The sequence below is a fragment of the Crocodylus siamensis genome, chromosome 5, assembly GCF_052110815.1.
Source record: "Crocodylus siamensis isolate JL-2025a chromosome 5, ASM5211081v1, whole genome shotgun sequence".
Taxonomy (NCBI): Eukaryota; Metazoa; Chordata; order Crocodylia; family Crocodylidae; genus Crocodylus; species Crocodylus siamensis.
This window is the reverse complement of record NC_143399.1, coordinates 32,151,772-32,214,506: the sequence shown is the minus strand read 5'-3', so window position 1 is coordinate 32,214,506 and position 62,735 is coordinate 32,151,772. Positions and strand designations below refer to the sequence as shown.

Below are 62,735 nucleotides of genomic sequence, written 5' to 3'. Positions count from 1 at the left end.
TTTTTTCCAGAAGTGAATAAATAATATAAATGAGCTAGTCCAAAATCCATCAAATATAACTTTTATGACTATCCTGTGTCAGTGCAGTGAACAATAGAAATTACTGTTGCATCGAGTTGGCTCAATAGCTAGTATAAAGCATTTGTACGCCTCATAATAGGCTTTATTTTGTTGCAATAATACATGCAGATAAGGATAAGTAATTAGCTTGGGTAATCTTTACATCCTTCCCTATTGATTTTTAAAGTAGTGAATAAAACTTTCTATCACGTAGATTTGGCCTGCAATTAAATCAATAATGCTTTGAGAATGAGAAGATGATGCCCACATTTATTAATACAGATAGGTAGGAGACAGTTAAGAATATAGGCCAGGTACAGAAGTTACACATTGCACTGTAGGTGCACAGAAACCACTCTGCAGCCATAACTGAACAGAGGGTCAGGGCCCATAGACCAGTGTAAAAATGGCAGATCCTGCTCTAAGATAACCTTGGATGGATGCAGTATCAGACTTCAGTGTTGTAGGTTAGAGCTCCACAACAAACATCTGGCATCCTGACTCACAGTAGACCGCATTCTGCTGCCATCCCGTGGAGCACTGTAGCACCCCGCTCACCCCCTTCCCTGGGCGGTGGTTTAGCCTGGACCAGAACTTGTCTCCCCTGGCTGAGCACTGGGCTGGCCGGCCCCCAGGCTGTCACTGACAGGAGTCAGCGAAGCCCCTGTTTCCAACCCCCTCACTGCCTTGTTCCCCTTGGCCAGCTATGAGCCATTGTCTGGTATGAACCCTTAGCATGCAGATTCCATCTACCCTGTCTGGGCATTTGTAAAGATTGCAGCTTTTGATTAGGTGCTGTGCTGATTGAGGACATTGCATTCACACAGGGGGCTGTCCAAGATGTTCAGCTTGTACAGTGTTGTTTTTAAGTGTCTGTTTCCAGATCTCAGTCTGTTCAGCTTGATCCATGCTTCTCTCTCAAGGTCATGCCCAGTGCGGGACTTGTTTGGTGTTGGTATAAAATGCTGTAGGAATAGATTTCAGGCCAGATTACTCTGAACAATCGTGTCATTTCCATTCACCCCACCTCTTATCTAAATTTAGCACAACACCCAAGGCCACAGTACCCAGTCTGCCAGGTTTGCCACAGGTCCAGAAACCTGGCAGCAGGGGAGCAGTTAGGATTTATCTTCTTATGTCACTTGGTCTAATGCCTGAGGGTGCTTGTACATGTGATGGGGATTTAGTCCTCAGGGTTTTATTCTATGCCTCCTAAATTGAAATGGTGGGGTGTTAATTGAAACTCACTATTTTAATTTTTCCATCATGTTATGGCATGGGGCCCATTCCTTTTTTTTTTTTTTTTGGTTAGAGCTGGAGCCTGCCCACAGCTGGGAGGGTGAGCTGCCAGTGGGCCATGTGGCCCCTGAGCTGTGGGGGGCCCCAGTCCTTCCCTCCACAGTGGTACAGCCCCCCCCAGGGCTGGCTGCTAGTGGGCTAGCTGCTGCCCCAGATCAGAGGCAGCGCCCGGCCCAATCCAACTATTCCCCTAGCCTGCCTGGGGAGCAGGCACCTGCTGAAGGTAGAAACGGTGAGGTCTTCCTGGCAGCTGGCCTTCCTGGCAGGTGAAAGGTATAACTTTATAACTATCTTGAATAGTTTTTAGATGAAAGTGAGACTGCTAAAACTCAGGTGGGAGTATTTATAGTAGTAGTGCAGTGGTCCATTTGGGCACCCAGGGCACGGGCCCAGTGTTGACTTTCAGTTGTCATTACAGTACTGGTATAATCATGTGGCTGCCCGTGAAGGGCCCGATCCTTTTTTTCCGTGGAGCCTGCCCGCCTCTCCTGTGGCCAGGGGGCGAGCTAACAGCTACATTATTGAAATTTGCAATGTTTCAAACTAAACTACATCCAGATGTAGTTTAGTTTGCAATGATGCAAACTCATCTAAAATCCCCAAATATGCATGTGTAATGTGTGACGCCATTAAGCCACACAAATGACATTTTCATCATGTGTACATTGTGACGACTGTCACATGTACAAGCACCCTTGGAGCCCAAGGGATGCTGGATCCAGGATGGTTGGCCAGATACTTGCAGAGTGCTGGAGACATGCATAATCAGCGCCAGCAACGTGAGGACCAAAGGGGATCATTGATGCAGCATGTTGGAATAGACAGTTTGGTGACTGCTTGTACCTGTGGTGCAAGAATAAGGTCTACAAATGGCCATCTGCTCTGTGTGGTAGGCCACATGTGCCACTACAGAGCTGAAGGTTACAGCACTAGGATAAGAAGTTTATGAACAGGGTCAAAGGCTGCTTAGGATGCAGCAACAACACCGTGAAGTGGCATTAGTACTGCCTCCCATGGGAAGACCATTGTCTTCCTGGGCCATTCAGAGTGGTGGGGGGTCCATCTCCCCCACCATGGAAAGCCCTGCTATAGGGACTGCTCCGTAGGGCAATATGCCCTTGAGTACTATGGGGTGGGGCCCTGCATGGAAGTTGTGGGGAATGCTCCACACTGTGCATTGATTTGGAGATGCTAGGGGGTGGAGGGTATCACAGAACAGGCGTTACTGTGTGTGGGAGCTGCTGATCCATGGTCCGAGGAGCCAGTGTTGGTGTCACTGGGCATAACCCTAGGTAACTCAGAGGGATGGAAGACCATGAGTGTCGATGAAGCCCCTCTGCTCTAGGCCCAGGCGAGCCAGGGCCCCCCACTTCCTGAACCTTTGTAACCCTTTCTTTGAACTTTTTGTAACCTCCTGTAATACTGGAAAAACAGGATGAGTAGCAGGCAAGCTGAAACTCCCTAAAACTGTTATCTGTGGAATGCAAGCGTACCGCTCAGAGAGAGAAGGGAGGAGGGAAGGGGGTGGGGGTGTGTGGAAGCCAACAAGTGGAAAACTACTGCAGAAAGTGACCAGGGTATAAATATACACTGTTGCAGGGCTAGGGGCGCAGGATTTGAGACCATACAGTCTCCCTGCGCCTTTTACTTGAGCTCAAATAAACTCTGTCTACTTCTCCCCCCGGTGTGTTTATTGGCGCGACGCACACTGGGCAACGAACCCAATTGTTGCCTCCCTCGGGCACCTTGTGCCGGCAACACCAGGAAGGCATCTGTCAGGGCCTGTTCTGGGAAGCAGCAGTGTGGGAGGGGGACCATGCTGCCTGAGACCCAATGCCAGGGTCGGCATTGGTTCAGCCTGTCTTCCAGGGCCACTCGCTACACCCAGCTGCTGGCAGTTGCCAGCGTAGGCACAGGGCCCCAAAGAGAATGGAGGGTGGAGGGAAAAGATGAGATGGGCCACATCAGGCCAGTGCCAGGGGTCCTGGGCTGAAAGCTGCCATTGCTTCAATTGGAACACTCGGAGTGTCTGTGAGGAAGGGGAACTCGGTGCAGCCAAAATGAATTTTCTTTTCTTTTTCAATTGTGGGGCAGCTGAGACCATTGAAGCCTAACCAATGAGGAAGCCATCAGTCCCGGAGGCTTGGGTTGTATCTCTAGGGTGGAGCATGATGCTGCCGGGAAAAGGGGCAGGTTTGTGGCTGCCTGTGGCCTCTTCCTAAGGATACAACTGGCCACCCCTCAGTTCATGGATTTTTTTTTTTGGTCAGGTGGTGGAATGCCTGTGTGTGTGGTGTCTGATCTAGGCAGGGAGGTTGGGAAGGACATATCATTGATATCCTTGTCTGGCTTAGGGCTTTGTGTACTGAGGTCCTGTCTGAACGGTGGTGAATTCAAGCATGGGTTCATACCTAGTACCTCACCTGGGCAACTTCCTGCCCTTTGGGCAGGGGGCTGGACTCGATGATCTTCCGAGGTCCCTTCCAGCCCTAATGTCTATGAAATATGGGTGCAAAAGAATTTTTTTTCACCCCAACACATAGGAAGAAGAGATGGGCCACAGGGGAGGAAAAGGGGGGGGCGGTGTCTGGGTACCCTGGCTTGTAGGCAGCGGTGCCCGTGAGGCAGGGCCAGAGAAGCCCATGGCAGGCAACCCATGGCACCATGGCAAGGGCACTTGAAGCCCTCAGCCAGGGAAGGATCCTGGTCCATGTGGGTGAGGAGGCAGTTGGCCAGGGCTTCATAGATCTAGATGGCCTGCTGCAGTGTGGGACTGCGGCCATGCACATTGATGGGGTGTGTGCCCTTTTCCCCCATCCCTACACTGTGCCAGGCCTGGTCCGTAGTTGAAGTGCTCCTTCTGGTGGTCCAGCTGTACCCTATAGGGCCCCATGAGTCAGGGCAGGAAGGAATAGGCCGGGCTCCCAATGAGGGGCCCATAGACTGTCTCCTCCCAGGATACTGGATCTGGTGACTGGTCCAGCTGGTCAGGGACCTGTGCTGTGTGTAGCATAGATCCCAGAGGGGCCAGAATAAGAGCCATGTGCAGTGTAATGTGGATAAAGGTGTGTAGCATGGATCCCAGACTAGCTGGAGCAGATGCTGTGCTACACACAGGGCCCACTCTGGCAGGACTGCACTGCATGTGGTACCTGCCCTGGGAACTACGCTGCACACATTTCCTGCTTCTTCCAGTCCAGGACCTGTGGTGCATGTGGTACAGCTGGTCTGGGATCCACACTACATGCCCCATGCTGGACTACGCTTCATTCAGCACCTGTTCTGGCTACTCTGGGATCTGTGCTGAATAAGCACACCCATGCAGCCAGTTCTGGAGTGGCTGGGGTGGGTGCCGCATACAACATGTGTCCCAAGCCCTACCCACAGGGCTGGTCCAGTATGCTGTGATCTGTGTGGGTCTGCTCAGACCCAAGGACAGCACTGCGGGGGCCAGATAGCAGGTTATCATGGGCTGTATGTTTGACACTTCAGATGTAAAGTAATCTTTTTGAACGTTCCAATCCTCCTAGCCCAGCCCCTTAGCCAAACAGCAGGTCTAATTTTTTTCCATTGAAATTACTGTTAAAACTCCCAATGAACTTCAATGTTGCATTATTAGGTCCGTCATTTATGTGCCAAAAAATATTATGGTATCATACATTTGAAATAACGATTGCCTTTCAGTGAGAACTTAGAATACCAACACAGACCTAGCCTCTTGTTTATCGATGATTTCAGGGAACGGCCTGTTCTTGTATTCCAAAGCCTACAAGATACTTTTCGAAAAAGAATTTGTCAGAGAAGATAATGCTTCATGTATTATTCGTATACATTTGAGAACTGCTAACACACAATGGCTACAGATATAGCGAGCATGTTATTTTGTGTTACAAGTTTATTTTAGATTTATAATCACCATTCTGTGATGCAGCTGAATTTCAGGTCAAGGAAAAACTGACAATAAGGACTGCAGAGAGATGGACAGTAGCTCAGGTGCACTGGACCTTCTGGTGGTACTAAGAAGTCTCTCAGGTGCTTAGATGATGGGTGTCTCTTATATGGTGAGGGTTATATGGTGAGGCTAGGACCTCTGTAGTGGTGTAGAGTACTGCCTATTTCCTAAGAATATCTTGGTGTATTTTATTTAATCCCTTGCTGTTTGAGGACAGAAGGGCATTGGTGATATTACTGTCTCTTCTACTAACTTTTTATGGCACGGTTGTAGGTTTTTTTGCACTATAGATTGTAAGCCTGACAGAGGGTATTAAAAGCAGCATTGAACCAGAGTGGACGTTTTTGTGGATGCTTTTAGATAAGTAGTTACTTCCTTCTTGCTTGGGACTGCATGGCAACAGTCTTTTCCAGGTGCTCTATGTTCCATTGTGCAGCTTTGTGCCTAAATGCCAATTTGGCCATAGAAATCTTCATTAGAAAAGGTAGAGTTTTATTTGAATTAACTGGGGCACATGCAGTTTACTCAGTTAACTTATAATTAATGGGAATGAGAAATGTAATAGTGGCAGAACAACAAAAAAATATTCAAGCAATCAAAAGGGAGTAAGTTATTGGTTTACTGTGTTTTAAGAAAACAAGATTTACACAGCTGGCAAAAACTGTTCAACCTCTAGGGCTGAAAAATGTTTTCCTCTCAGTTCTGCCTCTAAGTCCACAAAAATACAATAGACTGGACTCCCCCATCCAACAAATGGCATCTTTATGAAATAAAATGAGAATAGCACACATCCATATTCAAAGAAGGTAATTTATTTATTACCAGCCACCTCCCATAGAAGATGCATTTCATGGAATCAGCCACTAAACCTGAAGAGTTGCTATTAAGGCTAGGGACAGAAGTTGCATATAAATTCGTTTAAGTGATCAGAAACTGGTTTAAACCTGTAACAGAACAGAAGCTCAGTGCACATACACCAGTTTCAAAATGGCTGAAACTGGTTTAAGATAAACCCGGTTGAATGTAGGTAACAGACTTAACTGATTTGGGTCAAACTGGTTTATGAAACTTCTGTCCCAGATCCCTACTTAGTTCAAATTAAGTCACAGGCCCCCAGCATTCAGCAGGCCTAGCCTGGGCTGGGCTGGGCTGTCTGCTCCAGAGAGCAGGGCTGGCCCTGCCCCTCTACTCCCTACCTGGAGCAGGGAGGGCTGGCTGACAAGAGGGCTGGGGGCAAGCCCAGCTGGGGATGCAGCCCAGTCTGTGGGGTGGGGACTGTCCCCCAGGCAAACCCTAGCTGAGGTCTGGGACATGGGAGTGAAGTAAAAAAAACTCTCTCGGTTCGTTTCTTTGGAGGCTCAATGAATATTAATGATCCTTCAGGCACACATTGTTGGTGATACAAAAGGGTATATATTTGCAAATAGGGTCAGAGAGAGAGACAAAAGATCAAACGCTCTGCCCGCGGAGAACACCCATCAGCAGGCTTTTATCCCCTCTCTCCTGAACATGTGTAGAGAAGCAGGAACTCTTACAACTCATTTCCGGTTCATACAAACATGCATGTGAATACGTCACATCATACATCGCACGTGTATTATAATTAACTACTTAAGTATGCGGGGCAGATAGGCTTAATATGTATTAGCTTATTGCGTGTGCTTAGAAGGGACCCGAGGTTATTCAAGGTTCAACCCCAAGGCTAAGATGGCAATTACTCTTATCTAGCCTAAAAAATGTGGGAGCCATGAAAGAAAGTGTGATTTAGTGTAACAAAGAGATAGTAAATTTGCAGAACAAAGAGAGAGTGATACCTTAGTACAAAGAGCCCTTGGTAGTTTTCCCTTCAATTTCCAACCCCCCCTTCCCTCTCCCACTAAGGAGACAAGGAGGGCTAGCAGCTGTGTTTTTCTAAATCTGCTATTGATAATGCATTTTTTAATAATATTTCTAACAGGAGGAAGGTTGAACACCCCTTCCCACCCTCAAACTTACTGCTGGCTATGGCTGTGGACTATGAATCCCAGAGCCACATGGAGGCAGGATGAGCAACCCTGCAGAGTCCTGCTATTTGTGGTCTTGGACTGCAAATCCCAGAGACCTTGGGGGCAGCAGGAAGAGGAAGCGCTGGCTATGTACCAGAAATCCATGCTTTACCACCCCCTGGCTTCTGTCCTGAGCCACAGCAGGCATGTGACTGCATTTCATGAGTCAAAGGTAAATGTCTGTTCACTGCTGTTTCAATTTAATTTCTGCAGTTTAGATTAACCTGCAAAGACTGAATCAATTCAGCCTCAGGCTTTTTGGCTGTCTGTACTTAGCCTATTTATAAACTTCTTCCCCTTTAGCTCTGATTGACTCAGCTTTCCGATACTAAATATGGAAGTAACATACCAGACAGCTTTCCCACACTTAAATTCTGCATAGCTTTTGAAGATCTAAGTATGTCCAATAACTACAATCATATATCTGGGCATTTCTGGGAATTTATATCTGACCTACCTCCCTGCACTCTACATATATGCAAACACAGACTGTTCATATTCAAATCTAAGCCTCTTCCCCACTGTTTTTTTTCCACCTTGTGATCTTTCCAAAATTAAACACTACAGTGCAAATATGCGGCTTACACCTGGAACTTATAAAATTGAAACATTTTCCAAACAAATCGAAGCCTAATGTTTTAAGGAATAAGCTCTGGAATACTGCCTGGTTGCCCTGATAGATGATGGTAAAACATGAATGAAGGAAACAAGAAATCTTTAGAAGACTATTAGGACAAGCTGTTTGTTGGCATCTCTCACTGTATTTTGGATTTCTTGTCTTTTTTTTTTAATGTTGTTGCTCTAATGCACATCAAGTAAATCAAATGTCAGGCCTAGTTGTCTAAGGGGCTTTCTTTCACAATGTATCCTGCCATTCAGGATGTGGCTTCTGCTTGCTTGTCTGAGGCCACTTCAGCTAATCCTGCTTCTAGGAAAGAGATGGAAATGATGCCTGTCAAAACAACCCTGCCTCCAGCACCCTGATAGAAGCCTTCCTGGCAGCTGAAAGTTTTAACTTCATAACTATTTTGAATAGTTTTTAGATGAAAGTGAGACTACTAAAACTCAGGTGGGAGTATTTATAGTAGTAGTGCAGTGATCCAGTTGGGCACCCAGGGCAAAGGCTTAGTGTCGACTTTCAGTTGCCATCACACTACTGGTACAATCATGTGGCTGCCCATAGCAGCTGTTTTTCACCCTCCCCAAATTAGCACCCGGAACAATTGTCCCAGTTACCCCACCCTAGTTATACTACTAGTTTATAGCAGTATAAAAAATTCAGTGCAAATAGTCCCTTTCCTGATAGGGCTAAGCAGTATAAATTATTTGTGTACCAAAGAGTTGCATTACACTAGGGAGTTGTGCCACTAAACCCATTTTTTAAAATTTAAACGAGCACTTCTGACAAGAGTGTCTACCTTTTCTTTTCCTTCTTATTCTGTCTCTGTGTTGGGGTTGAAAAAATTAATTATCCTACTTATTGAGTGAACTGTTAAACTGTATTTATAACTGGCACAGAGTACCATCTCCAGTGGTGGCTGGAAAGCCCCTGAAGGCCAAAAAAAATTACCTTTACCCTGCTTTATGGGCACTGTGCCCTCCCCCTACAACCCCATCCCCTTTAATTGCAATTAAAATATGAGAGTATGCCCTGGTTTTAATTGAATGACCACCAGCTGTGTGTGGTCCAAACCTTGTGGGCAAATTGTGTGGCTCCATTCCACCCCTACACCATGCCCCAAGCCTTGCAGATGGCATCTTAATTGATGTTCTCTCATTATACCCAAAGCCTCACCCTGGTCTGCCAAACCCCAAGGTCTCTCCCTTAGCCCCTCTCTGGGCTGTCAGCCCCTTGGTCTCTCTCTCAGTCCCACTCTTCCCCAGCCCTTTACTGAGCCTCTGGACCCTTATGGTCCCAGTCTTGCTTTAGGCATCCAGTTCCCCCTGTGAGGACTCACTCTCAGCCTCAGGATCCTGTTCTTTCTGCTGGGCTCACTCTCAGCCTCAGGGCTCTTTTTATTACCTTCTCCTTTGAACCCTCCTCAACTTGGATGGCCCCACTTTAGCTATTGTCATGGACATGCAGGACCCCAATATCCTTGATCCCCTTCCTCTGAGGCTATAGCTACACATGGACCATGAGCATTCGTGGTCATCTGGCCAGGTGCCGGGGGATTGGAAACTAGCTAATGTGGTCCCCATTTTTAAGAAAGGGAGGAAGGAGGACCCAAGTAACTATAGGCCCATAAGCCTCACCTCGGTGCTCGGGAAGATCTTGGAGAAAATTATCAAGGAGCACATCTGTGGGGGGCCAGCAGGGGAGATCATGCTCATGGGCACCCAGCATGGGTTCATCAAAGGCAGGTCTTGCCTGACCAACCTTTTATGACCAGGTAACTAAATCCTTGGATGATGGTGTTGCCATGGACGTAGTCTTTCTAGACTTTAGGAAGGCCTTTGACAGAGTTTCTCACCCCATTCTCATTAAAAAATTAAACGACTGTGGCCTACACAGTTGGATGGGTAAAAAAATGGCTGGTGGGGAGCACCCAAAGAGTAGTGGTAGACAGGTCATACTCAACCTGGTGAGATGTGAGCAGTGGTGTCCCCCAGGGCTCAGTCCTCAGGCCTGCACTGTTTAACATCTTCATCAGCAACTTGGATGACGGGGTTGAAAGCATATTCTCCAAGTTTGCTGATGACACTAAGATGTGGGGCGAGGTGGGCACACTTGAAGGGAGATAGAGGCTGCAACTAGATTTAGACAGACTACAAAAGTGGGCAGATGAGAATAGGATGGGGTTCAACATAGATAAATGCAGGGTGCTGCACCTTGGGAGAAGGAATCCATAGCATACATACAGGCTGGGGAGTTACCCTCTTGAAAGCAGCATTTTTTCCTGACCATGGCAGGGGGTTGGATTTGATAATCTGCTCAGGTCCCTTCTGACCCTACTAACTATGAAACTATGAAATCTTGGTGTTAGTATTCAAGATACCCTGGTTCCTTCTCTCAGACTAATGCTTCTCAGGGTATCCTTTCTTGAACTCCAATACTAAAACTCCGTATGTCCTGGATGATCCTTCTTTGTGGTGGTAGTAGCCATTGTGCCTCAGACACAAGTAACAATTTGTCAGAGTTTCATAGATGTTAGGGTCAGAAGGGACCTATTAAATTGAGTCTGACCCCCTCCCCTGGGCAGGAAAGAGTTGTTGGCTCTCTTATTTTTGTTGTTGTGATTTGGTTATAGAAGTGATTACCCATGGATAGAGAGCTGAACCGGACAGCGTGATGTTAGGGTTGGAAGGGACCTATTAAATCAAGTCTTACTCCCTCCCCTGGGCAGGAAAGAGTTCTGGGGTCAGATGACCCCAGCCAGGTGTCTGTCCAATCTCCTTTTAAACACCTCCAAGGAAGGGGACAGCACCACTTCCCTTGGAAGCTTAGTCCACATTTTGGCAACCCTCACTGCAAAGAATCTTTTTCCTGATGTTCAGTCTGAATTTGCTGTCTTCCAGTTTGTGGCTATTATTTCTAGTTACCCTGACAGGCACTGTGGTAAACATTGTATCCGCTATTTCTTGCTGTGCCCCTTCCTCCCCCCACGAGTTTGTAGGCAGCCACGAGATCACCTCTCAGCTTCCTCTTGCGGAGGCTGAAGAGGCTCAGGTCTCCCAATCGGTCCACATAGGGTTGTTCTGTAGGCCTTTAACCAGATGAGTAGCCCTCCTCTGAACCCTCTCCACGCCATCCACATCCCTCCTGAAGTGCAGTACCCAAAACTGGACGCAGTACTCCAGCTGCAGCCTGACTAGTGTTGCATAGAGGAGAAGTATCACAGCCCTGGACCTGTTTGTGATGTACCTACTTATGCAAGAAAGGGTGCAGTTAGCTTTACTTATTACCTCATCACGCTGGTGACTCGTGTTCATTTTGAAGTCAGCTACTTAGAGCAGTACCTCCCAGGCTATGGGAGTGTTGATGATTCTTCTGTCCCCAGGTGCAGCATGCAACACTTACCCTTGTTAAACTGCATCCTATTCTGTTCGGCCCATTTCCACAGCCTGTCCAAATCAGCCTGGATTCACCGTCTAGTTTGTGTACCTCCCCCCATAGTTTGGTATTGTCAGCAAACTTGGACAGGGTGCTTCCTACTCCCTCATCCCAGTCACTAATGAAGATATTGAATAGTACCAGTCCCAGGACAGAGCCTTGGGGGACTCCGCTGCCCACATTTCTCCAGGTAGAAACCAACCCATCCACCACCACCACTCTGGATGCATCCCATAAGCCAATTTTCTACCCACCGGACGTGTAATAATCTACATTGCAACCGTTTAGTTTATTTATAAGAAGTGGGTGTGACACTGTGTCAAAGGCCTTTTTAAAATTTAAGTAAATAACATCTACCTCTATTCCTTCATCCAATAATTTTTTGACCCAGTCATAAAATGAAACCAGGTTAGGCAGGATCTGCCCGCCATGAACCCATGCCAATTGCCCTTTAGCATCATTTTACCCTCTGGTCCCCCACAAATGTGATCCTTAATTTTCTCAAAGGTCTGGCCTACAGTTACCCAGTTCCTCCTTCCTCCCCTTCTTGAAAATAGGGACCACACTGACCCTTTTCCAATCCTCCAGGACCTTTCCTGAGCACTGAGTGCTCAAACAGTTGTGCCAGTAGCTCTGCTATAATTCCAGTTGATTCCCCAAGTACCATAGGATGAAGATCATCAGCACCTTTTAACTTAAATACATTCAACCCCTCCAGGTGCCCCTTTGCTAGGTCAGCTCAAACAGTTGGTGGGTTTGTATCTAGACCAGGCTTACCTAAGGTCCTAATGGGATGCATATTTGTATTCGTGTCCAGGAACACTGATGCAATGAAATCATTTAGAAGCTCCACTTTGACCATCCTATCTGTTACCAGATGCCCTAGTTCAGGCTGAAGGGGCCCCAAGTTACTCTGCACCTTCTTTTTGCTTCTGTAATTTGTGTCTGTACTGCTTCCCAGCCTCAAACTATTTTCAGAGTGGGAGGGGGAAAAAGGGAGCAGAGGGAGTTTGGTCTAGGGGGTTTCCAGCCCCTGCTGAAGGGAGGGAAGGAAGAGTCCAATACATCTGCCGCACCCTCCAGCACTGGCTGGGGCACCCCTAGAACACGTTGTGTTTCCTCCCCTCCCCCCACCCATTCTGAAACAGGGGCAGGTTGAGAGAAAGGTGGGGCCATTGCTAGGGGAAACTGGCTGCAGGCTCCCAGCCCACTGCTAGTTTCCCCTCCCCTTAAGAGCCAACTGTAAACTTGTTTGGTTCAGGGGATCCTTACAACTCAGGACACTTCTTGCTAAGTGTTCTCAGTTACAGTGAGAAACTGTCTTCCCTTAAATTCTTGGCATTGCCAACAGTGTCTATGAATGCTTAATAAAAGTTTCAGACTAGAAATTTGCTCTTTAGGGAGATTTATTCTTTAACTATAAGCGTATGTAGCACCCTCAATGGAATATTTGAGAAATAAATTTTACACGGAAGTGGCAATTTGAAAAAAGCATGCAATATGCTAGTTGAGAATGATGTAGTAATATGTTCTGGACTTTGAAGCCAGTTAAAGTGGCACTGTGTAGTAGCACAGAACTCAAAACAGGATGCAGTAGGACCATACATTTTGTTATGGTATGAATACCATAAAAATAAGATGTTTTATTACTTGTGAAAACCTGTAAAACAGTCAACAGGAAGTCTAAAGTCATTTGTTCAAGTTTCTACATTAAGGGCTTCAGATATTCTTTTTAAACTCTAGCCAGAAATAATTTAGTGTTAATGAATCTCTTTGAAAACAAAAGAAAAGATTGAGTTATTAAACACTCTTCCATGCTTGTTCTCACCTGCATATAAACATAAAAATAGTTTACTGTATTAACAAAAATATCATCATGCCTATACCTCAATTAAAAAATTGTAAGCATATAGCAAGTGAGAAATGGAGATCTAGTACAGAAAACAGGGAAATTTCCACATATTGTAGTCTCTATATACAACATCCCTACAAATTTTATATTATTACATAGTCTTTTGGTACAATCAGTACTTAATAGCATATTTCTGTGGGCCAATAACAGTGATATTTGCTACTGGAAGGCACAAAACTATGGTTCAGAGAAGTTTTTGTAAAGTATGCACTTACACTTGGTGCTATGTAGAGGTTACCGTTACCAGAAAAGTGGCTGGTGAAAACAAGATTGAAAGTCAGCTGCAAACAATATATTAAAACAATTCTGAAAAACACTTAAACGTAAAATTTTAAATTCAAAACAGGGAGACGGTTGTTCCAAAAAAAGTCTGTAGAAACATGTCACTTAAAAAAACCTAGTAAAAAATGACTGTCCTTAACTAGCTAGCAACAAGTAGATTTTGTACAGATAAACACAAGGAAGGGAGATATCAAAGTTATGCATTGACAAATTAGGGGTATTATAAGTAGTTAAGACCACTTTGAAGAGTCTGAACAATGTGCAGTTTAGCCATCTAAATAGCACACAGGCATTCAGCACTTTTATGCCATTTATTGTACAAACAACATTGAATAGTATCACTTAAGCTGTAGCCAGGTTGCAGCCATTTCCAGAGTCAAAGATTTCACTCAAGATTTTCTTCAAAAGTTGCCATTATAACACTCTGCATATTCATATCAATGGTACCAGTCATCTGCAGGAAACAATTAACAGTCTTACTTATGATAATGAGTTTTGAAGAGCTAATATTATGTCACCCAGGATCTTTTCTAAAATGACAAATCATACTTTGTTTGTTTGTAGTAGCATCCACAATTGTACTATTATCTGCTGTCCAGGTCGCATTAGAAAGAGTAACCAGTCCATAGTTTCATAGTTTGTAGGGTCGGAAAGGACCTGAGCAGATTATCGAGTCCAACCCCCTGTCCGTTCCACTGTTACTTCACATAGACTTTAATACATGTTTCTAACAGGATTCCCATTTTAAAAGAGGCAGCCAGCTTTAGTCTGTGCTACTCGAGTCTAGTAATTATGACTTTGGAAGCACTGGAATCGTATCATGAAGCAAGCAAAAGTATTAGATAGCTGAGAGTGAAAAGAGCCCTTTGATTAGGAAAAAGGGTATACAGCACTGATCAGTTAGAAAGAAAAAGTAGCCTTTGGGAATTTTGGTTTTTTAAAGGGGCTTTATTTTGGTATTGCAAAAAAATGGTTTGGTCACAAGATAAGTATGTATGAAAGAACAACTTAAGCCTTTTGCCTTAAGCTTTTTAGGAGATCAAAAACTATTGGGAACTAAATCTTTTGAGCTGATGAGCATAAGGAAACAAACTGGTAAATATAATTATACAAAAACCCAAAAGATGCTTTTATAGCATTTTTCTTTTGCATCATATTTGTTATTACATCTGTAGATTTTCTTAAAAAAAAAAAAAAAACAGATTAGTCATATGCTTTGACAGAAGTATCAATGACCTACTGAGGTCCCTTCCGATCCCAACACCTATGAATGTATCAAACAGAAGAACAGTTGAGGAGCCTATAGCAAGCGTAAGGGCATATCTACATGTTAAAAGCTATTTTAAATTAAAGCTAGGGTGTAAGTTTAAAGTGGTTTAATAACTTCTGGGAAGCCATCAGGATATTCATATTCCATAAGAGATGCCTTTTTCCAATTTTGTTTTAGCTATGTTGGAAGCCAACGTGGAATAACAATTTCAGTTAACAGTTACTGCAGAAACAAAGTCCCAAGTTATGATAGATCCTTTAAGGGCTGATCCAAAGTTCATCATAATCTGTGGGACTCTTTTCATTCAAGTCAGCGGGCTTTGCATACAACTAGAAAACTGGTAAAACTTGGCTCGTGTCTGTTTCTGAGGACAGAAGGTCACAAATAATATATTCAAGCAGTCTGTGCTTCTCTAGGCAGGCCTCCTCCTAAACTGTGATGCCACTGCATTTGGATGGGTAGACAAAAATTGACAAGCCAGGGGGCAAAAATGGATAGACCAGTTTGCTTAACTCACCCCCTTAAGTGCCACAGAGATGGCCACAGTGCTTCTGGTAAAGATACCAGCATGCCCAGAGCAGTGCAGAGTACTTGAGGAGGCTGCTCTTGGGAACTCTCATGTTTGCAGTATAGACACAGTCAGGGTGTCACTGGAGAGAGCTGAGGTGCAAAATGTAAGTGCCATGAAGTTCAGTTAGGATTCTGGGGAATCCACAACATGTTCAAGTTAGTTAAGTCATTATTTCAGTGACTGGAAAATACCTATATAAATTTTCCTTTTTATCTAGGTGAACTTCTACAATCTCTGCTCTCTCCTATGCCTGATGAAGGGTGTATGCCTAAAAGCATGCAGATAAATAAAATAATTTGTTTGCAAATATCTAGGTGGTCTAATAAGAGATATTCCCTCTTCCATTAGTTTCGATTCCATATACCCCTAACACATACTTAAAGGCAGCATCTTTTCACAACACAGCTGTCATTTAAGTGTCCTTTTCTGACCAGTCCAAAAGTAGCTGAATGCCACCTTTGATTAACTTCTTTTCAGACCCTTTCCAGCTGCATTTTGTACTGTGCCTCCTGGAGAGGGAGCATAGAGCCAAAACAGACATTTTATTTATTACCCAGAGACTCAACAGAACTTGGGTCAGCATGATCATTGTTTTCAATGATTAACACTAGCTGAGGACACTGGCAGTAACTTACTGCTTCCTTTCTCCTGCGTTCTTGCTCCATTTTTCTAGCCAAGTCACGGTCTTTGACAAGACCTTGTTGCAAATTTTGTTGTGCCCTCAGTAATTGTTGTTGTTCTTTTATTGGGTCCTCTTTCTGGGGCTCCTGGGCTTTTATTGCCACCGGTTCCAATTCCATTCCTTCTTGGTTCCTTATAAAAAAGTAGAGCAAATTATTCCTCTTTTTCCAGTATCCTCTACAGCTTTTGCATGTCAGTGTCAGCCAAAAAGTGTCAGTTAGTTTAAGCAACACAGCACACTTTATATGTGGTCCAACATCATTTCAATGTGGATTCACAATCCTTTTCCTCTCCAGCATAACATCTGTGTGAACAATCAAGTAGCAATGCTACAATAACTACTGATGTTTTCCTACATTAATGCCACAGGATTATTAATTTTTTTTCTTTAAAAGAAAGCCATATACTTATGCACAACACCTTTTCTCCCCCACAAAACTAACTGCTAGAGATTGGAACGCACATTATATGCAAGGAAATATGGTAAAAGCAGTTTCTGTTGCTGAAACTCTGGTCGGGCAAAAGCTAAACCAAAGCCTGTTCTGCTCCCTGTGGATTGCATGCAATGTGCAGGCTCTGCTTTCCCTAGCTGGTACTACTCTGTCACTCATCTACAAGTAAAGACTCCCCCCCACCCCACCACGTTCATTCTGCCTTTCAAAAAACAAGGTCAGCAATCTTATTCCAAGGCATACTGTATGCACAAAAATATGGTATATGAACTGAGATTTTCCTGAGTCATGTTTGACATTTGCCTTACTAGGGAGCCTTAGAATCTGGGCTTCTGCCTTCTTCCTGAAAGCTTCCATACTAAGGGAGGCCTTGCTAGCCAAGATCAGCTAATTTTTTCAAAGAACAGATTCCATAGGTGTGTCTTGCATTATGAGATGTGGGAAAAACATGGAGAGAAACCAAGAGCAGCCTCATCCTACTCAGTCTATAGATTGTCTAAGGACTTGCAGAGAGGCTTTAAGAGGGCATGAAAAAGGAGGAAAAAAAGGGATTGTTAACTCAAGAACTAAGGAGACGTTCATTCTAGACAGAATCAGAGTTGACAGTGCCCTAATTGCGTGGACAGTACAGGTGCAGTGCACTGGCAGAGAGATGCAAGGCTTATGCCTACACATTAAGAGAGTTGTATGGCATTTCCTTCCTTATAGAGAAAATTGGCTGAAGTGTCTTGAAGTCAATAATTCCTGAAGTCAGTATAAATTCTTCCAGCATAGGAGGGGGCTTTAATGACGACACCAGCACCACTGTCTTTTCAAGAATATTAGTTCATAGGTGTAGGGTCGGAAGGGACCTGAGCAGATAATCAAGTCCAACCCCCTGCCATGGGCAGGAATGAATACTGGGCTCATATGACCCTTGGTAAGTTTAAGCTCATGTGACCCCAGCTAGGCAATTATCAAGTCTCCTTTTAAAGATCCCCAAGGTAAGAGCCAGCATCACTTCCCTTGGAAGCTGAAATCGGCTGAATCCAAATCTGAAGATTCAATGCAGATTCAGAAAAAAAAGTCAGCAATTTGGCCATTGACACAGCTTTAAATGTTCCCTCTACACACCTCAAGGTACCAGGAGTGACTTCTGAACGCCGAGATGATGGGGCCCATGGGCACCTGACATGAGCAGCTTGATAGTGTTTGTGTTTGCTTACAAGCAGACCACCTCAGGGATTCAACTTAGTCTTTACAGTATTTATTTTCTGTATTAAAACAGGGGTGCTGTTTAGTGTTAATTTTGGTCAGTGAGGCCTTCAACTGTTTCATGTAATTTTCATGCGAGGCAGGGAGGGAGATTCCCAGAATAGAGAAGCATTCATGCATGTCCACAAGCGACATTGCCTTGATGCAGTTTGGCATTAACTGAAGCTGCTTGGACTCTACACTGTCTGATCTCAAATAGATATCAAACCACAACAAAAAGGTGGAAGAAAGCCATTCCCAGTTGGACCTCCCCTAGGAGAAAAATCAGTGAATTATTTTAAAATACCAAGAAGCAGACAACAGCGAAAGACAAGATTCAAAAGACATGATTCAGGCACCAGATGATAAATTTAGTTTTCCAAAAGGCCAAATAACCAAATCAAGAGTAAGCCAATTTCTTTACTTGATTTCTGAAGGAGAAACTTTTTTGAAGGCATGCAAGTAGACATGTACATTGTGCTTCTGATACTGCTGCACCACTCTTAAATTGGCATCTCTCAAAATAAAACTAATTGCTGTCATCAAGGAGTCTTGGATCCTAAGATACACAAGCCTCGTGCAAGCTTAGTGTGCATGAAGAACTCTTAAAGCTGGGAGGAGATCAAGTCCCATTTAGTAAAAGCTGCAGAAAATGGGATCTGTTATTAAGGCTCCTGACAGACATTCTAATATGCAATTAACCTGTTAATATCTTAATTAGTAACCCAACCACATGGTCAGGTAATTAACATTGTGACAAAATGAGAAACCATTTTACAGAAACATCCCACAAAACATGTAATGTTTTATGGCTGGTTTTCCTTCATGCCTTAAGTTCAATTCATGGCAGGCTCCTGCTGTGCATGATGCCAGCTGCATAGTGGGGGTTGGTTGACAGCCCTGTTTTAGAATCATAGCAAATTATGATGGGAAGGGACTTTAGGAGGTCATGTAGTCCAACCCCCAGCTCAAAAGCAGAACCATTCCCAACTAGATCATCCTAGCCAAAGCTTTCTTAAAAACCTCCAGGGATGGAGTATCCACTACCTCTCTGGGTAGCTTGTTCCACTGCTTTACTACTCTCCTTGTGAGAGGTTTTTTTTTCCCCCCCAATGTCCAAGCTAAGCTTCCTTTGGTGCAACTTTCATGGTGCCGAGTCAAGGGGATCTCATCAGCTGGGCCAGAGTGCAGGTTGTCAGGAGCCAGGGGACTCCCTGCAACCTAGTAGGTTGATTGCTTTGCCCTGTAGCTGAGTGAGAACCAGCTAGGGTGTGGCACTGCTCCCTCTGCTTGACGCTAGCAGCTGAGTTGTCCAAGTAGCTCAGCCCTCTTGGATACTTCTTACTCTAGTATATGAGGAGCTGGCAGGGAGCAGTTAGGGCTACTCCTCTCCCCTCCATAGAAGATGGGTGGAAGAAACTGCCTCCTGTACCTTCTCTAGAACAAGGTGACCCCAGGTTCCAGAAGGCATGGAAGCTTATCCCCTGTGACTCGGCTGCTCCTGAAGGCCAAGAGAAGTGAAGTCACAGCATACAGAAGTTTATTCTCAAGAGAAACCCTCCTTGGAGCAACTTCTGACTGGTTGGAATTGTTTTTTTTCCTCCTAGAACAGCCATTTTTTGCTCCAGGAGGAACATTAGGAACGTCTGTTTTTTCTACCAGGAGAACAGCAGTTCTTCTTGTAGAAACAGGTCACATACAGATATTCTACAAGTGGGGATAGTGAAAGCAGTTTTGAAGAAGCCCTCTCAAGTACTGAAGGTTGTCTAGATAGGGTAAAGAGATCAACACAGGCTAATGCACCATTTTTCATGGCAGAGCAAAGGCAGTGCTAAGGGTCCTCTTGCTGCTACAGAGGTTAGGATATTAATTAGACTGTGAACACTGTGCAAGCCAGCAGAAATCAAATATAACCCTAAGGAGCAGCGGCGGCGGCAGCAGCAGCAAAGGGCTCCTTAGTCAGCCCACAGGAGTTGAACATGCATTTCTAAGCACAAGACTGCTTGCTATGCATTTCTACTCTTTTCAGGAAGCTAGAATGGTACACTTTTTACATTAAAAATTACCACTATGAGCTATCACCAATTTTATATAGCAAGCTGAAACACCCAAAATTTTGGCTAAAAATGCAAGTCTTTTAGAGTTGAAGGAAATCAATACACGCAAAGTTCTTTTTTTTTTTTTTAAATGTTGGACCTGGAATAAAGTGTCCTGCACCTTCTGGCTAATTAAGAGATTTATGAATTATACACCATTTTTTCCAGCCAAAATTGCTGTTGTAGTGCACAGGTACAGTAGCATATTCCAAATAAAGAGACGATTATCAAAATGGATGAGAATACAGGATATTAGAAGTTTGTACATCTGTATCTTGCTTCTTTTTAGGTTTTTACAGAATTGGATACTCAAAATATTAGTAAGCCATCTTAAGAGAAAAATACTGACATAGCAAGTGTTGCATAGTTACTGTAGCAGTCTTCCATAGCATTTTTGCACTGATAGTTTCAATTCTTAGCCATTGTAATGGAACACTGGCAATTTCTAGAAAAAAAATTAAGTTACTCTAGATATTAAAGACTACTAATGCCCATATTTCAATTATTGAAGGAGATATTATCAGCTTATAAAACAAAGAGCACTGCACATAAATGTAGGCCTATCCATTAAAGCAGATTTTAGACAGTCATGTTGTATTGTTGTCAATTAAGCAGATTCTTTTCAACTTATGAGTAAGTGTGCGTTCCTCCCATATAAAGGCAATACAAAGTACTTAATGAATTCCACAGAGCCATCCAACCATCTGGCCCACAGGCTTATGATATAAAAGGAGCTAAGACTTAAGAAAATTGGACTGTTGGAGTTACCTTTCTTGAGGAAGAGGATTCTGCTGCCCCTCAGCTTCTACTGGTCTCCTCAAGTCCTGCACTTGCTCACTCTTTTCCTTCTCTAGTGCCACTTTCCTGAATTGTTTGAAGCTTTCAGTTGAAGCTTTTATGGGTGCTGGAAGTGCCATCTTCTTACATAAGCTTATCCAGGACTCTGTATTCTTCAGCTTTAAGTCCTGAAACAAAGAAAGTACCTGTCCAGTTTAAATAGTCTGTGTACTAAGGTACATTGCTATACAAAGTTCCTTAAGGTGCAGACAGAAGTGGCAGTTTTTGCCTGGACTGGCCCCTGAAAGCACCCAAATCGTGATCAAAGCAGCGCTTGGCTGCAAAGCACTTTAAAAGGGCATGATCCCATGAAAGTCTGACCCCTCATTGCATAAGGGCTCAGATGAAGACATTTCAAAACATAGTATCTTCAGCAACTTGTGTCTGCCTGCCTCCCAGCCTGGGAGCCGTTTTCAGGATGGGAGGGGGGAAGGGAGAGGATGGAGTTTGTTCTGTGGTTTCTTTCTGGGTCTGCTGGAGCCTCCAGAGGAGGTGGGGGCTCCAATCCACCCACCCCAGCCTCCAACAGTTTCTGGGGAACCCCTAGAACTCCCATTCTGAAAACAGTGCCTGTGCTGGGAGGGAGGAGGGGGGCGATCATTGCTAGAGGAAACCAGCTGCAAGTTTGTAACCTGCAGCTGGATTTCCCAGCCTCCACCCCTGCCCCCCCTCAACCCAACAGCGGACTTCTGTTTGGTCTAGAGGATTGTCGCAACTCATAGTGCTTCCTGCAAAGCATAACAGGTTACAGCAGAGACTTGCTCTTCTGTCTGCGTCCTTAATTTTTAGAGTAGAGTACCAAAAGATGGTGCAGTTTTCGTTTGACATATTTAAAAGGTTCTGCATTACCAAAGTCATAATCTATTTGCAGTTCAGTTTCTTAGTGACTGAAATTGCCAGTATGTTTAATCCAATTTCTTATAAAATGGAATACCCATAATTTTGGCTAAGAAAAACATCCCCAATGAAAGCTTCCAAAATTTTGGAATATATTCCAAGCACATCAGAAAAAATGGGTTACTAGCCATTGGCACAGCTGCTGTCAAATAACTTCCCAAAACTCTCCTTATAAAAGACAATATGCCTTAATATTCTACTCCCAAGAAGTGCAAAATCCTTAAATAAGCTTTCTGCACAGAAGCATAACAGTATTTTCTCCTCTGCCTAGCTTCCATTATATTACAGTAAAACAAACAACAAATGGATGCACATGGCTCCGTTGGAAGTACTCTGGCTTTCTACCAGTATTTGCTTCATAGGTCCAGTAACCAATATTAGGTTAATAAACAACGCCTTTAGAGGCACTGGGGTTTTTGGAGAATCTCACTGTTTGACTAATGATGCATCAGCATCTGAACAGTATGTACTACTGGAAGAGCGGAATTTAGTAGCATTACTTTACTGCTTCTGAAGCCACATGTGGAGAACAGTTTTAAGTACACATTTTACTGAACTGAGATTAAGTCCACTAATGTCTAGTGCCGATAAGACCAGCAGCTTGTCTGGAGAATTAAACCTTGCTTTAAAATTTAGATAATCTGCAAGCATCAACTTTTCCTGCAGCCACAACTTAGTAGGGACTAGAAGATTTCAGGACATGAAGTTGAAACAGGTTCTTGAATCTTTGAATGTGTTCTATTAGTCACAGGTCTACCAGGCACCAAAGGCCTAAGCCATAAGAGTCCTATTTATGGAGAAGAACTTGAGATAACCAACTACTACTTCATTATGCACTTGGTTAGACAAACATCCAAAACTGTTTCTTCAAATTAAGATTTACAAGGGATACTCAGAGGCTACTCCTACCTTCTTAGAAAGAATTTGAGATTTAGCCTCTAGTGGGTTTTTATCAGTGTCATCAGAATGACCTGTTGGAAAAACAGAATGAGCATAATCAGTATTGCATCAAATCAGTTAAACCTTCTGAAAAACTAGTTTGTTTTGGGAAGAATTAGATGTTCTAACAAAAAATGGCTTTTTTTTTTTTAAAAAAAAAGAACATGCAGCTTTTTTCTTGTGGCAAGGTTGGTTTTTATTCAGTAACAATTTAGACCAGAAAAGAGGATTACAGGAGCACCACGGAGATGTTGAAATGAATCAATGAGTGGTTATACACCCAAATACCACTTTGAACTTTGCCCACAAGGGCCTAAACCACTAAGACATATTTAAAAATACCTCTAACTGAGGGGCTGCTGTTTCACAATATGTTTTAATGACCAGACATCCAGAGGGCTTTCATTTTCCAAATAATAAAGGCCTACATCGGGATTGTAAATTTCATCCCACTTCTTGTTCTAAGAAAGTAGGCAGGCATGGTACCCTTTTTCTCTTTCTAATGGCTAGAATAGGAATCTCTCTATTCACTTCCTTCCCCTGAATTCTTCAGAAGAATGACTATATCCCTAGCTTGATGTTCCAACTTGCTCTAGAGGGAGTACTCCATTTCTAAGTAAACCCACAATTTAACCTGCCTATTTCTACCTTTTATAAAATAAGATGTCAGCCAGTAAGGTTGAGTCACATAAACCCTTCTCTTACTCCCAGTGGAAAGTAGTACAGGAGACATAGGGAACAGTCATATTTGTTGTTGAACTGCTGAGATCATACATCCAAGGCAAAAAACTAGAAAGGCAATTTCAATAACATTACTTCAGAGTAGTCAGGTTTTCCTTTGTATTGTATTAAGATTCCTACTTTGAAGTATGTTGATCATGTGCTTTTGGACAAGTTACTTATCTATAAATACAAGAAAATACACCTTCCTATTCAGGCATTTTCATATTAGAGTATTAATAGTCAAGGTGCCTATTAGTTACATGTATAATTTTGCAATATTTTACTGCTTGAACTTACTTTGCCTGAAATAAGCAGGGATGGGGGGGAGGGGAAAGTAAAGAAAAAAAAAGAAAGAAAAAAGAAATTAGCACAGTAACAGAAGAAGAAGCATATTCTACTTTTACTCCAGGTATCATTTTTAGTATTAGGAGAGGATTTCTAATGTTCTTTGTAGATAATAGCTCTCTAGCTTCCCAACCCCAAAGTACCTTGTTATCAACACACAACAGAACTACTGTTACTATATCTGCACCTTTTGTGAGGGGGCAATTACAACTGAACTCTGGTTAACTAAATGTAGTCAGCAATTTCATAGCTCTCTTATCCTGTAGCTATAATAACCTATTAAATATTTGATAAAATATTAAAAATACATAAAGCATCCTGGGCCCATAAGCTTCAAAAAAATTCATTATGATTTCAAAAAGAGGGGGTTGCGTGTGTGCGCGCAACTAGACTCTCCCAATGAAGTCTGTAAATATTTTCCTGTTGGCAACAAAAAGATTCTCAAAATACAACACACGTATAGTTTAGGAGCCAAGATAACCAGCAGAATTTGGCTAGCCAGCCCTATGGCTAAATAAAATAGAAAAGGTAGACTAGTGTAACCTTGTGACAGGGCTCCAAGCCTGGTACTATTTAGTCTCCCTTGTACATTTCTGGGCCATTTTTTTTTTTAAAAAGCCAAATCAGCCTGCTTTAGATACTTTATGAGAGGTCTATGTGAAAGAGTCACTGTCTTGTTTAGCAGAGTAGTCCTTTTGTTCTTCTGAATGTAGAAGGCAACCTTCACCATCCTAATCTTTTTGACACCACAAACAGATAGTGTTACAGTAATAGGAATCCTAGAGCATAATCTTAGCAAATGAAGCATTAAAGGAAGGCCAAAACGTTCCTGCTCTTGAGGCATGAACATTTGTCTTGGCATACTATCCAACTAGCCTGAAGAGGAAATTTACCATAATGTTGATGACTGATGAACAGATTTTTCCTGAAGCAGACTGAAGATTTCATAATGGGTTAGGAGAAGTCGAGTAGCACCCACAATACTCCATTTCTTCTTCAGAACCATGGATGTTAGACCAAGTGGCTGGAAAGCTTAATAATGAAGCTGCCGGGGCCAAGGGTTCACAAATGAGGCGTATGTAGACCTCTGCCATTGAAGGCCCTACCCCTTTAGCTAGTATTGAGCTTCAGCTAGCTTAGCTGAGACCCTGGAGCAGCCAACACTGAGCTCATGATGCTGGTAGTGTGGGCTTCACCATGAGGAAGCTTTACTGGGAGTTATTATAGGACTGCTAAGTTGGCATCAACTTGGGTAATACCAATGTTGGAGTGCTAAACCTCAGAAAAAGCCACTCCACTATTTTTAGTCAGCCTGGGTGGTCTCAGACAGAAGTCTGATTGGATATCAGTTTTTTCAGAAACTGACAAGTGGTGGAGATAAGTATACAGTTTTTAAAAAAAGTCAAAGTTGAAAACAAATTTATGTCAGAAAGATGTACACAGTAGTACTAGCCACTCCTACAGCATCTGTTACCCAAAAGGCTACAGAGTGCAATATTTTAAAAAGGAGCAAAGACTGAAATATCTATTTTTTTTTTCCCAAACAAGGAAAAAGGAAAAGAAATGTTTTACCAGGGTATTAAATAATGGAAAAGGAATTTAAGACTTAATAGCAAGCACAGACCAGGGGAGTGGGCTATGGCAGCCATGCTAAAGGACCCCTGCAAAAGCAAATCTGGTACAGGTACAAGCTCTGCTCATTCTTTCTTGTTTAATAAATTAGTTAGCTGCCTCTCTTCCAACAGCCAGAAAAAATTGAAGGAAACAGAATTAATACTGGTTAATAAAAGTTTGAGAAGAAGAAAATAGAAGAGCAAGAAGAAACAGACACACACTGAATAGAAAGAACAACTCTATTTTTTGGAAAAGGTACATTTTAAATCTCATTTAATCCCAGTAAGATTAGGATATTCATGGCAAGAACTTTGTCAGAATGTTTTAAAGCAGTAGGAATCAATCCTTTTGGCAGGCATACCACAAATTAGCCCTGTACCCTCCTTGGCTAGGGAGAGACATTACACAAACTGGTTTAAGTGATCAGACACTGGTTTAAACCCATAACAGAACAGACATTCAGTGCCCATAAACTGGTTCGAAAATGGCTGAAACCGGTTTGAGATAAGCCTGGTTGAATGTAGTGTCAGGCTTAACTGTTTTGGGTCAAACCAGTTTATGCAACATCTGTTCCAGACCCCCTCCTGATTTAAGTTAAACCAGAGTCCTCCAGCATCCCAGATGCTTTGCAGCACTGAGCAGCAACCTCTGCTCCAGAGACCTGGGCTGACCCCTCCCCTCTGCTCCCCTTCTGGAGCTCCCACAGAAACTTGCAGACACAGAGGCAGAAAAGGATCTTGGAGCTGCTGTTGATTCCAAGATGAACATGGGCTACCAATGTGAGGATGCTGTCAGGAGGGCTAACCGCACCTTGGCATGCATCCACAGATGCATCATGAGCAGGTCCAAGGAGGTGATCCTCCCCCTCTGTGCAACATTGGTTAGGCTGCAGTTGGAATACTGCATCCAGTTCTGGGCTTTGCACTTCAGGAGGGAAGTGGACAGCATCAAGAAGGTCCAAAGTAGGGTCACTCACATGATCAGGGGACAGCAGGGCAGATCCTACAGGACCTGAACCTGTTTAGCCTCCACAAGAGAAGGCTGAAAGGGAATCTGGTGGCCGTCTATAAACTGGCCAAGGGGGACCAGCAGGCAATGGGAGGAGTCCCTGTTCCCCCCGAGTACTACCAGAAGTAACAAGGAATAACGGCCATAAGTTGACAGAGAGTAGATTCAGGCTAGACATCAGGAGGCACTACTTCATGGTCAGGGCAGCTAGGATCTGGAACCAACTTCCAAAGGAAGTGGCATTCACTCCTACCCTGGGAGTCTTCAAAAAGGAGGTTAGATAGACACCTTTCCGAGGTCGTTTGACCCCAGCATTCTTTCCTGCCCATGGCAGGGGGTCAGACTTGATGATCTGCTCAGGTCTCTTCCAACCCTACCAAATATGAAACTATGAAGTAGGGTCTGCCTGGCTCCCCACCCCCAACCACTTAACCAGGGATCTCTCCCACAACATGTGGTATGCTAGCTATTGCTGATAGGTGTCTGTGCAAGACGGACAGGACAAAGGCAGACAGGACAGCGTCAGCTTAGGGCTTTTTGGAGCTAATCAACTGGTAGCTGGTAAATGTCACCCTGTTCCTTCCTTAGAAAAGGCTGTTTAAGAAGAGCCTGAATTAAGTGAGTCTATTATTTTGCTCCCTAATCAGAACAACCTGTTGGGGCTTGGCCACTCCCACCTCCCTCAGCTCAGCACTATTGAAGGGAAGGGAGGGCTGCTATAGCACCCCCCCAGATTTTAGCCTGAGCCACTGCAGCCATGTGCCTGTATTTCCTCAGTCCAGAGGGGATGTCCGTCTGTGTGGTTACAAGTTGGTTCAGCCTAGCCAGGTTAGACTAACCTGCAAATATTGAATCACTTCAGGCTCAGGCTTTTTGAAAGTCTGTCCCGAGCCAGTGTCTGGGCTAACTCATCCATAGGTCTCCATTCTAAGCCCTAGAACTGCTAACTAGTATGAAAAGATTTTAAATATTGGTACAACAATTTTTGTTCTTCTGTGAAAAGTGTGCCTTATTACTTCCTGGAAGGCAATGGATTTTCTAATAGTAGACTTAATTTTCTAGATGATGATTTGGGTGCAGCTTATTTCAAAGGGCAACTTATCCAATCAGCTGCGTAGGACTGCTTATGAGCTCTGTCTGATCTAAGGGCACTACTTCACTGTAGAAAAAGCTGCAGCAAGACAGCTGAAGCTCTCTTTCCTTAATTCAGAAACCCACAGTTAGTGAATCAGATTGAAAGCCATCCAGATAGGAATCATCTGGGTTTTATTGTGTGTAATGCTGCAAAACATTATGACATTGGTAGATGTTTCTCTGTCTCCATTAGTTTGGGCCCAGAAAAAAAAAATAAGTTTCATTCTCCGATGGCACTTTCCCCTGCTTCCAAGAAGGGGGCTAATCCATCCTTACCATGGACAATCAATTTCTAGCTCATCAAAATATATTTCAAAACTACTAAAGTCTGTTGCATCCTTAAGTAAAGAAAGAGTTCTATGGACAAGATATTCCCAAAACACTCCCAAAACAGTCCTTCAGTCCCACTCTGAAAGTTACTTTGTGGTTATGGGCTATGTAAGACCTCTTTCCTGGGAAAACTGCCCTTTTCAGGCCATCTTATAGAATTCCTTACTTCAAGATGCCCTATTGGAAGTCCTGAGAGAATGAAATTCTACAGGTAGACATACTCTTCTTTTATTGCACGAGGAAAAAAAAATATATATATCAAAATTGTAGAAATCACTTAATTAGACACTTCAGAAAAATGGGAGCATCTGTTTATTTTGGCAGTTACTTGCCAGAAATACACCAGTTGCTATGTGAAGACATTCCAGGGAGCTTCAGAGAAGTTTTGAAGTTAAGCCAAGTTTTGTTATGTAACAAGTCATCAGTAAGCTGAATCTAGGTTCTTTTAAACTTTCTGAAGTATTAGGTTATTTGTTTCTTCTGCAAAAGTTCCAGTTAAAAATTAAGCCTTTAAAATGTTCATTGACTGTATATTTTCTTCCTATTGGATACAGCCAGAAGAATTGAACATCTTTTACCTAGCTTTATGAAAAAAATCAGCAAAAATAGCAAAAGGAACAAAGTATACCTGGACAGAAAGAGCACCCTCTCTCAAAAAATGTGCATGCAGCATTTCCATATTAGCTTGGAAACAAACATATTTGGATATCACTGGTCAAACAAAAGTATACATACACATGTATTTAAAATCTGTGCCTTCGATCTCTGTTATATTTCTATGATGACAATACATACTTTGTTCTTGATTTATGGATTTAGATTCAACTGTTCCTTCTGAGGTCTTGTTTTGAAGAGCATTTGATTTTTCTGGATGAAGTGGTGATGCTTTTTCTGCTTCTACTTTGACATCATCCACTGAAATATTCTGGGAAGAATTAGATGCCTAGGAGAGAAGGCAAGGCACTTTTCAAAGTATATCCTCAAGCTACTGAATGGGAGATTTATGTCGTTATTCTACTCCTAGGAAGAATTAGGTTTCATTCCTATCATTTAGTGGTATGTTAAAAAAGGAGTGTAGTGAGGGGATAAGAGGAAGCTTATGGTTCAGATTCCATTTTGTTCACAACACATAAATTGTGCCACATGGCAGAATTTGGTTCTTAGATCAGCTGAGCTTGCACTAAATGTTATTGCTGACTTTCAAAGGCAACTGTCCTACTTCATCATGGGGACAGTACCTTAATTTATGTGTGTTCTTGTACAGCATAAATCAAGAAACAAAAAGTTATTTAAAAAAATAGCGGTGCAAGCTTAGGGGGCCAGAAGTCTTGCAATATTGGAACTACTCATTTGGATAGACAGTGTTAATGGTCAGAAGCTACCCCAAATTGTCTGTAGATACTTTTGTATAAAAATAATGAATATTCACCTCTGGAACAATGCAAATAGGTTGGAAGACAAGAGGCTGGCAAAGTTTTAGATTATTCCGAGGAACTGGCTGGAATGGAGCAGGGTGCAAGGGAGATAAAGCTTTGATTATACCTAAGGAAAAGGAAGTTAGATGTATAAAACTTTCCTAATATGCAACATCTCAATACTTAGTCAACTAATTTTGAGGTATGTTGCATATTTAAAAACTGAAGCTAAACCAAGTATGTAGATAAGCATTCCAGCTGGGTACTTTGAAACAGTTATTCATTTTCAATTAGCTTCTCAGTTGGATTATTAGCAACCCATTCAGATTTTATATTAGAGCTCAGAAAGGCCCAGTAAAACTATGGTGTTTTTGAAGATAGTTAACATTTGCTAATTACCCTTACAATGAACTGTATATTTAGTATTCTACCCCCATCCCAGGCATTTCAGCATGGGTCCACTTTTAATAATAGAAGTAGTAGTAGTAGTAGTAGTTGTTAAAATGATTCAATGGTATCTAGAGCGGATGACTGATTTTTATGCATTTTAGATGTGTAGTTATAAATGGGTTACGTTATTCTATTGGGATTATCCCCCCTTTCCTGTTTTGTTGTATGTGAATAGCAGAGCACCTCTTACTAGAGGCTCCAGTACTTGAAATGACATCTGCCATCATGTCACGCAACCAGACATTTTTTGCATTCCACCACAAAGTTAAAATGTCAGCCCTAAATAACTCAGGTGTTGTAGGATCAGTTTAATATTCCCCCCTGCACCTGCATAAAGACAAACATGGACAAGCAAACATCACTTTTCTTTCCTGTACATAATTTATATAAAAACAACAAAAATAAAAAAAACTTATTGTGTTTTCTGTCAGTTTTACCTGAAGGACACTGGGTTTGTTCTAGTGGTTTAAATGGGCTGTATCGTAGAGGCTGAGGTTGCAGCTCCTGTGGCACTTTGGGAGAAGGCAGTCTCTCTGAGGATCTTTGGTTTTGTAAGCTACTAGTAAAAGAAAATGGGTTCTGCACTTGAGGAACAGCATTGTGGGACATCCTCTGTAAAGAAAGCAGCACTTGCTATAGGACGATTTTACTGTTAGTTGGTTGTTTCTTTGCCTTAATCCCTCACCAGCTCCTACTTAGATAGAGTCAGATTCTGCTCTCCACTGCTGCCCAATTTAAAGTGGATGCACTTCTGATATTATGCAAGATGCATTTAAATCATTCTGCGTTATCCCAAGCAGATGACTAGTTGCCTTTATAGCCCTTCTGCAAATCTAAATATAAATAGGCACATCATTCCATTTAAAACAACGGTACCAGATTTAAGTTAAAATAACATTAAACACTGTCTGCTGGCTGGTAGGTAAATGTTTTGGTAAAATACACACAGTGGACATGTCTACACGTGCTTTATTGTGTATTTTGTTATTTTAATGTGCGTTAAAGCATCACTAAAAACCCCCAAAAATCGAAAAACACTGTTCTGGGTGCCTGTACACGAGCGAGGAAGCTACTCTGATGCACTGTAATTACAGTGCATCAGAGCAGACTTGATAAAACCAGGTCTGCTGGCGGGTGGAAATTACTGTGCTGCAGCTGCCTCTTGTCTTGCGTTTCAGCATTCCCATGTATAAAAATGATGGCAAGAGTGCTTGAACTAAAGCTTGTCAAACAAGCTTTAGTTCAAGTGCCCCAGTTGCCATTTAAGCATGGAGATGCTGATATACAAGATGCTGCAGCACTTTAGAGTGGTGCTCGGAGCTACTCCAATTAAAAAGCGCCCCCCCCCCAAGCATGTGTAAAAAGTGCCCTGTGCTCTTTAATAAATGCGCATTAAGACAGGCTAATGTGAGGTACTAGGAAAATGCACAATGGAAGTACTAGATGTACTGCACATTAACTAAAACACATTAAGGCACATATAGAAACGCCCAATATAAATCAAACATCCTATTTCAGTCATGACAGCAGGTTGTGGACGACAACCCAAATCTAGTACAAAGTCCAACTTAGTGGTCTAGCAGTATCTTCCTGTAGTTTTGTATTTGTTTTCTAAAGGAGCAGAAGAGAACAATACCTAAGCAAAGGCTGTTTGCAGTGCCTTAAGCATTCTTGTATTCTTTTCAGGGTCAAAGCCTCTGAATGAAAGATTTGCTCCAAAATACCCTTCTCCTCCTCCCACCCCAAGGATGGATAAACAAGCTCCTGAATAAAATAAGTGGCAAATTAAGTTTCTGTAGCTGGAAACATAGATGAGGCATGTGCTCTGCTTTAACAATGAAAAGGATATTTTGGGGTTATCAGGGTTTTTCTTTTAGAAAAGCCACTCAAGCTTTTCTGAAAGTAAAAAAACAAAACAAAACGGAATCTGCCTCAGACAGGCACATGTGATTATGCACGTTGCACATTAAACTGTGCAGAGAACTGCTAATTAGCATCTCTGGGGCAAAATTTGCTACTGGGGATTTCCTGCTAGCCAAAAAAAAAAATGCCTGCCTGCTGGCTAGCCCCATACTGAGGCACCCTGTGCCCCAGCCAGCCCCCATTGCAGCACATGGAGCAGCAGGACAATGTGTCCCACTGCAAACCTCATGAGCAGTGGTATGCACCGCAGCACAAAAGTAGTAGCACAAATGTGCCACCGTAAAGGCATGCCCCTGCTCATGTGGATGCAGTCAGTCAAAGGCTTTTCTACTAACTTACTTTGACATATTAGATCTCCCCATCAGTGGGGTCTTATGGGAATAGAGGACAAGCATGGAGAGTGGGAACAACAGCAGGTGGTTACACTGGCACATGAAAGTACTTTGGGGGTGTGGGGAGGGGAGAAGAGTCAGGACAAGTCTCACATTATACTGTTCTTGCATGGCATTCAGCATTCCAGATAGTTAAACTGTCACTTGTCACTGTATCTGAACTAATGTGCTTAAAAGAGACTTTTTGTAATAAGCTTATGGCTAAGATAGAATACAACTATACCTCCCATGGTTTATTAACCCAATAAACAAGCAACAAGTCATCTTTTATTTAAAATTTAAATTTAAAAAACATCTGTTCAAAAGAAGAAAATTCCTATCGTTGCTCCCATCCCAGCAGCTGGCATAGATCTACCTAGACTTCACACTGCTATGGTAAACACACACATACACGCCCCCACCCTCTTTATTGCAAGTGAGGTCAGCCAAAGAAACCACTGATATGAAAATCTCACTCAGCCTTCTACTCCAACCACTGACATCATACAGTAGTAGGTAGCAAGCGAGTGGCAAAGCATTTAAAGCTAGATTTAATATTACATTCACTCCAACAGAAAAAAAAAATGGAGGTTTACCTTCATTTGCTTGTTAGAAGTTAAGCCATTTTGACTTGAGCTGTTCTGTTTTGAGCATATTTCTGTAATTATAAACAGTGAAATAGGAAATGCAGCTATTATTTACAAACACTAAGTGTCTACGTTTAGATGGGACCTGGAAAGCCCAACCCTATTTCTCCAGGCACTCAAAAAACAGAAGAGGCATCTCCCCGTCCTGAAGACCTTAGCTTTATGTACTGCGAGATGTCCTTCATAATGGCATTTGCTCCTGTGCTCAGTTACACACACAGGTTTTTGCAGGAACAGGACTTTTATGGTAGTTAGTTTTTGCTCCTGCATTGTGTAAAAGGACACACACACACACACTGAAACAGGGCAAGAGTCTGGGTGAGATAAGGTTATGGTATTCTGAGATGCTTTCCTCAGCATAATCTAAGGAGCATAGAAAGCATCTGGCTGACTAGTTTGTCAGGGCCAATTTTTGGACTGCAACACTACCCAGACTTAGCAGGATGCATGCATCCAACCAGTGCTTCAGCCCAACACACCTTCAGAAAACAATTTTCCAGCAGTCTATTCCTACTCTAGAGAATCCACCTAACTGCCTTCCCCACCCTGAGAATATAGCTTTTAATGCCCCTTCATTTCATTGGATCTGGTGGAAAAGGGCCAGTTAGAACACCTCCATGACAGTTCTCTTTAGCACTTTTGCTCCTTAACCCCAAGACCACTCAATTCAGTGACCAATTTGACAACAGGAAATTGGACAGCTTTTTCTTCTTTAAAACAAACAAACAAAACCACTCCAAATAAGCTTGTTATTGATCAACATTTTTGCTAAAAGAAACATAAGGCCATAAATTTCAACCTAAAAAGGATGTTTGGTGACACTTGCATTCGGGGTTTCTTTAAACAAATGCAGCTTCCATAACTTATTCTTGTTCAGAAGAGTCTAGGCTCCAGTCATTCATTAATAGAGATATTTTCTAAAGTAAAATAAACCATGAGGAATGAAACAAATCCATGTTATCAAGTAGTAAGAAGTGAATAAGCGTTGACTAAAGCAGCAAGACTCCTTTAGAATTTCAACTGATGCAGTATTTGCAACCTAAATTACACAGTAATTAAGTAGTACATGGATGGACAGATATTTTCAAACTTTGCAAAAAGAATTAGCACAAAAACCTCAGGGGTCATAACTTTATGTTCAAAACTATCAAATACAGCTTTGGTTTAGTTTTCCAAATTCTGGACCTTCAGGTTCCACCATCAAGATCCTGCTTATGTCTAATGATGTGGTAAATACCTACCACCTAAGAAGGTACAAGAAAGGTACAAGGGTTTTTGTAGGTGATCCATTAGACCAACTGCATAATTGGGATATTTAGATAAGTTTCAGGAAAAATACAATAATATTAACAGACCTGAGAGAGGGTGAAGTCACTGAAAAGTATAAGCATTTCGCTCAAAAGCATCAAGTCTTCAGAACGTTTCTTTAAATATCCTTACGTCAAAACGTGGGACAAATTTCACCTTTGTACCCCAACATGCAGTCTTCAAAAACATTACCAGTTCTCCCCATGAGTTAGGTGCTATACATGCAACTAATCTCTTTAATGCCATTTAAATTCCATATTGGAGAGGGTTTAAGGCTTTGTAAAAGGAGTGCAGCATTCCAGTAGAATGGGCAGGCTCCCACCTGGGAAACATCCAGATCACTTTTCCATCAAGGCATGGCATGCAGTTGGATGGCCCAGAAACAGGTGGGCAGGCTGAGATCTCACCTGCACTGGGAAGGCCCCCTGCTGTTCCTGCATGGAATGAATTGTGAAGAAGCCAGAGGCTGGCAAGCCAGTAAGTAAAAACATAAATTGAGGTGTCAGGGGGTGAGGGATTGAGTAGGTGGAAGTGGAGAGGTACCTGGGGAGTCAGATGCAAGACTGGATTTATGATGCACTATAACCCATGTCTATACCAAGTCCATGAGTTTCTGTATCTAGGAGGTTAATGAAACGCAGTTCATAGGCTCATCTTTGAGGATCAGGCCTGAGAGATTGGAGACAGAGTGGCTTTCTTGTGAGAAATGTGCCCCCACAAGTAGTTGGGTATTCTTGTCTGTAATAGATTGGATTAGTATGTTGACAGGTTTTGCATTTCTTGTCATGGCATGGTCTGGATCCATTTGGTGTGTTTTGTGCTGTAGGAAGTTTGCTTCCAGTGATGAGGTTAGCAAGGTTCAGTGCTTGTTTGAGTTTACAAATCACTTTTCCACAGATGAGCCTATGAACTGCACTTCAACCTTCTAGATGCAGAAACTCATGAACTCAATATAGACACTGGATTTATGACATACTAGATGTCAGGCAGGTTATGACTCCCCAGGTACCTCTCCACTTTTACCTGCTAAATCCTCCTTCCCCCTCCCCACTCAGTCTGTCCCTCACCCCCCCCCCCCCCAACACCTCAATTTCTATTTTCACTGACTGGCTTTCTTGCCTGCATTGCATGCCAGTCTCTGGCTTCTTCACTATTCATTCCATCCAGGAAAAGCATACACACACCCCAACTAGATGCTTCATCAGCCTGACTAAGGGTTTTTAAACCTGAAAACTCACTAAGATATTTCTCCAACTATTCAGTTGGTTTAATAAAAGATATCAGAGGTACCCTCGACTGGTCCATGCTGAGGCCAGGACCCAAGGGGGTGGGGGGAAGGGGTCAAAGGGTCAGGGACCCACCACAAGGAATGCCCAGAGCAGGAAGCTTAGGATTCTGACTGGCCTGAAGGCAGGGCCAGGACTTAAGGGGGAACCAAATGTCCCGGGGGGGGGGGGGGACCACAGCTGAAGGGGGTGAAGGATTCAGTGTGAGGCATGGGCTACAGCATGAACAACCCCCATTGCCTGGAGTGGCATGGTGACTGCCTGCAGGCAGTGCTGGCAGCAGCAAGTAGGGAGCTCCCACAAGTGGCTGCAGCTGTGTCAGCAGTAGGGGATGAGGTGGCAAGTGCTGACTGGTGGTCCGTGACCTCCTGCAGATGCTGCTGGTGGTGTTGGTGGTGAGTGGCAACTGCTTGTAGACAGTGCTTTTTTCAGAGGATGCACCAATCTCAGGGGGTGCATGTGCACCCACTACACAATTGCCAGTGGGCTGCAGTGTTAGGGGAGGTATGGAGCTGTGGAATGGATGTCACCCCAAGACACCAAATGGGCAGCCTCCCACCTGGGAAACATCTGAAATCAGTTTTCCATCATGCATAGCAGCTGAAAAAAAAAAAAAAGAGAGGTGGGCAGTTGGCCCAGAAACAGGTGGGTGGGTAGAGATCTAACCAGCACCAGGAAGGCCCCCTGTTACATGCTACCATCCCTGCTGATTTCATCCCCCTATGCCGTAAAACACACAAAGTGTCATGAGTTTTGTTTTGAACAGTTTGAGGTACAGTTTTTGCACCCATCTCCTTGAAACCTGGCAGGCATCGTGCCCTAAGGAGGGGCTACCATCCCTGCAATTTTCATCTGAATCAGGAAAAAATAAATAAAAGTTATAGGCATTTCAGTGATTCCCCATTATAGCCAAATCACTGATACAGCGTCAAAACTCCAAAACAGATTTGACCAAATCAAAATGGAACAATGACCTGAAACTCCAAAAGGAATCACTGTCCTCTGAAATGGCTGAATCTGAATCCAAAACCAAAGCATAGCCATTTCACGCAGCCCTACTAGGGATCTATGAAATCATGAAAGTGTGGATAATGCAAATAGGGAATTGGTATTTTACCAAGGCCCAGAATACAGGAACTGAGGGGCACCTATTCCATTAAAAAGGAGTGACAGGTTTGAATAACTAACCCTCCTGCCCCTCCCGCCCCCAAACCCAAACTAATGCACACACAAAAAACAAAGCCACAGGAAGTATTTCTATACTCAACTGTACCGTTAACTTGTGGAACTCATTGCTACAAGAGGTTCCAGAGGCAGACTTGTGTTACCTCTCAGCTCCATGTTCTTGGGGAACCTTGACACAGGACGCAGACTGTCTGATTCACAAAAGAATTCCCCTTCTACCTAAACAGAAACTGATTAAAATGCAGTGAGAGACACACCTAAAACCCTCCAGATAAGGGTGACAAGAGTGAAATGACTGCCCTAGGTCTCATTTGCATCTGAGATGGGACCAGATGACCATTCATTTACAAGAGAGATGGAGAACAGAAAGCCTGAAGCAGGAACCACGTGAATTCTGGGATCAGAGAAGCAGGGGAGCACTGCATGATGGGGAATCTGTGCTCCAAATGCTAAATCAACCCACACACCCAGCTCAGCATTTATCAGACCAGTTCCAATCTGGATTTACAAAGGACTCCCCCCCACCCCAAAGCAGAAGTAAAGTTTAATAGGCATCTCGGGCTGTACATTCCCTGGTTCCACTATGGGAGGCCTATTTAAAACTTAAATTGGCTAAAACTCGGTTGCCAGGTTAGGGAATGCTGAGGCAAGACACCAAGTTGGGGTACAGGCAACATTTGAACAATGGTAAAGGGTTCATCACAGCGTCCAGCCTATTGGAGCCCTGTCCACAAGTGTTGTCATACTTTTCCCGGGATGACTGGTGGAAGTCCTCTCCACAAAAGGTTATGAACACTCCAATAAATTGCCTTAAGTCTGTTAAAAGACTATAGTAAGATCTGGAAAAGTCATGCTAAACTGAGGCTTGTTCACAACAAGTAGAAATCCAAAACCCTGATGCTGCAAGCTATCTATCATTTCTGAAGGAACCAGGAGATGTCCCATCAGTATATCTGCTATCCATAGGAATGTAAAGCTGGCTTCTAATTATGTGTTTCCTGAGTATCAGTCAGTTTCCCGAGATGTTCCAACCAGATAACCCCTTGTCAATAGAAAAGACAATTTGATTTACACTACTGAGAATGCTTGAAAGAAGCTGAACCGAGGGTATAAAAATCTGTAAAAGCAACAGCAGTGCGTGTGCGCGCCGATACCACCTGCTTTCTTCTTGAGAGGCTAAAGGAGGCAGATCATCTCCCCTTCAAGGATCATGCTGAGAACTTTAACCCATCAGCTTTGCAACCGGAGTGCCTTGGACTGGTGAGATTCCAGCTTGCTGCCTCTCTTCTCTCTCTAAGCATAGATTTCTGAACCTGAACTGCATTAGTTAAGCTTGAGCCAAGTTTCCCCAAATACTTAGTGAACCAGGGTAATACTGTAACTGTTTGTGTTCGTTTTTCTTTGCATGTCTGTTACTGCTAGTGTCATTATATATTGCATATACTTAGCAATAAATAACTTTTATAGTTAAACTGGTGGCAACTGGGTATATTTTTCCTTCTCTACTTCTCCTTTCCCGCTTGCTCTGCAGCAACATTTCTTTTACCTAAGCTAAAGATCCCTGTGAAGCTCAAAAATACTGTGGGGTCTGCTCACCAAGAGGCTAAAAGGTTGGGATGTGCTGAGTTTGAAACACATAAGGGGATCAGCTTGTACAGGCTGATTGACCTAGTTTGGCTCAGATGTGTCCTAATGAATTGAATGCTGGCCCATGAGGGCGTCAGCTGGACACACTGCCGGATTCATAGGTATTCTGTTTAACTGTGTGCTTGTGTCTGACTGTAGTTATTGTTGCTCTGATGAACTGATTCTTGGCATGTGAGGGTGTCAGCTTGTCCATGCTGATCAACCCGGTCAGATCAAGCACGTTACATTAATGTGTGTGTGTGTGTGTGTGTGTGTGTGTGTGTGTGTGTGTGTGTGTGTGTGTGTGTGTGTGTGTGTGTGTGTGTGATGGATTTGGGGACTGGAGGGACCTAGCCCCACTGAAACTGAGTCCTGCAAGATAGCTCCATTGGGGGTGGGGGCTTGCAGAAGGGAGAGATACAGCTCTGTATAGAAACACAAGCAGCACATTAATAGAATTACCAAGACCCTAGCCCTAATAAATGAGCAAACCCCAAAGTAGCAGGCAAATCTGGTAACAATTGTACCATTCATTTTTGAACATGGCTATACTAATTCATGGAGGACAGCTCCATCAAGAACCATCAAAAATAGCCAGCTGTATATCCTTCGACATCCCTAAGCCAATGATGTGGATGCCAGGAATGGTAGGACAGGGGATGGATCACTCTAGAAGAACATATCAACAGGGCACATCTAAAGCACTAATTACAGCCATTGTAAGAGACAGGATGCTGTGACAAGTGAACTTTTGGCCTGACCCAGTATCGTACTGCTTATGTTTTAATATTCTTATGGGATGTAGGTCAGACCATGCATTGGTTTCAAACGCGAAAGCATGTTACACAGTTTTACTAAGCTGCTAAAAACATTAAGATTAACACTCGTTCATGTGCCTCCTCCAAAGAGGAATTTATACCTCATGAAAAAAAGTCATACTAATTGATAACACTCAAAAAATCACCATAAACCATTTCAAAATTAAAAGTTATAGTTCAAGATACAGGTATACTATTTGTTCTCATTCCTCCATAGCAGCTTACATAGTCTTTCAAATCCCGTATTTCTTGAGCGGTTTATTTTGCTCTTCTGTTATAGACCCACACAAATGGAATTGTAGTAAAAAAAAAAAAAAAAAAGAAAGAAAGAGAGTGCATCTTATATCCAAGAAAGTTGCTTTTAAGAAAAAGTCAGATTTAAATCCTTTTAAAAAAATAAAAACAAGAAGGCTGTAAACACCACTTTAGATGCTTTGAATTCAGGCATGAAAATATCTGGCAATTAAACATTAAATTATCCTGGATACTAAAAATCATAGACTAAATATAGGACATTGGATTTATGACACATTATAACCTGCCTGACGTCCAACTCCCCAGGTATCTCTCCACTATTCATCCCCCTTCTCTCTCCCTCTTCCCACCCCAGCTCCTCTCTCACCCATCGACTCCTTGATCTACATTTTCACAGACTACCCATCTTGTATGTATACTAGACCAGCCTCTGGCTTCTTTACTTTTCATTCCATCCAGGAAGAGCACACACCAACTGCTGAAACGTCCTTAGCCTGATGAAGCGTTTTTGAACCCGAAAGCTTGCTTAATAATTGTTTTCCACCTATTTAAGTTGGTCTAATAAAAGATAAAAATCAGATTCACCCAAAGAACCTTGTCTGTTTAGCAATTAAATGCATTTTCCATTTTTTTTTTTTAAAAGTACTCTTGAAAAAGGAGAGAAAGAAAAAAAAAAACGTTAAAAAAGGGAAGACTTAGTATTTCAGTTTTATAGCACTGCCCAAAACAAAAAGCAGGCAAGTAGGCTTAGTGGTGGCCAGCTTCTTGGTAAAAATCTAACACAAGCCCAGAATCTCACATGATAGGTGAACTACCTGTACAGCTATGTAGTGAGGTGATCTGACCTGACTCTGAGTCACTGCTATCTGATGAGGAGCTAGAATCACTGCTGCTTCTACTGCTGCTGCCAGAGTCAGAGGAGCTGCTGCTGCTGCTGCTCTCGCTTAGTCGGCTTGGGCCACCCATAATGTTTGGCAGAGCGTTGTTTTCAGCTGCAAGAACAGAGGGGAAGTTAGAACATGTAGTAAAGTCTTATGACTACATAAACCAGAAATAGAAAGCCGTACATCTAAGTTTGTGCTCCATGGGACTGACCATCTTTTCCAGGTTCTGGCCATTGTTTTGCCTCTTTCTAAACGTGAAAAAAGAAAAAAACCCTCATATTGCAGAGAATAAAGACTGGCAAGTTATAGAGGAAAGGCCTTACTCTTTAGAACAGATACAATTCTAGAATAGCAAACTTCAAGCAAAGATCTTTGCCTATACACGTGCACCAATGCATTCCAATTAGAATTGAGGATTAATCAAGTCATCTGGAGTGTTCTAATTAGCATTTTAGTTGAACTCAAATGAGCTTCAGTTAAAGCACCCCGAGGCCCATTTTGGAATACAGGATGCTGAATACATGCGAGACAACGTTTTAAAGTGGCTGTCTAATTAAAACACACCCTCACCCCACCCTGGGACACGTGTATAGACACTTCGGAGTTTTGGTATTTGTAGTGCTAGAATCAGGATTCTTGGAGGTGGGGGCTGAGATTACCAAGAGCAATTTGGTATTGGTACTAGATTAAACCAACAACAGTTAAAATTTTGGAGCATAGGAATTGCCATGCCAGCTTTAATAGCACTGGTTTCTGGCTAGAAAAGTATATCAAGACACAAATTAATACCACCAAGTACTCCACCTACCCACTTTACATTTGGTTGTTTTAGTTTGAGAACTTTGTTTTTTCCTCTGCATGTCAGTAATTTTCAGACTTGCATGGGTCTAGCGCATTACCTGAAGATTTGCCTGGAAGTAGCAGCTATGGAATTACCTGTAATTGTTGTTCAAGTTAAATAGCCCTCCCACTGTCTCAAATGCTTTTTTGAAGAGAAAAATTGCTTTCAAGTGAAATGCTGTGAGGATTCTTCTGTTCCCTGTAAGTTAGAAGTACTTCTAGTAGTAAATATACTCTTTGATTATTCTTCTTTCAAAAATCTATGCTCTAATGATTCTTTTAAACTGCATCCACCCATTGTATATAGTCTTTCTTTACAGTTTCAAAGATATTTAGATGTGTATTGAACTCAAGAACCAAGCAAGATCTACCTGCCAAGCTAATTCTATTTAAACAAGTTCTATTAGCTTGAATAGCAGCAACCTCTCTCATCAGAAGTCTCCACTTCAGCAGCTAAAGTGCAGCATTTACTATTGTGGCATCTGCTTACACAATACCGATAGTTTTGAGGGCAAATTTTGCATGTTTCTTCGTATGCCGTGTTCTCCGTCTAGTGTCAGATTTGGGAAAAGAAGTCTGTATATTGATATAAACAGATATATCCTTATTGAGAAGAGGAGTCCATTAGGAGCAACCCTAGACCATAGGAAAGTATGGCTGGAAGAGACCTCACAAGATTAACTAGTTCAGCCCCCTGCTCAAGCCAGGATCTTCCCTGATTATACCACCCCACTGAAGTGTCTGTTCAGCCTGGAAATATTTTCCAGGAATGGCTAGTCTCTAGGCAGTCTATTCCAATGCTTTACCACTCTCATGGTCAGAAAGTTCCTCCTAATCTCTAACCAAGTTCCCTCTGCTGAAACTTGAAGCCATTGGTCTTAGTCCTATCCCCTACAGCTACAGGCTTTACTCTATAAATCACACTGCTATAAAAAAAATCCCTACTCCTCCCAGTCTTCTTTTCAACAGGCTAAATAACCTAAACCCTTTTAGTCTGTCCCCATAAGCCATGCATCCCAGGCCTGTAATCATTTTTGTTGCTCTGCACTGAGACTCTTTCCAATTTGTTCGCATCCTTCTTAAAGTGTAGGGCCCAAAACTGGACACTAGGGGCATTTATACAAGTGCTCCAGGGAGAGAGGGGGGCTTTAAATTAGAGCCGCTCCAAAAGCCACTCTACTTAAAGCACCGGGAGCATCTTGTGTATCAGCATTCCCGCACTGAAAAAATGGTGGTAGGTGCGCTTTAACTAAAGCTCAAATGAAAAGCTCATTCAAGCTTTAGTATATATTTAGATGTGTATTGAACTCAAGAACCAAGCAAGATCTGCCTGCCAAGCCAATTCTATTTAAACAAGTTCTATTAGTTTGAATAGCATATATAGCTTGAATATATATTTTAGATAAGTGTGTTTTGGGGAGAGGCCCCATCAGCTCAGCTACCTGGTTCCAAAGGTTTGGTACTCAAATAGGCAACTGTTTTGGCTGCACTTGGACCTCTAAGTTTAGGCACTTGCTATCAGGCCTACAAGGCAAGACAGACTTCTGTGACAATGCACAGGGTACCAGAACTTTTGAACTGACACTGCAAGGATAACTCAAGATGGGAAAAGATATAGAACACCTTTGCTACCGTAAGAGGCAATATGCCATCATTGGGACAGCAGCAAAAGCTGATTACTCAGTTATGGGAGCATGACTTAAGAGAGCTGGAGTTACTAGAAGCCTTTGGAATCATGCCTCTGAGTCAAAGGAAAGGAAAAACGAAGTAGTGTCAGTTCCTGAACACATGCCTTGAAGTGTTTATTCGAAGTCAGTGCAGCACACCAACACAGCAGGTGCTAATGCATTTCATTATATACTTCACGACTGACATGGATTCCTTCAAAGAATGAAGTGAAGGCTTATTCTAATGAGGAGTGCTGGAGGGACTGGTGTTAAAAAAATCGGCCTCTACCCAGGTGTGGCTCTTTACCAGTGTGCTTAGTTTTAGATTTACCAACAGAAATACAGCTACAAATTGGATAGAAAGAGGGTCTCCCGAACTCCCATAGGAGTCACACTGGACTCTACTCCACCCTGGGTACCCTCTGAAGACCCTAGTGGATATTTTCAAAACAGCACATACAGAGACTTTGAAGGTCTTTGGTTGCGTCTTTGCCATCAGAAAGAAGATATCCGTACCAAAGGGAGAGAGATTAAATTTTAATTTCTGTACTGCACAGAAGAACTTCTGAAGCATCTGTTATTGGCCATTGTCAAACAGACACAGGATGCTTGGCTATATGCAGTATAGCCAGTCTTGCTGACACCCCATATGATTAGAGATGCTAAAGCCAGGAGGGCATAAGTTATTTTCTTTCCTAGATTTTTAAGAAATCAAAGGATAGATCAAACAGCAGCTGTATTTTATTTGACCCAGTACAGAAAACACTGTGCTAACTCTTAAGTGAATATAATCCAGTGGCTAGGAATTTCTTGTGTTTCCAGAAAGAAAAAGAGAAGTCTCATCAGTTACATCATGGAGCACAAACCCGATAAAGGAAATCCCATTTCAAAGCCACCCCTGCCCCACACTCCCTCCCTTTGCTTTTGGAAAGCACTACAGTAAAAGAGCCCATTACGTTTGGCGTTTTGCTTCTTGGGGTTTAGTTGCCCATTAACATCCAGAAGTCTCTTTTCTAACTCTCTTTTTTTCTCAAAATTAAGTTCTTCTTTTGACTTCGCTGGTTTCTTAGCTGTATATGAAGAAAGAGCAGTTAAAACGTACATCCAAACCTGATACGTTCTGGCCAATCACAGAATGATTATGTAGCTTACTCATGGTATATACATACCATGTTGTTTTCTTGTTTTTTTCCTTAAGCAAGCCACCACATATTTCTCTAGTTCTCTAAGTGTTGATGCTTTTAAAGTTTCAAAGTCTATTTCTATCTCATCAGGGTTAGAGTTTCTCAGTGAAGGCTCTCTTGACTGTATTATATGCACTACTCTTCCGAGTTTATCTCCAGGGAGTTTATTTATGTCCAAACTCAACTGTCTTTTTTCATCATAATTCATAGGCTTGGCACTATCCTCATCTTCTGACTTGTGTGCCAGTAAAACTTGCTGCTTGGTTTTCTTTGATTGACTGAGAGAGAGACAGAAAAAAAAAAAAAAAAAGGTTAGTAATTGACAGCAATTTAAAATAAATTTAGGACACCCACACAATCCTACACACTTACAGGTTTAATGCCAATTTTTTCTTTGTTTTTTTTGTGTGCTTTAGCTTCTTCTTTTTCTGAGTCACATTTTTCATTTTAGATTTTTCCTTGCTTCCTCTCTTTTCTTTCTTAGCCATTCCTTTTCTCTTCCTGGGTTTGGGGAAAGATGTTTTGGTCAAAGCCCGCAACTGCTGTTGAAGAACTTTAAGCTGTCAACGGAAAGTAGAGAACTGCTTGAAATCATTACAGACGTTACTGCATAGGGTGCAACTGGCCCTAGAAGTCATTAGAGAGTTTTGGCAGTTGGAATGGCATCGATAGGATGTTTATTGATGTTAAGCTTTTTATGCTCCGAATAGCCCAGCTCTTATAAGTGGGACAGGGTTTGCATGAAGAGGTCAAAGGAATGTTTTTGCTAACAGGTACATTTGTATGTGGGCTTGTCCACAGGCATCCCCTCATTCTATGAAACCATGAAGTCGCCCATCTTTTGCAGCCATATTTAAATCAATACATAAAGCATTCAGAATAGACCTTGAAAACAGTTCTATTTGTTAGGGCTGTGCTAAACTTTGGTTGCCGATTTGATTCAGAGGAGAAAATTGGATCAGGAAGCCAATAAAGAGGTCTGAATTGATTTGGAGGCTTTGAATCTATTTAAAAGATTTGGTGATTCGGGCAGTCTCTGCTCACCGCTGCAGGGAGCTAGACCCGAACTCCATACTAGCAAGTAGAGGTGGGCAGGAAGGGATCATGGGGTTCCCCTGCCAGGCCCCACCCCCTGCCTGGTCCCCCAGCCCCGTCAGTGGCTGCCCCACCCAACCCCAGCATCCTGGCACTTTAAAAAATGTCCCCACTCACTGGCTGCTTCAGTGGCAATTAGGGCTTCTGGGGGCTCATGACAGATTGCCCTCCTGCCTGGCAGAAGCCAGTGAGTGCGAGACTTTAAACAAAAAAGTACCAGGATGCTGGGGCTAGGCAGCTTTGATGGGACTGGGATCTGTTTGGATTCGGAGATTCAGCTGATTCGGTGGTGGCCAAACTCGATTTGGGACAGCGATTCAAATCAAATTGAATCTCTTGTCCCTCGAATTGGCCAAATCTGAAGCGAATATTAGCCACTTTGCAGGGGCCTACTATTTATACTACACAGAGATTATTAAAAGGATGGGTAAGTCTAGTCTAACCATATTTTCTGGCTAATTCTACCATGAAAGAAATGCTTATATACACCCAGATTAAAAAGAGTAGTATACATGCTTCTTGGTACCATTTATGGGCCTTTCAAACAATTAAATTCAGTGGCCAAAATTATTCCGCTTTATATTAGTTTCCAGCTTTTTGGCTAACATATGCTGCAATAAGAAACATTTTGTTCTGAAAACTAGTGATTTAGTGTTCATTCCTAATATCTGGGTAAAGACTTAATTTCAAAACAAAAAAAATCTCCCACAACCAAGTTTATTTTAAAGCAAGATAAACTGTTTGAACCCAAAAAGAGGCAGATATTCTCCTCCCCCCTGCCACTAGCAATCAAAGAAAAAAAGATTCAGTTATTTGTAGAGCTTGCCAGTCATTAGAAGTTTCACATTACCATGAAGCTGAATGGATTTAAAACCATTTTAAAGACTAATCACAATTAATTATGAGCACAAGCAATAAGGAATGAGATTTCAAACAGTATTGGCAACTCATATTCAATAGTTATTCTAGTGACAGAAATGGAGGTCAATGGTGCCTGTAAGGATTTAAACACAGGATGACAATGTGGTTTGTGAAGCCATTTTAGGAGTCAGAAAGCCTGTTTAATTAAAAAAGGTGTAGGCCAGAAGAAAGTGAAACAACAGAGCTAAATGGATGGATTAATTGAAGAGTCAAGAGCTAGATCCATGACTCCAGAACATGTAGGGTAAGCAAAGCAATGAAGCTTGAGCAGCTTATCTTGCTATTTATTAGCTGCCTTTGTCTTCTTTTGAGAAGAGAGAGGCAATTGTAATTAGATCACCAAGCAAGTCAACCCCAGGTGGACTTAGGCACTTTGAAAGTGTTCAGTGCAAGATTTCTCCTAGCAGATAAGAAATGTATTTCTCCTGAAAGCTCCAAAATCATCATCTAGAAGATTAAGTCTACGGTTAGAAAAATCCATTACCTTCCAGAAAGGAATAAGGCACACTTTCACATGAGAACAACAACAACAACAACAACAACAAAAAATGCTACACCAATATTTAAAGTATTTTCATACTAGTTTGCAGTTCTCGGGCTTAGAATGGAGACCTGTGAATGAGAGCTAGCCCAGACACTGTAAGACAGACAGAGAGCCTGAGCCAAAATTGATTCAGTCTTTGCAGGTTTGTCTAAAAACAAAAATAGTAAGTCTGTGCAGTTACAAAACATCCCAGAAATGCTACCATATGCCAGCAGTGGCTCAGGCTAGAAACCAGGGGGTGCTGAAGTAGCCCTCTAGTCCCTTCCACAGCACCGAGCTGAGGGGCAGGTGGCCAAACCCTGCAGGATGCTCCAATTAGCCCAGCAGGAAACTGGTAAGTGATAACAGTGTTCATCATCCTCTAACTCAGTTTTTAAATCACCCCATTAAGATATACAGGGACATTATCAGCTACCTGGTGATTCAGCACAGACTATAGCTAGCATGTGGTCTGCTAGCTACTACACGGACACCTGTCTGTAAGGCAGAGGGGAGGGGGAAATTCCTGCTTAGCAGGGAGTGGGGGGGGGAGGGGGGGAAGGGAAGGGCAAGCAGCCTGTAGTCTGTTCCCCACCCCCCACTACTCCCTGCACAGAGGGGAGGGGTCAGCCCTACTGTAGAGCAGAGCGCCCCACCCAGCTCAGAGAGCATGCCAGGATGCTGGAGGAGACTGGTTCAACTTAAACCAGCAAGGGGTCTGAGACAGACATTGCATAACTGATTTGGGTCAAACCAGTTTAAGTCTGATACTACATTCAACCAGGTTTATCTCAAACCAGTTTCAGCCATTTTCAAACTCATTTATGTGCACTGAACATCTGTTCTATTACAGGTTTAAACTAGTTTGATTACTTAAATGGTTCCTATCCTGTGAGCTTATAAATGGCCATACACACTGCTGCTTACTTGCTCCTGAAGCTTTGCAAGGTGCTGTGCTCTTTCATCTTCTGAGTCTTCAGAAGAGGACTTTTTTTCAGAGGAGTCTTCACTGCTGCTTTCAGTAGAAAAAGCTTTTACTAGTTCAGTTGTGGAGTGTGACAGAGGTAGGTTTGCAACAGGTTCATCTGGAATTTTAGCAAACTGCCTCTCAAAAATATCCTTTAAAAACAGAACAAAACCATACACAACATACAATCAGAATCAAGTCAATTGTGTGTGTGGGGAAGAGGCTATTTCCTTTATAGAACAGAAATCAAGGAGTTTTACAAAACTTTAGAGGTTAGATATTACTTTAAGACATGTGACAGTGACTTATTGGTTCAAATTCTGTAAGAACCTAGTAATTCTCCTTATTTTGGGTAGGCTAGCATTTTAAAAGATACCGTAAGCCTGGAATTTTAGATTGAGATCCAATAATGGGAGCATTAAGTCTGTCTAGTGATAACTCACCTGGAGTTTTCTTGCCAGAACAACCACTTCATGGTCTGGAGAATTGTATTTGTAGCAGTTCATAAACATTAACCGAACATCTGCAGCAAATTCTTGTGTATCTTTATATTTGTAGTTATCCATTTTTTTCTACAAAAGAGAAGAGTTTAGAAGATCACAGCTTTAGAGCTACACAGTACACTCCTGGAACCAAAAAGGCAAACATACAACAACCAAAAGAAGAATAAAACCAGAACTTAAAAGCATTGCTGTTGTAAGTTTATCTGGACTAGTAGAGTTAGCTTATGATAGCAGCTCCAAAAACTAAATATAGAAAAGTGTGCTCTTTTCTCGCCATTTATTTTGCTGATAGCTGATTCCATGGTTGGATCTAGGATTTTGAAAAGAGGGGGGCAGATGGTGTGCTGCATCACCATATGTAAACACAAAAACACAGCACACTTTTTCTCTCCAGGTAAAAAGAAACAAGAAGCTTTACTAATATGCTAGGTGTTGAGGGTTATACTATTTAGTTCAAGATCAAAGCAAAAGCAAATAATTTTTATTGGAATATGCATTCATTTGCTATATCAGATATAATGTATTACACCACAAACTACACAAAAAAGTAAATCCAAAAGACATAACACAAGATGTAGCCTTGAGGATCTTGACAAAACTTTTAATGAAGCTTTGGGTGTAATTTCCATACCCGAGCTGATGTTCACCCAAGTTAATATTTTCACAGTTGAATTATTGTTTTTAGCTAGAGTTAAAAACAGATTTGCAGGGCTGTGATACAGGAGCTACATTAAAAGGAGCAGCAAACAAAACAGCAGAATTGCAGAACAAAGGAGAGCTTGACTAGCAGACCATTAAAAAAAAGGAGAGGGTTGTTAATACTTGTAGTATGAAGAGTTTAGATGAAAATCAGGTAGATTATAATAAGCCACTAATTCAAGCAACTCCCTTGCTGCTCCCCGAATAGAAACACTGCTGCCACTGCTTTGCAAGGACCAGGCATCAAGAAGGGGCATGGCTGCATCACTGTAATGTTCCTGAATCTGCCCCTGGCTAATTCAAGTTAATTAATTAACAAAGCTTAATTAATTGGTTCCAAGCAGGGTTAAAAAACAAGTCTAGTCTTTTTCCAAAAGCTAGCATAGTAGTACTGAACTAGTTTGCCTTTCATTTTGTTTGTCCCCTATATTGTATGCTTTGAATATAGCATTAATTTTTTTTTTTAAATATTGCAATAAAGAAGGATGAAAGTACCTTCTTTAAAAGTAAACTTCAACACAGACCTCTCTCTAAGAAAGCGTTTTGGCACAGGGACATAGAACTAGCCAGTACTGTTTGCTGTACATAGTGCAGAGCATGCTGCAGGTTCACTGCTGTGAAGGAAGACATTACCTCCTTTCCTTCCTGCGAAAATGCATGCAAAGAGGCTATTTAAACACCAGCTACTGCAGAAAAGATGTCACTTTTTGCCACCCAAAATTGGAGGTTCACTGTTTTGAGGTGAGGTGAGGTGCTAGGTGTGTATTGGAGGGGCTAGTAACCCTCCAGCTCAATTCCATCACTGCTACCCCTTCCCCCCTCTGGCAGCAGTGTACCCCACTTGCCCATGCTGCTCAGCTTTTTGTAGCCATAGCAACTGACAGCTTTATATTATTTAAAACCCTGAATTTTTATATTTGGCCTCAATTAAAAAAAAGGTATTTGTTAGATAGCTAAGGAACTTTAGGGCACAAGATTCCACCGAAGCGGGCACCTATTTTGCCCCCCCTCTTCCCCTCCCCTCAATTAATATAGTCCCTTGCAGTGTATTTCGTTATACAGGAGGACAAACAGGAGCACTTTAATAGTAGCCAAGTAACTAAGTCTAAAGCCGTTCCTTCATTTAAAGGCGAGGCAGCACTTAGAATTGAGATACATGGCTTTTGCCTTTTCAGGTAACATTATGAAAACGGGCCCTGAATAGGTGGGCTGAAACAGGAACTACTAGAAGACTATGCAAAAACACCTGTGAACAACCAGGGTTAAAAATCACTCTTGGGAGACTGAATGTTTGTCCATGCTGTGCCTTCTCTCAAAAGAATATAGTACTCCAGCACCCCCACCCTCTGGGTGACCGTGTCAACTTGCTGGACTCTTCTGCTCCCCTCAATCCCCATACTGTGCTGCAGGGAAATCCAAAAATGACCACAGGCAGTCTGTGTCGGCCAACCAGGGCTGCCCCCATGCACTACTTGCATCTAAGAAAGCCTGCAGAACATGCAGGTGTGTACAGGCCACTCCTTCTCGACCTGCCAGCTGCAGTGTCAGCATTGCAGGCTGTCCCCTTTCCAGGGCCTCATCATTCAAATGTCTGTGCATGCCGCGCTGGATAAGTTTTTATATCAGGAGAACAAACCTGGGAGAATTCTCCTCGAGTATTTAAATATTTGTACACAGCCTTAAATAGCCCCTAGAAATTGATATACAGCTAAGGAAAAAAAAAAAAAATTTAACTAGTAGCTCACTTGAATCAAAGATAAATGTAATTTAGGATCCTGTATTCATTTTAGTTAAGATCAGATTAGCCTACAGGCAAGAAAAATAATTTTGTCAGTCATCTACAATGCAAAACAGCTAGCATATTCTTTGAATAAGCCACAGTGTATAAAAAGATGTAGTCTCTGTGCTTGTTTATTGCCTTCAAAAAAGAGGACGGTTGTTACATGTTTTCAGGTTACACTTAAGATACCTTGTTAGGGGATCAAAAACCCCCCAGAAATATATTCAAGTCTGAAGCCACCTACCTTAATAATACTGAGGTCCATAGGGCATTTAATTATATCAGGTCCCAAGGCTGCAACATCTGCAGATTTATAAAAAGGCCAAGCATATGACGCATGTTTCTTCAAAAACATTTCTTTAAGGATTTCATTGCAGTGTTTCAGTTGTTCTGAAAGTTGAGCTTTTTTGACCACCTCAGGAGACTGTTGAGAATCTGGCACATCTCGCTTTGGAAACTTCTCTGGTAGACTACATTCATTCTCTCCTCTACATGGTTTAGCAACTTTTGGTTCATTAAGTACAGGAGAAAATTCATTGCTTGCGGTAAATAATGCAGTAGGAGTTGTAGTATCAGCCTTCCTTTTCACACCTTTTTTAACCTGGAATACAGTTTTGCAGTTTCTCAGAATATTTCAAGTGACTAGAACAAGACAATCTCCTCATTAAATGAAGCAAGAGAGGCAGGTTAATAATCAGCTAGTTTAGCACATGGGAGAAGTCTCTTGCTTCTTACCACATACAGGTTCTGTTCACTCACAGGATCTTTTATTAACTGGCAGGGGCAACATGTAGGGGGTGCATGTGCATCCCTTGAGCGTGGCAGTGCACCCCCTGCAAAAAAGGCAATGCTGAGACTGTTGACAGCACCTGCGGGTGGTTTCTGTTCACCACCCTGCCGCCGGCTGGCAGTCCACAATCCCTGCAAGCCTCTGCCGACACTGCCAGTGGCGGCTGCTCGCTGACCCTTAGTCAACGTTTACCACCTCCTCCACTGCCAACAGCACCAGCGACGTCTGCAGGAGCTCCCCCCGCTTACCACCACCATGCCCCCCCAGCCTCTGGGGACACAAGTCGTTCATGTTAAAATGGTGTTACAGATGTAACATGCCCCACAAAACAAAATGCACTGACTACTGCCTTGGGCAATATTGATATGCTTCCCTTTAGAGAAAGTATTCAGGGTAACTTACTTTTGTTATAGGGACTGTGGCAGGCATTAAAGTACTCAAATGAGCTGTAGACAAAGATGCTAATGTACCCTTCTGTGACGCTGGAGTCATAACTTGAGACTGCTCAAGACATTCAAGTGGTTTCTGTGGAGGATTTTGCTTAGCCTCAGAAGCCCCTGGATCAGTCTGCCGAGGTCCTAATAAAAAGACTTAAAACAGTTTACAAAAAGAGTACACACTTTTCAATTATATTCCAAACCAATTTATTTCTCTCATGTGACTGCTGTTCATTTTACATGGTTATTTAGAACTATGTGCAGGATAATGTTCCTTATTTTTTAATGCTTATCTACCAGTGGTATATACTGGAGTGCCATAGGTTATCCCTTTTGGGTCTATGTTCCTAATGGAAGAACAAATCGAACAGCATTCATTTTTGATCAGAAGTTCTGGTTCAGACTCCCACCACAAGACAAGAAAATGCTCTGGAAGAGGGAAAGCAAAAAAAACCCACAAAAAACCCCACACGCAGTAACCTGTATATATATTCTTTATTAAAACAGCAAAGTGGCAAGCTGGCAAACTACTAATATAGTTACAGATATTTATATTTGTAAACTATCATTTCCTCAAAAGATAGACACAGTAGGTATTCTGGAAATTAGAGCCCCTTCCCCCCACTCTGCTATTATGAATAAAAAGTGGAACACACAAAAGTTATTGTAATCCTCACTGGCACTAGAACCAGTCAGTGGACAGACTGTAAATGGTGAGAACTTCCCTTGATGAATTTTTAAAACAGCTCAGTGTTCCAGAAATAAGTTCTCTTAAATAACAGCTACCTCATTTAAGCCTTCTGTTTTGTGTGAGGAATCCAAACAATTAATTCAAATTGTGCTTAGAAGGCAAAGTGGCTGTCCTTACAATTTCCTTGTAGAAACAAGTGCTTCTCTGATTTACAGGACCAGAGCAGATACCTACCAAGGCCCCTGTCCTCAGCTGTATGTGATGATACAGCATAATATTGTAATGGTGATCAACAAGCTAGACAGATAAGCCCAATACATTAGTGATTTTAGACAGGTTTTTGAAACTTTTAGAAGAATGTGTAGGAATAGAATGGCTATGAAAATAATGGATTATTCATTACAACTGACTGATATTAGCTCCAAAAGAGATGAATTTATAGCAGTGACTGGAAGAATTTAAAAATGCCTGAAATTCATTCTATTTAAACCACCGTGTTCCCTGGAAGATGGAAATGGGAAGGGTTGAGAGGGCAGAAAAAGCCGATGTTACCCCCTTGGAACCAAACTCTCTCTCTCTCCCCCTGCACCCAATGTTTACCATCAGGATAAAACATTAAGTACTTCAAGAAACAGCCAGCCCAAGTATTGTATTGTAAAGAGTTTATTCTTGAGGGGTTCATAGAACAGTTCACTGGCTCTCCTCTTAGAAGGAAGAGCTCTCTCTTGCGCTAGATCTTCCCTATCTTAGAGAAAGATGTCCATGGATTTAGCAAGTATTTCTTGATTTGCAGCAGGCTCAATGATCTTCTTAGTCCACATTTTAGCACCAAATATCATTAAAGTCTGCGCTTGGTTCACAAGCAACGAAGTGCCCAGCAAGCCAAGAGCTCTGACACTTTGCATCTGGCAAGGTTTAACTATATTGCAGCATGTATACATTTGAGAGGAAACAGTTGGCATGGTAGACACTGGACAATAGTTCCTTAGATGAGAGCCTTTAATGGATGTAGGTTTGTTATCCAAAAATTGGATTTATAAGAAGCATTGACTAGACCAGAAGCCATGAAGGTTACATTGCACCATAGAACAGCTGTAGCAGGATATTTAGTGGATGCACAGTCTCGTCTCACCTTACCATAAGTCATTAGATGCCCTGTCCACTTGTTAAAAAAGTAAACAGATACAACCAGCTGTGAGACTAGAAAGGATCACTAGAAGGAGTTGGGATAACTGGAGTGCTGTAGCTTCAGCTAAGTCAACCCCCTTGACTAGGGTTAAGAGCTCATGAGCAAGCTTCATCCAATCTGTCAACAAGGGACACGGACCAATAAGAGTTGATGCATGTGACATTGGCATTTCTGGAAAGGGTATCTTGTGCATTTGCCGTGCAATTCATTGGAATTCCAAGTAATCGTTGCAATTGCTATCAAGTGTTTTTCTCTGGCAACATTCAGTACACTGAAAGCAGAAGAGTATGATAGTTTAAAAAAGCGGTAAATATTCATTAGCATTTAATGAAAAGCAGCAGCAGAGAAGCTTCAGAAGGGTCAAGTCCTATTCAGAGAGCATAATAGTGCCATTTTATAGAGGCAAAAGTCAGACATGTAGTTCATTTAAGAGGAGAAACATTTTTGTCATCATGAGAAGAAGGAAGAACAGACATTGCTAGGCTTAGTTTATATTTGATTTTTATGAAAAAAAAATCACCACCTTAAGTCACATATTTTTTTCCTCATATTTAAGGGTTTTGTTTTTTTTGTTTTTTTAAAGATTAACCTGTTCAAGTATACACCCTAAAATTAGTTTCTTGACCCAAGTTCATCTGCTCTTAAGACTAAATAATCTCACAATAGTTGGAAAAATGGAATGTACGCTAGCTGAGGACTCGAGGGACACTAGCTTTTCTACCTCAGTTCACATGTTTTAAAGACAAGCATAACAAATGCCTGTTTGCTAAAGATCTTAATATTAATAAACACTGATATTAGTAGCCCTTTTTGTCCCCCTTTAAAAAAAAAAATGCTCTCAAAAGAAGTCAGGTGATCAGATCCATTTTTCTAGAAGTGTGATATACCTTTTAATAAAAGATATAAAACTATTCAATATTTTTAATCAAGGACACACAAAATTTGAGACCTATAGGTGGAAGCCAAAGTTACTTGACCCTCAGAAGAGGCTTACAGACTTGCCTACACCTGCACCTCTTAGTACTTACTAATATTTTTCTATTTTTTACTTCTAACTCCCTAATTTGACTGAACCAGTTAGTTCTGAAATGCAATCCAAATTTCATCTCCTAATATATTTTTGTCAGTGTTCATGAAAGGAACAGTGACCCGAGGGGGAAAAAAAAAAAATCACAACTCTACTGTAGCCCTACTACCAGAACTGTTAAGTAGCAATACAGCTTGTTCTCGAAACTCATATCAACAGAATATTAAGTTGTTTTAGCTAGAAGCGACAGAATTCATTGGGCTATTTAGCTACCAGAAACCTTGAAACAGATTTTTTCCTCCTGCCTGTTGTGTTCCTAAAACAGTGTTGTTGTCACATGAAAGTGTACAATAGTGTCAACCCTTATGTTGCTTTGAAAGTAGAGTGGCCAGTTCATAGGATGGAGATTGTATTTAACTTAATGGCTGTATGTAAACTTCCCCTGCAACTCCTTCCAGAAACAAATGAGTAACTGAGTTTACATTTAGCTTACTGTTAAGCTATTAATGCAATACTTAACTCAATATTACCTTCTGGTTTCTTTCCTTTTCTCTTCCCTTTATTGGCAATTGCTATTTTCTCTTCTGGTGGCATGTGAGCCAATTTCTGCATGAATACTTTTTCTAATGCTTGGGCCATGAACACAATGTCATCACCTGGCTGCAAGATATAAATTTGTAGATTGCAGAATATAGGAGACAAGGTAATACTAGACATTCATCTTCTATATGAAGTCATGGGATAGTCTTATTACAGAAGTTGCCACACCAAAAACAAGAAAGGGATTACAAACGTCCCAACTAATTCCAGTGAAAGCTATCTTCATGTTGAAAGCTTAAATGTTTTTCCCCACTGTACCCTGGAGCACCTTTCTAATTCCCTTCTGTGCTTCTCTAAACATCCCACCCTCACAGTGAGGAAAAGTGTGATCCACTTCAAAACTGCTCCAAGGATGTAACTGAGACTAGCTGGTAAGTGTCTTAATATGCTGTTTATGCTTGAAGATCTTTACCAGTTATTTTATATTACAAAGTGCATCTAATCAGAAAAAGCAAGGAGCATAGAATTAGCAATAGTTGGCTGGCTCTGAATATCAGTTAAATGGGTTGTGTAGAACAGTGTTCTAGTGGATACAATGCCAAAGCCTTCATACAGACACCACACGAGGAGTAGGTAGAGCTTTGCCTAGTTTCTTTAAGTATAAATAAATGCTAGAGACCAAATGCCACATTTACACAAGTCTAAGATGAGACTGTCCCCACTATTCAACATGGGGAGGGGGGAGGGGAAGTCTCGTATATTCAAGTACAAGCAGAGGAGGGAAGCTTCCAGCCATGGCTGCAGCCTTGAGGTCAGGGTCAGAGCTGCAGGCATGGCCTCCTCCCCACCTGCCCTTGTAGCCTCTGCTTACCTCCATCTTGCAGCTCCAGTTGGGGTCCTGCTCCATCTGGGGATAGGGAGGACAGAACATGTACTGCCTCTGCCCCCAGCCCAGCCAGGCAGTGGCAGCTCTGACTCCAGGGCTGGGGCTTAAGCCGCCAGACACCCTGACAGCTGCATGGCCAGGCTGGGGACAAGGAACACAGAGCATGCACTGGTCTCCAGCTGGAGCTGCAAAAGGGAAAGTAAGTAGCAGCAGGGCGCAAGGGCAGAGATAGGGTGGGGGAATGTGGAGAAAGGGACAGGTACTCAGAGGTGCAGGCAGTGCGAGGAGTAGCAGGCCGAGTTAGATCAGACTCCTGCCACCTGCCCCACTACCACTGGACTTCCCCCCCCCCGCTTGCCCCGCTACAGGGGTTGAGGGAGGGTGGGAAATGAATTCAAGATGACCCGCCAAATATAAGATCCTAAACCATGAAAAAAAAAAAAAAAAAGTTACAACAAATGTATACATTTTTCATGTCTGGAATCTAATTTATTGGGGCGGGGGGGAAGGGAGGAGAAAGGGGTCCATCTTAAAATTCAAATACATCTTGAATTTGGGTAAATATGGTATATCCTTTTAAAAATGATATGCATTTTCACTAAAGCATAAAAGAAATGGTGGCTACGTAACCCAGCTACATAAATAGCTAATATTTTCAGACTTGTTTCTATTCTCTGTTAATAGAAGCGATTGTCAATAAAGCCATTTTGATAATCTACATACCTTGTTATACAGATAGCAATTTGTGAACATTGTTTTGAAGTCTTCGATGCAGTCTGTAGCTTTTGTGTAATAGTTGTGTTCCAAACGTTTCTTAATTGTGCTCAAGTCCATGGGTTTCTTAATGATATTATAGTAATCCTGCAGTTTTGAAAGAGGTTCATTCTCAAGATACACAAAATTGCTTATTTAAAGAGATTAGATGCACATTCTTGTAAGTTAGTTACAATGGCAAACTTTTGTTCTCCTTCTGTTTGTACATCTAAGTTTATTCAAAGAAGGTTTCCCTTCAGATTTTTAAATTGCAAGTGGTCACAACCATAAAGGTACTATGGAACTTCACTTCTCTACCTTATACTTTATTGGTAGCTCTCCTGCAATAGGCTGGGGGGCATCCATTTCAATAGTTTGAGGTCTATTGGGATAAGTAGCTCTTTTACCAGGGAAAATGCTATACAAAAGACCCATCAGCAAATCTAAGAAGTTAGAGGTAAAAGCAAGCATTTCCATTTTCCAGATGGAGAAAGAGATGAGAGCTTTGGAACCATTACCCAGTCAGATGCTCTATCCAGAGGGCTGTTGCCCCTCTACATGGCTATGTAAGTGCAATGATGGGCAGATGATAGTGCTAGTGAACTGATTAATACTAGTAAAGTTATTTTAAAATCAAGTCTACTTCTGGGATAGAACATACTTAATCCTTGGGCTAGGAGACATTGGGACCTCCCAAATACATAAATGGTTAAAGTTTTCAGACTTGTTTTGCAGTCCCATTAGTTAGCTTGCACATAATTCCTGTTATTAGTGGGGATCTTTGAAGCAGTCAGAACTAGTCATTGATCCACTTTAATAAAGACAGAAAGCCAAATACTTCACAATGCAGATAGTGTTTCTAATACAGAGGTGACCAGTCTGTATCATACATGCTACAGGTGGAACAAGAGCCTCTGTGTGGGATGTAGCAGACTGAAGAGGGGATAGACAGCACCGTGGCTGACAGAGCAGCAGATTGGGCAGGCGAAGGGAATCAGAGTGGCACTTAGGAATGGTTTGGGGCTAATTTGTAGCACATCCACAAAAAAAGTTGCCCCCTATTACTCTAGCATAAATGACCAGTGGACTTGTAGAGCTAAATATCAATATTGTGACATGAATTCCTTCTGTCCATTTCTGGAATCAGAATATCAGTATAAACCTTCCCTGTCCTTGTCATGAGGCCTGAAAATTTATTGTTGACCATGCAAGGGTTGAAGCTACACAAATTGTAATACATGCATTTAGAAATATAAGTGGCTGCTATGGAAATCTGAAGAGGCAGAACTGGCCTGAGGCTAGCTACAATTCTTGCTGCAACTGATTAAATGACCTCGAATATTCATCTCAAGTGACAGTTCCTCCCCAGAACAAAAGATGCAGCCAAAACAGATTCAGAGAGACAGTCACTGTAACAGTGCCTTTAGACAAACTGACCAAATAAGTTTGTCAAGAGAAAGATCCAGATAAAAGGTTGTCTGCTCCAAATAAAACCAGTGATTTGAAGGGACTAGTTTTGAGAAAATTTTAACTAGAAGGTATGTTGCAGCTAGAACTAGGAAAGGGAGACTATACGAATTCAACAAGCCTAAACAATAGTGAAAAAAATATAAAGTTTACTTAGGATTTAATAATACAGAGTTAAGAAATTATTGAAACTGACTTCAGCATTTCTCAGGCTGTTAGAAGTTATAACCATACTAATAATAGATACTTTGATTTGGCTGCCAAATGGAAATAATGCTTTGGCTTGATCAGAAACTGGAGTTTCAGAATATTTGACAACTATTGCGTCATATAAAACATAGGGTTTTATACAGTTTTAATAAAATGGAAATTCTAGATTTTCAGTAAGATGTTAACAGAACTGGAGCAAGAAACTTAACCCAAGAAGTCTTGCTCCTTGGGAGGATATCCTAGTTGTTTGCCTATAAGGTCATTCACGTTCAGTGAGAATTTGACAGAATGGAATGGTTTCAGACAAGAGATGGACAGAGAAGCTTAGAGCACCTATACGTGAGCAGGGAGGTTGCTCAGATACATTGTAATTGCAGCGCATTGGAGCAGACTCAGTTAAATAGTCTGCTGGAGTGTGATAATTACCACGCTTCAGCATCTCATGCTTCAGTGTCCCTGCACTTTAAAATGGTAGTGGCAGTGCTTTATCCAAACCTCATTCAATGAGCTTTAGATAAAAGTGCCCCTGCCACTGCTGTTTTGAAGCATGGGGATGCCAATACACAAGAAGATCTGGGTGCTTTAATTAAAGAAGTTCTTGAAGCTGCTGTAAATAAAGCACCCAGTACTCTCGCCCCACTCCCAGAGCACATGTATAGGAGCGCACACTCTTAGGAGACCAGGGATTAGGGCTGTCTCCTGGTAGGTGAAAGATACCAGGAGACAGCCCTAGTCCCTGCACAGTATTAGAGAGGAAATCTGCACTTGGCTCTCCCATATCTACTCAAGTTTCCAGACAACTCAGTTATAGGGTAAGGCAGGTGGCCTTTTGCAAACAGTTAAAGTCTCCTTGCAAACTTAACCCACTCCAAAAAAAACAAACATACAGGCACATTCTAGGATAGAGAGAAAAGGAAGTCAGCTCTTTGCCTGAAGTTTTGCAAACTTCTTTGGCAATGAAGCTGGAACCCCCACTTCAAGGCAAGATATTTAAAAACCCACACACTTCTGGTGTGGGAAAGGAAAAAAGGCAATTATAATATGCATAAGGGGTTCAGTGATAGATTGTAAGAACAGTTAGATGATAAGGTAAAGGTAAGAGTATAAAAGAAAACCAATGTTATTGAGAAGATCGCTCAGAGGAAGAATAGTAGTTTATTCACTCCAGAAGAATGAAGGGAACGTTCAAAAACTTGACATTACAAAGTGTAGGACTAGGGAAAGGAAATGCATTGCATGGTGGTCACTGTTTGTGGAACTCATTATTATAGGAGACAGAGAGACACTCCTAGAACTAAAAAGGATGATAAGTTTGTAGATAAGTAAATGTTTCAAATACCGGATATCATAAAAAGTAAGTGATTTGGAAAGGATAAAATCCCCCCATGCTTCAGTATATAAACCAAGATACTGAGGCCTAGGAAGCAGCTTTTCATAAAAAGACATTATTGCCTACCAGACTCCCTTCAAGGTTCTCTCTCTGAATCTAGTTCTGGCCCTTGGTTAATGTCATAGATTAAAATCGATGATTCAGAACCATGCCAGTTCCTAGGTTTAACTCTTAATATATAGGGAACTTAGAAAAAATAATCTTCAGTACCCATGAAGCTTTAAAATGCATTACCCAATGTACTGTGCATTGGAATTGTTATAAAAGAGGATAAAAATCAGTTGCCTTTTGGTGTATTACACAGTTAGTTTCTAATATTTTAAGATATGGAAATTGTCTTTAATTTTGGTGAAAGTAGTAGAAAGATTTTAGATAGATTTGATGTCAACTTTACTGTCTCCAAAAAGTAGCCAAGTCAGATTAGTTGCCTGATACTTCCTATTATATCATAATATTGCGATTCGTATATAAAGGCTTTTTCCAAGATTGTTTCATACTTCTGCGAGGCATAAATTAAAAAAAAAAACTCAGTCCAGAGGAAACTGCACGTGGCATTTTAAAGCCACCTTTACCCCTTCTAGCATTGGTTTTCACAGAGAGCTGGAAAGACCCTGGAATAACATGGCTAATGGACCTAGATTTCAAAATGCAGCAGAATCTTTCTGGATTAAAAAACACAAAACAAAAATTAAATCTTCTAGTACCGAAATTTCAATTTACTCCTAAGGCCCAACTTATTTTACAGGTTATTAAGGTTGCCATATAATACCAGACTGAATTCTTACTGGAAGGTTTAGTGCAACAGCATCGACAGGCTGGTGAAATGGCCAGGAAAAGTTGTGCTTCCACACAGCTTTCATGACTATCTTCTGCAGATATTGAAGTTGATTTGTTAGACAACCATTGTTTTTAGGATTTATGTATTCTGGTGGTAGAGGATTAACAATAGTTGAACGGTGCTGGTTTGGAACAGACATCTTTAGTAGGTTTCTGTAGTCATGTGTTTCAAGGTCTTTATTATAGGCTAAACCTGGAGGAAGGAAGGCAAAAAACAAAAAACTTATGATTTTTGGAACATAGTGGGAGAAACAAAAAGGTCACATAGTTGAGACTTTGACGCTTGTGGAAAGGCTAGCTATGGTTAAGCAAACTATTTCCAATATCAACAGTCAAATTCAGAATAGGAAGTATTGTTATTTTGGCTTGCCTTTTGGTACCTGTAGGCAGTGCACTGTTCATTAATCTAAAATAGTGCTGACACTTAAATGTGTCTTCCTCTTAACCAGTTAGAGTTTAACTTTTAAGTTGTGCAATTTATAAACTTAAATTCAAATTCTGGGTTCAACAGGAAATACTTTATTTAATCTTATATCCCCTCGTACCCCCCCGCCAAATATCTTTTAATGAAACAGTTAAAGCTTACAGCCTTCTTAGGGCCATAGATACAACATTTAGCAACAACATGGATGTGCAAGACCAGTCAAATATCACTCAAGGTGAGAAGTGTAATCTTAAATCATAGAAGCCATGAATAATTGAGACTGGAAAACAAAATGAAAAAACAAAACAAAAACCTCCAGAATTTTGAACCCTTGCCTTAGCAGGACACCAACATCCCTCACCCCCCTACTTTACCAGTGGCAGTTTAGCATGTTCTCAGTGTCTTTTAGTTTGGGTAGTTTTAGGAATGTTTGGCTCATGCAAGTGCTTGTCTGTTAGGGTAGGAATGATTCTGCCTTGGGCAGAGGCTGTTGGACTAAATGAATACCTGAAGTCCTTTCTAGTCCCTTTCCTAGCATCCCACTGCAAGATGAATTGAAAAGTTAACCTTGTTCACTGCTCCCTGTACTATCTGTTTCTCCATTTACAATCTTTGTAGGTCACCAGTTTGCTCAAATGATTTGTTCTCCTTTTTATTAATATTCTTCCTTAAAGGAAAAAAAACAACCTTAATTTTTATTTTTTTTTAACTCTCACACAGACGGAATGAAATTCTTTGCTATTGACTTCAATCAGGCCACCTTGCATTAATTTCAGGGGGGAAAAGGACATCAATTGTAATACACAGATGACTAGATAAAGTCTTTAATTAGGGAGAAAACAAAAACATCTACATAGCTATATATGATTCTATGAACTGACACCTAGAGGTTAGGACTATAGCAACAAAGAGCTGGAAAATTTTCTGTTTGTATTCAGAAAATTCTCAGGGAAGTTTTCCTTTACATGAAACTTGGTGTAGACATTTGAGCCATGGAAAGCTAAACAGATTTTCCAGTGCTCTGCAGTTAGGATGTAGATTTACATACATGTTCCAGGTCTGCTATAGACTAGAAGTCTATCATCACCATCCTGAGTTCTCCAAGAAGCCACCTCAGTAATGACACAAATGATCATATATAAAAAAAAAAAGTGTGGGGGGAGCGATTTTAAGAATAAATGCTGACTTTGATGGCTTGCTTTTGAAGTTGGAAAATGTGCATGGAGATGCAAAGGGGACAGTTACATATAAACAAGGCTGTGAAAATTCTCTGTAATGCTACAGATACAGTTCTCAAATACCATCTTAGAGCAGTCAAAGTCTGATAAATGGACATTGCCAGAAATTGCATGTAGTCAGTTGACCAAAAGTAAGTTGTATGGTACACTTACTCAGTCTTGCATGAATATGAACTTGTTTAAGTACATGCTGCTGTACTACCCCACAATGTAAATTACAGGGCTAGGTATCAAAGTTGGAAGGTTAAGAGAACACACAAAACAAGAAGTCTCCTTTTCTTTACTACGTTGGGAGACTATTTCTGCATCTTGTTGACAGACAACTATATTAAAGATAAAATAAAATTATTTCCAAGTGTTTGTATCAATGTGAACGTTAAAAAAAAAAAAAAAAAAAAAAAAAAAAAAAAAAAAAAAAAAATCAGAAGCTGCGTGTCATTTTCTACTGACCTTGTCAAAGGAAATATTATCTATTCACTTCTCAAATAATCTTACCTACTTTCTGCTCACAAGCTGATAAAACCACTTTTAAATCTTGGAATACAGTGGGATGTGAAACTTTAGGAGTTATTGTTAGCTTTGAGTACTCGCCTTGTTAAGATGTTTCACCTTTCCCACATTCTTATCCATGAGAATAGCTTCTCTCATTTTTCCATTTGAAGAGACATGCATCTCACTGCTCTTCTAGAAAAAGAACTGTTTCAATTTCTCCCCCATGTGTTCAATCTGTTTACTTACAGAAAGTGGAAGACACTTCAAAATGAACAGCACTGTC

At 41.8% G+C, this 62,735-nt stretch overlaps 1 protein-coding gene across 1 annotated transcript; it reads right to left on the bottom strand.

The window, feature by feature from the left end:
• Nucleotides 1-13,014: 13,014 nt before the first annotated feature.
• BRDT (bromodomain testis associated) lies at nucleotides 13,015-60,438 on the bottom strand. The gene is made up of 19 exons (XM_090049195.1): nucleotides 60,247-60,438; nucleotides 56,365-56,502; nucleotides 54,746-54,875; nucleotides 51,274-51,449; nucleotides 50,326-50,682; nucleotides 47,543-47,671; nucleotides 47,060-47,251; nucleotides 43,966-44,153; nucleotides 43,579-43,871; nucleotides 43,366-43,479; nucleotides 39,864-40,010; nucleotides 32,490-32,551; nucleotides 30,037-30,211; nucleotides 29,164-29,276; nucleotides 28,530-28,677; nucleotides 22,551-22,612; nucleotides 20,676-20,872; nucleotides 16,081-16,258; nucleotides 13,015-14,058 (listed from the first exon to the last, which is right to left on the bottom strand). The coding sequence occupies exons 1-19, from the start codon at nucleotides 60,436-60,438 to the stop codon at nucleotides 13,990-13,992; spliced, it is 3,060 nt and encodes a 1,019-aa protein (XP_089905321.1). The 3' UTR covers nucleotides 13,015-13,989.
• Nucleotides 60,439-62,735: the final 2,297 nt, after the last annotated feature.

Excerpts from the sequence above, each read along its gene's own strand:
- BRDT (XM_090049195.1), bottom strand. The coding sequence starts at position 60,438 with ATGTCTGTTCCAAACCAGCACCGTTCAACTATTGTTAATCCTCTACCA. Across the intron at positions 29,277-30,036 it reads ACAAACCCAGTGTCCTTCAG|GTATAATCAAAGCTTTATCT; the intron begins GTAAAACTGACA and ends CCTTTTCCTTAG. Across the intron at positions 22,613-28,529 it reads ATCCATAAATCAAGAACAAA|GTCATTCTGATGACACTGAT; the intron begins GTATGTATTGTC and ends TTTTTCCAACAG.